At 33.2% G+C, this 72,089-nt stretch overlaps 1 protein-coding gene and 1 pseudogene across 3 annotated transcripts; both read right to left on the reverse strand.

Annotated features, from left to right (window-relative positions):
- Positions 1-9,601: 9,601 nt before the first annotated feature.
- Positions 9,602-12,707, reverse strand: LOC107903920 (transcription factor BIM2). 3 transcript variants are annotated; one of them, XM_041092925.1, is made up of 8 exons: positions 12,247-12,637; positions 11,956-12,040; positions 11,389-11,458; positions 11,146-11,241; positions 10,594-10,831; positions 10,446-10,512; positions 10,052-10,178; positions 9,602-9,938 (listed from the first exon to the last, which is right to left on the reverse strand). In XM_041092925.1, the coding sequence occupies exons 1-8, from the start codon at positions 12,368-12,370 to the stop codon at positions 9,843-9,845; spliced, it is 903 nt and encodes a 300-aa protein (XP_040948859.1). In that variant the 5' UTR covers positions 12,371-12,637; the 3' UTR covers positions 9,602-9,842. The 3 variants fall into 3 exon arrangements, with proteins under 3 accessions (XP_040948859.1, XP_040948857.1, XP_040948858.1); XM_041092923.1 differs by having other exon boundaries at positions 10,446-10,831; positions 12,247-12,707; XM_041092924.1 differs by having other exon boundaries at positions 9,602-9,914; positions 10,446-10,831; positions 12,247-12,640.
- A 17,284-nt stretch (positions 12,708-29,991) lies between these two features.
- Positions 29,992-33,758, reverse strand: LOC107903919 (protein NSP-INTERACTING KINASE 2-like; annotated as a pseudogene).
- Between the last annotated feature and the right edge of the window lie 38,331 nt (positions 33,759-72,089).

The raw sequence follows: 72,089 nt of genomic DNA on the forward strand, positions 1-72,089 counted from the left end.
TGTTTCTTTTTAAACTTTATCTTTGCTATATATTATCTGTCATACTAATTTTTGTATTGTAATTAATACATATAATTGATTCATTCATTGCATAAGATAAAAAATTAATTAATTCTTTATATCTATTTATTGTCTCAATTTTTAATAAAATTAATTCTATTTCTAAATGAAATTGATATAACACATTCTAAGATATTATTTTAATAAAATATTTAATTTTTATATAGAATCATAGTTTATTAGATGAAAATAATTTTCAAATGTAGTTGACGTTTTACCTTTTTCTCCAACATGCTTTACATAACTCCCTCTCCCTTAGCGTGAGCTTGCTAGTTGTCCAATTTCATTTTACTTTCCCATGCTATACATGTCTGCTTTTGAAATCAATTTTTTATTGCTTTCTTTCGTTGCGATTCTTGGTTTTACGTTAGATGACGCCACGTAGCTATGTAGTCCATTTTTATTGCGCACTTTGTTTTTCCATAAATTGTTTTGTTGTACAGGTCAGCGCACAAATTTTAAGTCAAAATAATATCACAGAAATTACAACAAAATAAATAAATTTTATTTATAAAAACTAAGTCTTTTATGACGTTTAGAATTAATCTTGAAAATAGGTCAGAAGAGATGTTTGTTTAAGAATTTAATTTGATTTGGATTTAAAAGTCTTTAAGATTTGGTTTTTGAATCAATAAAATCTACGTTAAGGGTCATCCAGACTTAATCTTAAAAAAGAGTGATAAATATTTGTTCTAATAGTTTTCTAGACTTGATCTCGGGTCAATTTGGTTCACTTCGAGGGTTGTCGAGACTTGATCTTAAATAACAAATTTGATCACATTCGTATTAATGCAATCGGTTTGGGGCAAACTTTCTTGTAAGGGTTTTCGAGATTTAGGGTGGGTTTGAATAGGCGGTGGGGTGCAGTGCGGTGCATTTAACTTACTTTTTGTCTTATGCTACAGTATCTAATCTCACTACCACCACTATTTTTATACTAACCGCAGGTAAACGCATTGCCCATCCAAACCCACCCTTAATCTTGAATGGATGGTTCCGCTTTAAGGGCCTTAAAAACTTGATCTTGAGTAACGAGTTTATGTTGAAAAATTTTAGTTTAAAAAACAAATTTGTTGCACAGGGAGAAATAAAAAATTCTCTCGAACTCAAGCCTTGTGATATCTATAGAAATAAACCTCTTTGCCAAATTCATATTTATGTTATTTGAATATGCAGTCTGATTCAGATCTCGACTTTTAACCACTCAATCTTCTCTGCTATTCTCGACTTCAGCTTGCTAAAACGTGGGATCTATTCGCAAACCAATGAACACAATGAAAACTTTAATTGATATTAGATGGGAATATCAATCTCTCTATGGGCTAGAAACTGAAAACAATTTCTCTCAAAAAAATAGAATTTATTTAGGTAGAAATAAGTCTCGCTATTTTCTAGTAGAGTGACCACGCTCAATATGGTGTGTTTTCGACCTAGTCCAAAGTCTCTATTTATAAAAAAAAATAGAAGAGTTTCAATTGAATAAGGTGTCTAAATAATAATATTTTAATATGAAAAACATACTCTTACCAATAGCACACTAGGTGGGCGGTGACAAACCTTAGGCAACCCCTCTCTAGGATTTGGGCTTGCTGTCCACTGCTATATATTAGAGGTCGAATCGAGCCTCATAATGTATTGTGTATAATTATGTGTTATCTGATTTTTAAATCAACTCATATAATTTATACAACCCAAAATAATTTTCTTATTCCCAAAAATATTATTTATTCTATTAATTAACTTAAATTATTTTCTCAACACAATTTTAATACCGTTAAAGTCATGATGACTTTATTGTACTAAAATTTATGAGTAAATAAATTTAATTATTTTGTTCAATGAAACTGCGATAACTACTTAATTTAATTTTCACTTGAAACTTCAATTACTTAATTACGATCAATTAAATAATAATTTGAATAAATTAATTTAATCTCTAAGTAATCTCTTGTTCATAGCAAGAAAGCGTATCCACTGTGATAGTGATACATGCAATCTATTTCTCTAATTTGTTGTTTTCATCCAATTCATCTCATCAATTCTAATGTAAACTATCAATATTACATCGAGCTAGTAGAGGGACAGATTAGACATATATAATTAAGGCTTAAATAATTTGTAATTAAGTTTTGACTCTTTATTTATTAATTACAATATTATTTAGTCATTGAGTTATTCCACTATAGTACCATGATTGAGCTCTCCGCATTGGTCTTGTCCAATGGCCTTGTCATATGTGTGTTACTCTCATAGGATATCATTAGTTTATTTGGTATAAAATTCGCTCTCCCAATATGATCTTATTTTATCTCATGATAACTATTACATCTTCTTTCATGAAGAAGTCAAGTACTAACAAATAATAATTCGTCTTAGATGAATGACCTGTGACCACGTTACTTTTTCATCTATCATGTAATGTCAATGAGAGGATATTGTTTACCCTTTATTGGGCTATTGACCACGCCCCACGTTCGTGCACCAAGGCTTAAAATAATACAATTAAATAGAAATGGAACGTGTGGTGTCTGCAAGTGAACATGTCAAATTATAATATAGAATGATTTACAACAAAATATTGGAAGTATTTCGAGGATCGTATCCAAGGGAGGTATGAACTAAATCGAGCTAACAATAATAACGAACATGCTAGACTAAGTCTAAATAGCTACTACTCTACTTACTATAGTACGACTAAATATTAATTAATAATGTGAATTTAACTACTAAGAGGACTAAATTGCATAAATAGGAAAACTAACAAATTAACAATTGAGAACGACAAATAGAAGGTTAATTAATATCCATGGTTGCAATTAACCTAGGATTAGAGATTTTACCAATTAACTATTAATTGACTTAATTAATACCTTTCGACCTATAATTACATCAACTAATCAACTTAGTCCACTTATCTTTTGACCTGATAGATCTAAATTGGGCTAAATCAAATTGGTTCTAAGTAGAATACCCTTTCAGTCTCATCTACCTAAATTACTTCTTAGAGTCATCAATTTGAGGGTTTCAAGTACATTCCATTTAATCCATTTAACCTGTTTTCAAACCCTAACTTCGATTAATTACGTCCATTTAAATTAACCAATCTCCCTACGGGTTTAGTTGCTACCCATTCTAAATACATTTAACCTAATTAATTCAGAAAACATCAAAATAATTAAAAATGAAGTAAGGGTTAAGAGATGCTCAGAAATTCGATGACTCTAAAGCTTGAGATCACTAGGACGGCAATGGTGATGCGTGAGCACTTGCGGTTGGAAATCCCATAATAGACAAAAGTGTAACAAGTACAGAAAAGAATCGCAAAAAACTAAAAATTAGTTAGAACCAAAAATTGAAAAGTAACAATGTTGAATTCCTAAATCTATCTACTCTACTAAACTAAAGCATGATCAAGTCCCTTTTATAATGTTTTTAAGTTACATTTATAAAGTTCATGGTCTGACCCAAGGAGAATAGATCCTAAATCCATTTATGGATTTATTTACTTGTAACATTCATAGTGTGACATATCTAAATTCCGAGTGGATGGTGAACTATGCATGTATGACTCGTATACTTTTATGTAAGTAAAAGTTTGAGTTCAAATAAATAAGGAACTGAAAGTTAATGCGTTGGGCATACGACTTTTGCAGTACGTAGCGTCATTTACAACAGTAGAATTCTTAGCTTGAGACATGGGTAAATGATATTCTTATTGGAAAATCTGGTTTGGAAAATGCATCGGAAAATAAATTTAGGGAAAAAGCAGGGTTTCAAATTTTTTTCCAAAACAAGAACTTGATTATGATATCTAAAGTAATAAACTTTTAATCAAAATTGTACCTTTTCGATTCGTCTAGGATGAACGCTTCGACCGAGTAGTTTTTTTCGCTATCCTCAAGCTCACATCTGTCGAGTGTAGGCTCGCTTTGAATAAAAAAAATCACAAAAATTACTAGTGGGGTAATTCCGTAATTTCTCTAAACTTTTGGGTCAAGTTATAAATAAGAAAAATATCTCTAAAATTTTCTAAAATAATTTTTCAGAGATTTTTCTCTCTAAAAGTTTCTTTTGAATTAAAGTGTGTGTAAATAATGACCCAAGGCTTTCTTTATATACGGAGAGTTTAGAGAGTTTAATTATAATTAAACTTAATCACTTTAAATTAATATAATATAATATTCATCAAGATAAATATTAGATTAAATTTAATATTAAATCTTATTAAGTTAATAGAATATTTATCTACAAGATAAACATTAAATTAAATTTAATATTAAGATAATCACTTTAATATTAAATTAATAAAATACTATTAAGATATGTATTAAATTTAATTTAATATTAAATCTATTAAAATAATATTATTTTTGAAATAGTTAATCTAAAATCAAATTCTCTATTAAAGTCCTAGTAGGAGTCTAATTCTTCCACTGCTCAACCACCGAAGACCCACTGTCGCCGACCATTTTCTGGCCACCAAAAAGCCGTCGTCGCAGTCACCGACACCCCCAGTAGGTTCGATTACTACTGTCTGCCGGTTTAGTCCTGGCCAGTTTTGTCAGTTGGATCGTTAGCTCGATTTCACATACCAGGTTCGATTCGACCAGTTTTTGTGTCTTGGTATCAATTTTGGGCTCTCAGACCCAATTTACAATCTCAGGTCCAATTTTCAAGTTCAATCACCCATTGGGCTAATTGTCTGATTTAAAAATTAATTTCTAAAAATATCTTATTAATTTGATTAATTTAATTTTACTTGATCAAAATTAATTTTCTCAAAAATCACTTAGATTTTCCAAATTAATTTTTCAAGAAAATTCTTTAATCAAATTCTCTAGTTGAACAATTCTTACGACTGCCCAATTTAATTCCACATCGAATAAATCGACTCAATTAAATTATTTCCAAAGTCATAGAATTTACTACTAGTTCAATCGAACTTTTGTTGAGCTAGCGGAGAGACCAGTCAGACATATATAATTAGGCTCCAGTAATTGCAATTATGTCCAGAAGCATAGCTCCGATAATTTCCAATTAGTTAATCATGGAGTCAGTCCACAAGAAGTACCATGATTGAAAACTCCTTATTGTATACTCTTTACGAAAGCAATTCATCCAACTGTTTTGTCTAATGAAATTGTCATGTGTGTGTTACCCTCATATAATATCCTTTATTCCTTTGAGTTAAATCCGTTCACTCAATACAATCCTATTTTATCTCATTGTCACTATTGTGTCTTCTTAATAATTAATATGATCACTGTCAACAAATGACTATGATAAATTGCTCATTCGAGAACAAGCAACCCGTGACCGTGTTCCATATTTATCAATCCACATAATGTCAATGAGAGGATATCGTTAACTCTTTAATTGAGCTATGAATTCCACTGTTGCTAGTAAAAGAATGCTATACACAAGTCATGTACCCAACATACTAGTTATCGGCTCAATCATCTTTAGAGCATAAGCCTTCATTTATATCAAAGCGCATGAGTTACATACGCATGGTCAGTGACTAACTCAAGATTTAGGTAAATCATACCATGAATGTAACAAGTGAATTCATTCATATTGGATTCAGTCTACTGTAACATTTTGCCAATGAATACAGCTATGTCTCTACCTGTGAACTCAACTGCTCTGATAGTCAAGACTAATCATCTCCTCAATTGAAATTGTAGACAACATAATAATCCTTCTCAGTATTTGAATCAAATGCTCACTTTGATTCTTTTACAGGATTACAGACTCGTTTAGATTATCTTCTAAAGTAAGTTATCTTTTTCGCAATGTTAACGTTCTTACAATGCCACTTATCATCAGTTTGAACTTAGACAATCAATAAGCTAATATTTGCTTGTCACAATTTCACCATGCATGCAAAATATGAAAGATAGAAATACAAAAGACATAACAGTGAAATGTGAAATTTATTTATTCATCGTTTAAATATATAAAAAATAATTACATGTTTACTACAATATGGACACATTTCCCAAAAATCCTCTCATTAACCATGGGTCGATCGTCTTTATGATGAATGATTTGATTACTATTTAATAGTAATTGACTTTTCATTAAGGAAAATATAATGGTTACCGTGAGATAAAATATAATCATATTGGGAGAACGAATATTATCCTAAAGAGATTAAGGATATCCTATAAGGGTAACACACTTAGAACAAGGTCATTGGACAAGCACTGATCGAGTTGCTTTCGAAACGGTATGTCGTTGAAGAGAGCTCAGTCATGATACTACAGTGGAATAACTTTGTGACTAAATGAGTTTATAAGTAATAGGCAAAGAGCTAGAACTTAATTATAAATCATTTGAGCCTCAATTGCATATATCCAATCGATCCCTTCGCTAGCTCGTTGAAACCATAAATGAATTGCATGTTGAATCAAATGAACATACATGAATAAAAATGGTGAAAATGGATAAATGAGAAACATTTGGAAATGATTATGGTTTTATCCAAAATGAAAATGGAGAAATGAAATCATTTGGAAATGAATGTGGTTTTCTCCAAAATAAAAATGAAAATGATCTGGAAATGAATTTATATTTTTTGAATTTAAGAAGTTTGAAAATGAAAATAAATCATTTGGTCATAGTGAACTGTTGAATATAAAAATATTAAATATATTTTCTCATGGATTCTTTTACAATGAAGTCGTCATAATTTTAACAGAATTAGAATTGGGTTGAGAAGATTATTTAATTGGAAACATATTGAGAAGTTTATTTTGGGAAATAGAAAAAAAAATTAGGTTGGATCAAATTATAAAGTATTGGGTTAAAAGTTCGGGAAGTACTTGTAGTTGAATCTGATAAGGTGAGGACCAAAAGCCTCTCATGTTAAAAGGGGTGCACGATAAACCCTAGAAATAGTAATTAGGGTTGTCACCGCCTATACTTCTAGTTAGACCAGGAGTTCGTTTTTCTAGTTGAAATAAACTTCTACAATTCAACAAGGGTTCTATCTTATTTCTCTATAAATAGATGACACCAGTAGGGCTATTTACACACAACTTTAAGATATTGTTACTCTGCTGAAAAATAGAAAGAATTTATTCTCAACTATTGAATCTATTTTTCAAAATAATAAATTCTGTCGGTTTCTATTTGAGAAGAGATTTTTTGTTTTCACACTTAAATAAAGAAAACTAATTTTGATTCAGTGTTTGATTCGAATTGTTCAAGCCTACACTTGAAGCAGTTCGTGGTACGAGAATAGTATAGAAGATCATTTGGTTGAAAGTCGGAAACAACAATGATCTATCTATCTGAAAACACAGGTGCGAATTTAGTCTAGGGTTTATTGCTATAAATATCACAAATAGAGTCGGTTTTCAAAAATTTTATTTTTCGCTGTGCAAGAAAACCGTTTTCGAACTAGAGTTTTTCCAATATGATTATGGTCTCAAACTTATGTAGAACATCCTTTTCCTGTATCATGAAACTTGAACCCATGATCGCATAACCACTGTCAACTAGGAGTCCTAAGTATAATTCAACCTGTGACTGTATAAGTACCGTGAACTTGGAGGTTGAGTTGCAATGTGATGGGCTTCTAAGGTGATGGTTCTGTCCCAGCACGATAGATGAAACGTGTGGGTCTCCGAGCACTATTGCATGATTGTGAATTCAAATATACCTTAAAACTATCATAATGTCTACCTCAAACACAAACACAAACACAAATATATCTCTCTCCCCAAATTTCCAACATCGAAAAAAATGCATTTTCTATTCCTTTCTCCAAAATCGGCCTATTTCTCTAAATATCACAAAATCAACTTAAAACCCATTTTTTTTCAAAACCAGCATATACTTCAAATTTATAGAAAAAATGTTTGGACTTTGTGAAAATAAACAAGTGAGACAGACTACTTATAAATTTTAGGGTTAGAATTCCATTAAGATTTTTAATAAGACCTCGACCCTCAGGAATGACGAAAACAATTTAAATTCATGAATTTTTTCATTTTCAAAAAAAATTGTTAGATTAAAAATATATAAACGATTACAATTAGATTTTTAAAATCATTATCATTATTCTAATGGACACAAGACATACAACTAGTATAGAGATATCTGTTAAAAAAAAAAGTACTCCAAGAATTATCTTCCCCATAAACATCTTTAAATATATTGCATTATTGAAATTAAAGAAAAAAAAAACCTTGTTTTTGCACAATGATGTAAATTAATTTAATTGGTTGAATCTAGACAAGTCGTGAAATATGGTATTAAGTTTTGAAGGGTTTAATTAAAATTTTTAAAAATTTAGAGGTGTTAAATTAAACATTTTTTAAAAAAAAATTTGAAATTTATTGAGAATTTTAAAAAATTTAAAGAGATTTAACTAAAATTTTAAAATTTTTGGAAAAAAACAATTTTTTTTTAAAATAGGGAATTTAATTAAAATTTTCAAAATTTTCATAAAGGTTAGAATTTCCAAAAAAATTTGAGAAGGCCTAAAATTTGAAAAACTTAATAACAATTTGGATATGTTGTCATCTAAAAAGATATATGTAATATTTTTGAGTAATTATTTGGTACACTGTTAATTTACACTATTTATTAAGTTTTTTATTGAGTTGGTGTCACCTATCAATGAGTCTCAATTTAGTTAGGGAATTATTAAAAAATCATTTTATTTGCAAAATAAGTTATATGATTATATTGATATTTTCGTTTTTTTATATTTTTATAAATTAATAAAAATTTATCCATAATGAGAATTGAACCAAGGGCATCATGCCTATAAAACCTTTTTCATTTACCAATTAAATTAAAGCAAATTTTAATTTTTATATAAAATTTTGATAAGCATATTTGTGTTCTATTATATATATATATATATATTTGTGTATCTATACTATTTATTAAGCCTTTTATTGAGTTGGTGCTACCCGTCAATCAGGTTCTAACGCAGTTAGAAAATTACCAAAAAATCATTTTATTTTCGAAGTAAAATATATAATTATGTGAATGTTTTTGTCTTTTTATATTTTTATATATCAATAAAAAAGTAATCTATAAAGAAATTTGAAGTAAGGAAATCATGCTTGTAAAACCTTTTCATTAACTATTTAAACTAAATCAATTTTTAGTTTTTATGTGAAACTTTAATAAGTATATTTGTGTTTTAATTATTTATATATTTGTGTATCTATACTTCTATTTAAGCTTCTGACTCAGTTGGTATCACGAGTCAACTAGACACCAACTCGATTAGAAGTCCTTCCGTAATTAAATAAAATATATTAATCCTTTTATTTTAACAAACATCAATAAAAATATGAATATAATGAAATTTGAACCCAATTCATTTTTATTTTAGTACTCATAATTTACCATCTCTAACATGTTAGTATAATTAATTAGTTTAAAAAATTGCTTGATTTCTAAATTATTCAACCCAATTAAAACAAACAATTGAATCTTTGATTAAAAAGCATGAATCGCTTATCAATCATTAAATGCTGGAATGCAACTAAGGTTATATACCAAACATGGAGAATTGGATACAAATATAAATTTATATATTTAAAACAATATGAATGATACATCCATCCATGATAATAGAGGTCAAACATTGACATCCCCTCAACAGAAACCCGAGGAACCACTCCATATAAATAGATAACATCGTGGGGAACTGCTCATATTAAAAATGCATGCATATGCATTAACCAAATGAAGCTTAAAAAATGACACAAGGAATAACCCAACAGAAGCCAAAAATTCTCAACTTGCTCATCTCATTTCTTCATCCGCTTTTGAGCATGATCGGATTCCTCTCCGTTGCTCACATCTCTATGATGGGTCATTGCCTGAAATGGGGCACTCTGCGGATCCTGTCAAAATATTGAAAACGATTTTGCTCTGTATCTAGACTAATTTCTCTAATAAACCCTATAACGGGGATCAACCAACATGAAGTGGCCAAGATCTTTTGTTTCAGTCATACCTTGGCCGATGTTCCTGATGTTAGCCCCCTATTAGCATGCTTTCCGAGATCGATCTGAACAGAGATGTTGGCCTGTGACAGATCCAAACCCGCACTCTGCAGTGCTTGTGTCAGAGAGTTCAATAACCTGGTCAATATCAGAATCCATAAACGTTATCAATTTATAGTTCAGCACCCTAAACCTAATGCGATTTTAAGCTGGAAAGTATTATATCCGATCCCCAAACAATGGCAAAAAGATCCATATGATAAGCGTTCGGGCCTCAAATGTTATAGAAGCTATTGTTGTATGTGGAACAACTATTGCTGATGTAAACTATCAGAACAATTCATAATATATTCATCAACATGAGCAGTGATGTAAAAGTTTGCAAGTGGGTGGGAAATCCCATACTCTTCGGAGTAGACACTAGAGATGTTAATTGTTCCTCCTTCAATAGTCAGATCTTCCTGTTGGTTCACTGTATCATTGCCAATAAAGCACTCAGTCGGTTGAGCCTCAGAGACTGGTCTCTGAAGGGGATGCACAAGCATATTATCACCTTGGATGGGCAGAGGCATTCCCCTGCTTCCCAACTCTGGTTGCTGATCCATAGCTTTGGACATAGTGTCTCTGACAGGATCAGATTCTACAGGATTTTGTGCACTTGCGATTATCGTGGGATTGATATTGATGTTATTCTCATTGAACTTCCCGGCAAATGCTGACCCCGGATCAGAACCATTTTTAATAGCTTGTTGTTGACCGACAAAACTCTGAACACGCCAGTGACTATTTCTCTATAATAAAGTAAGCAAAACCTTCAAAACCATGTAACTTACTAACACAAGAAATTAACACTTTGAAAATAAATAATGTGCTAGTCCCGAGATTAAATGGATGTAAAAGAAAAATCCAGTGTTAAGCCCAGTAAAATATCATGTACATCATTAACAAGCTAAATCGAATTCCCCATAAGTAATTAGCCCAGTAAAATATCATGCACATCAAACATACCCATACTAGTATCTGAGAAACCTGAGTCCGGACAACATAGTTTTAAACTGCAAATTAACTGCTAAACCCCGTAGATAGAAAGCATACAAGATCTTACCCATGGCATTAATTTTGCGGGCTCAGAATTCCATTCCTGGTATGAACCCTCATATTTTTTAACCTTCTCCTGTAGAAATTGGACATACTCTATCACCTGCAAAAGAACATTGATCCGATATCGACAAAATTTTCAAGCAGAATAGTCTTAATGAAGTAAACGGAAGTTTTTGATGCAAAATCAACAAAATTGGACATGCATAAAGTATTTGAAAGTTTAGGATTTCCCAGATTCACAACCTACCTCTAGCAGGAATGAAGCCGTATCTCTTTTTTGATCGGTGTTCGGAATTATATCTCTCAATACTTGAAACCTAAAAAGCATCAGAAAGCTTATCAGTATTACTATTCACTTAGTAAAGCGAGCATCATCGATTCACACCCTCTCTTGAATCCATAATAAAGCTGCAGTAATTCGACAACACTTAAATTCCGATTCCAAGCCTTTTACATACAACAAGTACTTAAATTCATAGCAAGGAAAGGAACAAGCAAACACTCTTCAATCCACTATCGTTTCTCACCATCACATAACCAATAGCATGTTAATTTCTGGTAACATTTCAAGTTAAAACACAGTCTTTGACAAATGTTCAGTTTGTTAACTAGAAAATCCACTTTCTTTTCAATCATCAAAATTTCCACAAAGTAAACCAAAGCTAATAAAGTTAGTCAGCCTACCCCAAGCCATTTACATGCAATTTATGACTTTTAACTCGATAAATGTAGAATTACTTAAAGGGTATGACTAAAAGCTTCCAGTTTAAAAAATACAATGAAATTCAAACTGGAAGAAATGAAAAGAAGATACCTTTCATTAATCTTGCTCCTCCTCCTCTGCTCGGTAACCGAGTGTTTCGATCTTATAGCGTTAGCCTTATCACTGTTCTTCCCACCTGCTTCCAAATAACCAGAAAAAAAATTTAAATACAAAACAAACCCAGAAATCAGGTACCAAAGAATACCCAGATTTCAAAATTCAACAAAACCCATTAACAAACAATCATTAATCATCTAGAAAAAACAGTGATAATAAAGAAGAAACGGAAAGGAGGGGATCTGGGTTTGGGGGGGTAAAGAGTGGGATCCAAATTAATATTACCTTTGTTGGAGTTGTTAATGGCGTTTCCGGACATAATTTGATTAGAAGATGGGCCTTGTTTTTTGGAACCAAACTCTTCTTCCTCGTACTCTTCCTCCTCTTGACTTTGCTTTCCTGTTCTCATTTATTTTCCTTCTCCGGATGACAAAAACAAACGACCAAAAATATTATGAAAAAAAATAATAACCCAAAAATGGGGAGATCGAAAAAGAAGGATGATTGGATGGTTTGATAGAAAAAGTGAAGGAATTGGAGAGAAAATGGGAAGGGGAAAAAATGGTGTTTCTTGGTTGGTTGGTTCCCGGCGAGAACAGCAGTGGAGAAAGAAATGTGATGTGGATGAGTTTCATGGATGTCCCGTGAGGCTTACTTCAATTGGGCATTAAATTTTGTACTACTACCCGGAGATAAATATAGGATAATTATTTGTAGTTTTGAGCCGAATGTAAGATATTTTATTTGTTTTTCTTTTTTTACTTAACTCACATATTAGTCTCTAAATTATAATTCTTTTCTTTTGATATTTAAATGTTTTTTTTTTATTTTGGAAATCATTATAGTTCATCGCCCATACTAATAAATAATTATTGTTGCTGGTATTTTTTAAAGAGATAAATAATTAGTTATAAAATATGTTTTATTAAATCTCTAATTTTATAGTTAAGAAATGAAGTGAGTAATCATCGTATCATATTTCGTGATTGATATTTAATTTTTTTTATTAAAGTGGTATCTAAATTATTCTTTTCTCAAATTGATGCATCTATTAGTCAAATCTTATTTTAAAAAAAGTTAAAATATGTTATAAGTCTACGAGGGTGTTGGGTAAATTTAGTTTTGAGCCTTTTTTAGTTGACTTAGGCACAAATGGAGGATTGAGTAGTCAAATTATCTACTTGTAGTGTTTGGTGGATAGAGGTTTGTAAGAGTTTATTGAGCTAAAACCTCCAAAATAAAAAAAAAATTGGGATGCCCAGCATTTTTCACAGTTAATTGGGGATGAGATATGTGGAATGACATATCTGACTATGCTTGTTCAAAAATTACAAATTTATGAAATATGCTACTTGACAAATTTATTCAAAAGTGTGACATAATTATCACTAATTTACATACTAAGAACATGACATAATTATCACTGAGAATATAGTTTACAAGTATATTGATATACTATTAATATTAATAAATTTCCATAAGGTTAATATTTGCAAATAAGGAATTTAAGAATTTTGTTTATTTAAAAATTTAAAAATATTCACTAATTGATTTCCAGAATGGATGTTTTAATTCCTTGGTAATAGTGTTTTATTTTAATAATTTCACCTAATAAAAACTAAAATATTATAAAAAAAATAAATATTTAATAATAAAATGTGTCATGCCCTTATTTGTTATTTTACGTATATAAGCTTTCAGTTATCAACTAAGTTTTATCAAACACTTTTAAATAAATTTTAGTAGAATGAGTTGGTCAAACCAGCCACTGTATTCAGTAACCGGCCAATTGCCAAAAAGGGCCTCTATAATCTTCACAAATTTGGAATTTAATTTATGTTATTTTATTTTTAGGAACTTAGTCTATCTACTTTTTAAATTTCAAAAGTTACGTTCAACTATTAACATTGAAAAAGTTAATATTATTAATTTTAGCAAAAAAAAGAGAGTAAAAGGACATAAATTGAAAAACTTAACAAAAAATAGAAGTAAAAAGACATCAACCAATTTAACAAAAAAAATAGTATTAACAAGTGGATATAAATTTTGAAATCTGAAAGTAAAAAAAAATTAAAATCCTTAAAATAAAAGTACAAAGACTAAATTCTAAATTTGTGAATAGTAGAAAGACTTAAGACACATTTTAATATATATATATATATATATATAAAAGACTTAACCCAGACATTAATTCCTAAACTATAACATTTTTCCTAAATTAGTTCTTAATTTTTTTTGTCACGAGTAATATCAAAACTATTTTTCCGTTACTCATTTTACACCAAAATGTTATATTCATTTAAAAAAATCTAACCAATAATAAACTGTAATATCATATAAACTTTAGAAAAGACAATTTTTTAAATTCTTTTATATTATTTTACATTATTTTTCTCTCTTTAATTTTTTTTTATATATTTTCTCTTTTTTCTTATTCTTTTATAATGTTTGACAATGCTAACAATGCTCGAAATTCGCTCTCTCGAGATTGAGACGTTGGCAATTAATTTTATTATCGAACTTCATCGCTTGCTTGATTGACCTAACGTGATTGAAAAAGTTCTTTCATAGATAAAAACCAATGTTTTTAAAACCGAACCAACTGTTCGGATTAAATGGATCGGGAACTAGTCGAGGTACTAATTCGAAGATAGGAGTTGAATTGATTGACCTACGAACTAATATAGATCGGTTGAATCGTTCATTTTATTTTAAAATTATTTTTTTATTTTTATTTTGATGAACTTTTAGTAATTTATTTGATCGAGTCAAACGAATCTATCAAACCGAGAACTAATAACCTGATTGGTTCGACCATCAGTTCGATTTTGAAAATCTTAATCAAAACCATGAAACCTAAGATGAGAGGAAGAGGAAATAAAAAGAATAAAGTAAAAAAAATGTGTATATATATATAGAGAGAGTGTGTGTGTGAGAAAATAGTTTTTTTTTTGTCGCTTGACAATTCTTAATTGGTTATTTTTTAAAAAAATAGACTTAAAAATTTGACTAATGGTTGAACTAACAAAGGTACAAACTTAGGAAAAAAAGTAGTTTAGGTACTACTTATGACAAAAAAATATTTATGTTCCAAAATGAAAAAAATAACATAGTTTAGGTACCAAAATGAGAAAAATAACATGGTTTAAGACTTTTTTTAAATAGACTTAATAGTTGGACTAACTAAGGTACCAACTTGGGAAAAAATAGTAGTTTAAGTAGCACTTGTGACAAAAAAATTTAAATACCAAGATGTGAAAAATGATTTAGGTACCCATTTGTGAAAAAATTGATAGTTTTTAGGAACTTGGTTATTATTGATTCAGATATATTTAATTTTATGTTTTTAATTAGTGTTATACCCTTACTAAAGCACGGCACATGGCAAGTTATTGGACAGTTCGTAGATGACCCTCCATAGGGAATGGTTCACAAGCAACCTTCAAGGAACGGTCCACGAGCAACCCTTCGCATGGAATGATCTGCAGGTGACCCTCTATGAACCTTGTTGGAGTCAACATATAGACAATCCACTACCCACCCTTCGTTGGGACAACCAAAGTGAAACCACCTCGTATGACCCTAAGCGCGAGAATGTCAAAGCAAGACCACCAAGGTGTATCCACCTAACCAACTTGCACAACCATACAGAAATTGTACATTTATATGTTGCTTTATAGAATTGCTATTGACTGGTATGTCATAAATGTACTTCTCCATACATCTCCCTATCTGGTTTTGAAACAAGTTATTCACCAACCGTTGGTATGTAGTCTCCCCATTCTTGAGACCAAAAAGCATCATTTTAGAACAAAACAACCCATCTTTGGTGACAAAATTCGTTTTCTCTTAATCCTCCGCTGCCACAAATATCTAGTTATATCTTGAAAAGGCATCCATGAAGCTCATATATTGGTGGCCTGTAGAGGCGTCTAATCAGTCTATAGATGGGAGAGGGAAGCTGTAGTTTGGGCATGCTTTATTCAGGTTGGTAAAATCTACACACATCCGCCACCTATTGGCAAACTTGGGTACCGAGACTACATTGGAGACCCAATCCGGATAGGTGACCTCTTATTAGGATATTATTATAAGATATTATCTTTTAGAAATTTGATTCTTAATAGGATATCATCTCTTAGGAATTTGATTCCTAATGGGATATTATAGGATATTATTATGTGATATTATCTTGTAGCAATTTGATTCCTACGTAACTACTATTGTATAGGTATATACCCTTGAGGTTTATTAATAAAACTCAAGAGATTACCCTGTTCTTGTTATGGCATATGAGCAAAGTTTTTGAAAATTTTCTTTCTTTCTTTCATCATTCTAAATGGTTGGTGGCAAGCCTTTTTCTCCTCCTTCACCACCACTAGGGAAGGCGACACTTCCTGATTTTACTGCTAAGCAATGACACTCTCTTCTGGTGATGTTTGGTAATAAACAATCAATTTCCACTCGGTTAAATGACAAGTCTAAGAATAATTGGATTATTGATATGAGGTGTTCAAATCATGTTATGGGTGATCTTTTGTGTTTGATAAATGTGAGAGATGTTGTAGCATGTTTCGTAGGACTCCCTAATGGCCAAACAGAGGTGGCTACCCAAGAAGGAATGATTAAATTGATGGAAAAAATTCACTTAAAACATGTTCTTTACGTTCCTAAATTAAACTGCAATTTAATTTCGGTTTCCCAATTGAATGATTGTATGAACTATTTTGTCCAATTTTCTACCAACATATGTGCTATTCATGATCTTCATTTTATGGAGCTGATTGGAGTGGGTGAGAGACGGGATGGGCTTTACTACTTTTCGCAGGTTTCGACGGTTAAAGCGGTTTCAGTTGAAGCTTCATCCTCTTTAGAACTTTGGCATAGAAGATTGGGTCATCCTTTTGAGAAAGTAGTAAAGTTATTTCCTTATGTTAGTAACTCTAGAGACCGTCTGAATAAAGCATGTAAAATTTGTCATCATGCTAAGCAAACTAGAAATAACTTTCCAATTAGTGAACAAAAAGCCACTCGTTTTTTTTTAGTTAGTTCATTGTGATTTATGGGGGTTATTTTTTTTTTACTTTTGTTGATGATTTCTCCCGGGCTGTTTACGTATATCTATTGGCTAATGAAAAGTAGGCCTGCAAAGTTTTCATGTTATTTATTGCTATCGTTGGTTGTCAATTTTCTCAACAAATAAAGTGTGTTAAAAGTGATAATGGGACAAAATTTAATTGTCTTTAGGATTATTTTCTTGAAGATGACATTATTTTTCAAACATATTGTGTTGGTACTCATCAATAAAATAGGAGAGCGGAGAGGAAACATCAATATATTTTAAATGTAGCTCATGCTTTGCGTTTCCAAGGAAATCTGCCTATATATTTTTGGAGGGAGTGTGTGTTGGCTACTTCTCATCTCATTAATCGAATTCTTTTACCTCTTATTCACAATAAAACACCCTATGAAATATTGTTTGGTAGCCCTCCTTTGTTTGATAACCTTTGTATGTTTGGTTGCTTATGTTTTACTCATAATCAACGTTCTAAGGGTGATAAGTTTGCTAGTCGAAAATGTGTTTTTGTTGGGTATCTTTTTGGCAAAAAGGGCTGGTATTTATATGATATGGATTCTAAGAAATTCTTTGTGTCCAGTGATGTGAAATTTTTTAGGATATTTTTCCGTATTTGGATGAAAATACCGCAACCATTGAGTCTGACAATGTTGCTCTACCATATGGGAGTGCAAATGTAAATTTTGATACTTATTTTGGTGAATCAGAGGTGTTACAACCCACAACAGTTTCTTCGCTTGCTACACCGTAGCCTGTGAGTTTGCCACTTGCGAGTTCTTAAATACCTGTGGTATCTTCTTCTTCCTCCAATGACTTGGTGGTACATGGGGATTTAGGTAATAATCCACCTCAATTGGGACAAGGGCATAGGGAGAAATTTCCCCTATAAAACTTTAGGATTTTATCACTCATACTGTCATAAAGAAAATTCCATCTTCCACTTCACCTGTTTCAGAGCCTTCCTCAGGTGCTCCATTTCTTATAGCGTCTTATGTTAATTGTGACAAATTTACTATGAAACATTGAAATTTTCTTGCAGCTATTACTGCAGGGGTCGAGGCACAATCTTTTAAAGAGGCTATGAAGGATGCAGGATGGTGTGATGCTATGCAAAAGGAGATTTATACTCTGGAGGATAATGACACTCGGTTTATGGAAACACTTTCTCCTGGAAAGACAATTCCTTCTGGAAAGAAAGCACTGAGTAGTAAGTGGGTGTACAAGATTAAATATAACTCTGATGGAATTATTAAGAGACTTAAAGCTCATCTTGTTGTTTTTGGTAATCACCAGGTAGAAGGTATTAACTATAATGAAACTTTCGCACCTGTGGCAAAAATGGTGATTGTTCGGGCTTTTCTAGCTATTGCAGCTTGGAAAAATTGGGAGTTCCATCAGATGGATGTCCATAATGCCTTCTTGTACGGTGATCTTGATGAAGAGGTTTACATGAATCTTTCTCCAAGTTTTTTCTCTTAATAAGCTTAGAATGGTTTGTCGTTTGTGCAAGTCTTTGTATGAGTTGAAACAGGCTCCTCAGTGTTGGTTTGTGAAGCTTATTACTACATTGAAAGGGTATGAATGTCTTCAATTATATTTTAATTATTCTCTCTTTACATACACTATGGGATCTGTACACATTAATGTGTTGATTTATGTTGACGGTTTGCTTATTTCTGGGAACGATTCCGCTACTTTGAAAACTTTTAAAGGCTATCTCAGTTCTTGCTTCCATATGAATGATCTTGGTGTTTTGAAATATTTTTTGGGGATAGAGGTAGCTCGTAGCTCTTTGGGGTTATTTCTTTGTCAAATGAAATATGCACTTAATATTATTTTGGAGGTAGGTCTTTTGGGAGCAAAGCCCACATGATCGCCAATAGAGCAAAATCATAAATTAGTGTATGCTAAAAGGATAGTTTTGTCTGATCCTGAGCCGTACATATGATTAATGGGTCGTTTGATTTATTTGAAAGTGACCAAACCTAATTTGGCATACTCATTTCATTTCTTATCCTAGTTTATGCATGAGCCGAGGTAGGAGCATTAGGATGCGACTTTGCATATTGTCCGGTACTTGAAAGACTCTCATGGCCAAGGGATTTTTTAAGATCTAACAGTGATTTGTCTTTAAAAGGGTGGTGTGATTCGGATTGGGTTGCTTATCCGTTAACTCGGTATTCGCTTATTGGTTGACTTGTCTTTTTGAGACAATCTCCTATTTCCTGGAAAACTAATAAATACCATATTGTTTCTCGTTCTTCTGTTGAGGCTGAGTATAGGTCTATGGCTTTCGTCACTTGTGAGCTCAAGTGGGTGAATACCTTTTTAATGAGCTTAGGTGTTTATCATCCTAAAGTAATTCTTTTGTTTTGTGATAGTTAATTTACGCTACATATTATATAGAATCCCATATTTCACGAGCGTACTAAACATATTGAAGTGGACTGTCATTTTGTTAGAGATACAATCCAGGATAGGTTGATTGCACCTTCTTATGTCCCGACTTCCATTTAGTTGGCTGACATTTTTACAAAGGCGCTTGGTAAACCACAATTTGTATATCTTTTGATCAAGTTAGACATTTATGATCTACATACTCCAAATTGAGGAGGGTATTAAGATATTATTCTGGGATATTATATTTTAACAATTTGATTCTTAATAGGATATTATAAGATATTATTATGGGATATTATCTCTTAGCAATTTGATTCCTAATGGGATATTATAGAATATTATTCTGGGATATTATTTTTTAGCAATTTGATTTCTACGTAACTACTACTGTATAGATATATATATATATATACCTTTGAGGTCTATCAGTAAAATTCAATATATTACCCTATTCTTGTCACCTACAAAATGAAATCGACAGCTAAGAGCTTCTTCACCTCTTCTCTAGTAGCCACGACCTTCTCATTGGAAAATTTTCTTTTCTTTTACTTCACTGGTCGAGTATTAGGATCCACCTCTAAAAAGTGTTGAATGGTTGATAGATGAGTTCTTGGCATATCTATTGTTGTACAGTAAAACACGTCCCTACATTTTATCAACAAGAACTTTAAGATTTCATTTTCTTTAGGGGAAGGATCAAGGCTATTTGGCTGACCTTTTTAGACTCTTCTTGGTACAACTGGAATGACTCTTATGCTTTTGTTGGTTGTGCTTTGGGGAGTTGCGTCTCGAGTCTAGTTTCAAGATTTTCCAAATCGATTCACACTTTTTCAATTACATTGACTTTGACAACAAGGTGGGAATGCAATGTGCAACAAGTTCTAGTATAGGTAAAAGGTTCTGATCTTTCCTAGCAAGATGTATGAAGACTATATGGAATTCTAGGGCTTTCTTCTTATAGGCTTTCATGTATCTTTCACCCATGGGACTAGGAATTGTCGTTATCATACAGAAGGTGAGAATTACCATCTTCGTCTTCCTCATGTTTAGCCTATGGAAAATGGCGTTGTAGGCCGTCAGACAAGATGAAAATGTTAATACAAGTAAAGTAAATGAGCTAAAAGTGTAAATAAACCCTAGATATAGTAATAACTAACTTAACTAACAAGAAACAACAAGAACAATAATAAAATTGCAGAAATCTTAAATTTATAGCTAAGGAAGAAGATGGAAAATATGAAACATTAGAAAAGAAGAGAAAACTAATAGACAAACTAAAGAAACTAAAGAAAAAAACTATCCTAGTGTAGCCTCTTTTCTCTTTAGCCAATTTGGCTGATTAGTGGCAAAATTTGACCCATTTTGTTTACCAAAATGCCATTGAATGAGCTTCTCCTGATTGATGCTTCAGTTGGACAAACATTACCTCTAGTGTCATTTTTTGTCCCCTAACGACAGTGATATCACGATACCCAGGATTGGATATCGTAATATCGTCGTCAGTCTTGAAATAAGGTGTTTTCTTATTACATGGATATTGTGATACCCAAGGAGGATATTGCGATACCATTGTAGATTGCTTTAATCCCGAGATTGATGGGAATATTACAATTTCACTACTTCGAAGTTGTGATGCCCTTACTTTGGTGATGTTTTTACACGATTTCAGGCTTTTGACAGGTACTTACAACACTCAATCAAACGTTAGGGCCCTCAATGGCACAATTAGCCAATTTGGGTCTTAAGAACGATTAAAATGAGGTATTTATATTTATTTAATTGAAAACCTAAAAAGTACTGAAAACTACGAAAAAGACACAAAATTGCTCGAAAACAAGCTCCTTAAGTATAATAGGGAAGCCTAATTTGAAATATCAAATTACGACATATTATAAGTAGTGGACTATGTGACCAATAGGTCCAGGAGGAGTTACGCTAGGCTATGACTGAGGCATCTTAGCTGTTGGAGGGACTAGAGTGGCTGGAGGAATAGTTCCTGCTGGTGCAGCAAGAGTGGCAAAGTTGGAGGCTAGAGAGTCTTTTAGCCTTTACCAGTTGTTCCAAGGTGGGGAAAAGAACTCTTGCATATTGCAGCTGAGCTCCAGCAAAAATGAAGCTAGAAGAAGGGGCCTATATAGACCCCAAGCCAGTAGAAGAGTTGACTTGGTGAATTGGGTTATTGATATGGTTGGCTTGATCAGCTGGGGTACCACTTTGGGTTTAAGAACTCATGTTGTCTACGCTTACCGCACCAATTGTTGATACAATATTCAATAATGAGAAAGTAAAAAAGAGAGGAGAACAATTGCTAAGAAGGTCGATTTACCTAGTCGAGGCAGAGAGCTAGAGTGTATAGAGAACGGAGGTGAAAAATGTTTGAAAGTTGAGTACATAGAGAGTGTATCCTCATAAAGTTGATCATTTCTTTATCATTCTTAAAGGTATTTATAGGCAAGGGTTCTGTGTAATATGGTATTAACGTGTTGGACTTGTGTTTTAACCATTGTTACAGAGGGCTTGGGAGAGATGTTTGTGATAGGACACATCCTGTTGTTCATTCTAACTTCTATGGGATAAAGCAGTTGAACCCACAAGATATTTGCTGACCAAACAACTTCATGTTCCTAATGAAGATCAAACCATCCGTTGTTCAGATAATTCTCCTGAGAGGGTGAGGCACAGGTGACCTCACGGCTTGCTAATGACAGGCTTACTGTTCCAGCGTCTTTTAAACTTGACATGTGTCTTATCGCGGATGCGAGTATAATAAGTATAATCGTGTTTCATTTTAAAGTTAGATTTAACATAAAAGTCGAATAGTTAAATTCATTTTAACATAAAAGTCGAATAATTAAATTCATTCTATTTTTTATTTATTAAAAATAATTTTTATTTTCATTATTGAATTCAATTGAAAATGAATTATAATAAAAGTAGACTACGCATTTTATGAAGTAAAATCATGAGATTAACAATACCTCATAAATAGGATTTGAATTTCTACAGTTTGAACAATATAATGAATAAACCCTTCGTCAAATCTGTTTTAATTTAAGATTATAGTAAAGCTTGAAAATAACCTAAAGAAAGGCAAGAAGTATGATCATGTGGCCAGATTGGTATGCTGATGACAATCCAAATATTAATTTTTTTTTGCATAATTATGCTACAGCTAGACGGTAGATCAATGAGATTAAGGCTTTGAAGTTGCAGGATGGTACATGGTGTATGATGAAGAGAAGCTTCACGGTGTTGTAATTTCTTTTTTCTATAATTTATATAGACGGTCAAGATCCTTACATAAGGGTATAGCTGTTGAAATATTTTTAAAATACATATAGTATTTTAATAGTTACATATAAAAAGTTATAACTAATTAAAATTTATGTTACTTAGTTATCAACAAATATTTATAATTATTCAAGTAGATATCGATTGAATAATTATATTTATTATTATAGATATGACTATCCATTTGAATAGTCATTTAGACTTCATTATATTTTTGAGGTTTATTTGAAAACTAATTCTTTTGTACACCATAATATAAGTGGGGCGAATAGAATTTTAAAGAAAGTCACATTGTTACTCGCCTTGAAGCATTCGTTAGTTTCTCATAAATTTATATTTAACCTCATCAACAATACTCGGTACACGACCGATTCCCATGACTTCCAAGAGAGAATATTGAATGATTATGGAAGAGCTAAGGATGATTCAATTCGAGGTGGCTCCTTTAAAGGCGTTAGGTGTTGATGACCTTCATGTCTAGTTATACTAGAGTAAGTGGAGTACATCGGGCCTTCAATTGTTAAGATGATTGAAGAGGTCTTCAACATAGGTGATATAGAAGAATTTATAAAGAAAAAATTATTGGTTTTGATTCTGAAAGTGACGATGCAGAAGACATTTCACAGTTTAGACCGACCAACTTATGTACGGTGTCATATAAGAGTCTTAAAACAGTGATAATTAACTTACCAAAACCCATCATGCCAAAATTGGATGTCAAATTAAGCAAGTTTTGTTGCAAGAAAACGTAGTGAGGCATTGGGAGGTAAGGAAAGAGTGGATGTTTATGAAAGTTGATTTCAAGAAAGCATATGAAAAAATTCGGTGGAATGTCTTTTTTATGTTGGTTTGTCGATAGGTTTGGTTCAAAACGTTATGCATTGTATATCCACAAAATCAATGCAAACGAATGGTCAACTCACTAGCAATTTTAACCCTTTGAAAAGTGTAGGACAAGAAGATCCTCGTCAATAATCTGTTGCCCCAGTTCTATTTCTACTCTGGTCATAAAGTGAATGCAAAGGGAAAAAAAACTCTACAAATATGGATGGGAGTATGGTGTTAGATATTAGTCATTTTATTGAGATTCCAGAAAGTCGATGACTTGGGTGTTTATCTTGGCCATTGATTAAGTTAAAAATAAGCTTAGTGGGTATAATGCGAAATTACTATTGATGGCTGGTGGAATGACTTCAGCTAAATCTATTCTTTTCGCTATCCCTAGCTATTTCATGCAGAGCTCCTTTATTCCGATGAGAGTTAGTAAGGAAATAGAAAAGATAGTACGAGAGTTTGTCTGGGATGCTATTAAACTTTGGCCTGCAATGCAACATGGAACCAGCAACAAGCTCACAACAAGACTAACAACAGCAAAGCAGCCTGAAGTGCAGCATTGGAGCTGAACCGAATGTAATAGTGGCTTGGTCCATTTTGTTTCAATGTAATTTTTGTTTAGTTTACTTGTGACTTATGCAAGTAAGTTGGTAGGATTAGTCCTTGATGTAATGGCTGATATGTCAGCCCATTTTGTGTGTAATTTAAGTTATCAATTAGTCATGTATTAGTGGGGGCAGTTAAGACATTAGGTAACTGTCAAGGTAATCTTGTAACTCATATATTTTCAATTTTTGAATGAAAATTAGTGTGGTTCTTCAGTTACATTTTGGCTGCTGTTCTTTCTTTCTTTTTGCTTCGATTTTCATTGCTTTTGTTTTGCTTTTGTTTTAATGAAAATGTTCCAACAAATGGTATCAGAGCCCAAGTCTTTGAAAGCCTTTGTTGTTGGTTGTGTTTTTAGTAAAAAAAGCTTGGAGAAAAGAGAAATCGAAGCCTTTGAACTTGTTTCAGCAGGATGAGTTTCACACCACCTCCACCACCTGTGTTCACTAGAGAGAACTACCACATTTGGGTAGTTAGAATGAAAACGTACCTTCAGGCACACGATCTGTGGAATGTGATTGAAAACGACACTGAACCACCTCTATTGAGGGCCAATCTCACTATTGCTCAGATGAGGCAACATAGTGAAGAATGCTCCAAGAAGCATAAAGCAATGTCTTGCTTGCAGAATGAAGTATCAGATGTAATCTTCACTAGGATAATGGCCTGTGATTCACCTAAGCAGGCATGGGAGAAGTTGAAGGAGGAGTTCATGGGGTCAGACAAAACAAGGCAGCAACAAGTGATCAATTTCAAGAGGGACTTTGAGAATTTGAAGATGAAAGAGTCTGAGACCATTAAGCAATACTCAGACAGAATTATGGTCACTGTCAACAGCATAAGGCTCATTGGAGTGGACTTCATTGAGAGCAGAGTTGTTGAAAAAGTCATCACTACTCTCCCTGATAAATTCGAGTCAAAGATTTCATCACTTGAGGACTCGAGAGATTTGTCAGCCATTTTACTGTCTGAGTTGATAAACTCTTTGTATGCACTTGAGCAAAGAGAGCAAATAGGCAGGAAAAACATCCTGAAGGTGCTTTCCAGGCAAAGGCCAATGAAGGCTCAAGCTCAAATCAGAAAGGTAATAAACCTTGGCACAACAGATGGGAAAAACCAAGGAAAGATGAAGGCAAGAGAGTATTTCCACCATGCATTCACTGCAAGAAGACCAAACATTCAGAAAGATATTGTTGGTATAAGCTAGAAATTTAATGTAGAACCTGTAAACAGTTTGGTCATGTTGAGAAAGTGTGCAAAAACAAAAGAAAGGAAGCCACTCAGCAACAGGCTCGAGTTGCTGAGGACCTTTAAGCTCAGGAGGAGCATGTTTTTACAGCCTCCTATTTTGCTAGCACAAATAAAGTCAGAAGTGATTGGTTAGTGGGCAGTGGCTGCTCACACCATATGGCAGCTGATGAGAAGCTGTTTAAGGATCTTGACAGGACTTTTGCCTCAAAGATCAGAATTAGAGATGGGAACCTGATTGAAGCCAAAGGTAAAGGCAATGTGATGATCAACACTTGTTCAGGTAATAAAGTAATTTATGATGTGCTTTTTGTGCCTGACATAGACCAGAACCTGCTTAGTGTTGGTCAGTTAGTGGAAAAAGGGTACACTTTGGTCTTTAGAAATGGTTCTTGCATTGTTGAAGACTTACTTGGTCAGGAGCTAGTTAGAGTAGCTATGACTGATAGGTGCTTCATGCTTGATGTGAGTCAAATTGAGAGAAAGGCTTACACTAGTCTTGCTGATAGCACTGGTCTTTGGCATAGGAGACTAGGACATGCCAATTTCAGATCACTTGATCTATTGCACAAGCTGAAATTGGTTGATGACATGTCCAAGGTTGAAGTCAGTGATACTGTTTGTGAAGTTTGTCAGCTTGGTAAGCAAGCTAGATCACCTTTTCCAACTAATAGTGCATGGAGAGCTCGAGAAAAGCTTGAATTGGTACATTTTGATGTTTGTGGACCAGTGAAGACTCCTTCATTGAATAACAACAAGTATTTTGTCTTGTTTATAGATGACTTGACTAGGTTCTGTTGGGCTTATTTCTTAAAGCAGAAGTCAGAAGTGTTTGAAGTATTTAACAAGTTTAAAGCCTTGGTTGAGAACCAATCTGGTTGTAAGATTAGAGCCTTGAGAATTGATAATGGCTCTGAGTATATGTCTGACAGATTTCAGAAACTATGTGAGTAAGATGGGATTCATCACCAACTAACTACAGTCTATACTCCTCAACAAAATGGAGTATGTGAGAGGAAGAATAGAACTGTGCTTGATATGGCCAAATGTTTGCTGGTCCAGAGTAAGCTGCCAAGAAAATTTTGGGTTGAGGCAGTCAATACCTCAGTGTATTTGCACAACAGGTTGCCAACTCATGCTGTCAAGGACAAGACTTCTTTTGAAGCATGGCGTGGACTTAAGCCAGTTGTGTCACACTTAAAAGTGTTTGGTTGTGTTTGTTATGCCCACATTCTAGTAGAAAAGAGGACCAAGCTTGAAAACAGGGTTGTTCCAAGGATCTTTGTTGGCTATAGTAGTGCTAAGAAGGGTTATAGGGTGTTTGATCCCTCAACAAAGAAAATTTTGGTAAGCAGAGATGTAGGATTTGATGAAAAGAAGGTTTGGAGCTGGAATGGTGTTGAAACAGAATTGATTGAAGAGGATCAACTTGACGTTGTTGTTGAACCTGCAGAACAAGGATCAAATGATGAGGCTGTTGATGATACTCATATGAGAGGCACCAGAACTATTGATGACATCTACCAAAGATGCAATGTGGAAATAGTTGAGCCCACTGACTATGAAGAAGCTGCTAGGGATAAGTACTAGAAGAAAGCCATGGAAACAGAATTGGAGATGATTCACAAAAATGAGACTTGGGAACTGGTAAGCAGGCCTGATCACAAGAAGGTCATTGGTGTTAAGTGGGTGTTTAAAGCCAAATACAATGCTGATGGGTCATTGAACAAACACAAAGCAAGACTTGTGGTGAAAGGCTATAGTTAGTAGTATGGGATCGATTTCATGGAAACATTTGCTCCAGTGGCAAGGTTGGACACAATCAAACTTTTGCTTGCTTTGGCTGCTCAGAAACAATGGAAGATTCACCAATTGGATGTCAAGTCAGCATTTCTGAATGGCTTTCTCAAGGAGGAAACTTTCATTGAGCAACCTGATGGATTTAAAATTGTTAAAGAAGAAGATAAGGTTTACAGACTAAGAAAGGCTTTTTATGGCCTGAAGCAGGAACCAAGGGCCTGGTATGACAGGGTTGACACATACCTGTCAAGGCTTGGGTTTGAGAAAAGTGTCAGTGAAGCTACATTTTATGTGAAGAAATCAGAAAGTGAGACATTGTTGATTGTTTCTCTCTAAGTGGATGATTTGCTTGTGACTGGAAGCAAGAGTGAGCTCATAGATGAATTCAAATTTCAAATGCAGTAAGTGTTTGAAATGACAGACTTGGGAGTTATGACATACTTCCTTGGTATGGAAGTGCATCAATCTGATCGAGGCATTTTCATTAGCCAACATGTTTTTGCTTTGAAAATTCTTGACAAATTCTGTATTCAGAACTGCAAAACAGTCAGCACACCTGTGGCTCAAGGAGAGAAGTTGACTAGTAATGGGAATCAAGAAAAGATTGATGAGAAGCACTATAGAAGTCTGGTAGGTTGCTTACTTTACTTAACAACAACTAGGCATAATATCATGTTTGGTGTTAACCTTTTGTCAAGGTTTATGCACTACTGTGATGTAGTTCATCTTAAAGCAGCAAAAAGGGTCCTTAGATATATCAAAGGAACTGCAAGTTATGGAGTAAAGTTTGAAAAGGGAAAGGAGCTCAAGTTAGCAGGGTATTCTGACAATGACTGGGCTGGCTCTGTCGATGACATGAAGAGCACCTCTGGTTATTTCTTTACACTTGGATCAAGTGTCTTCTGCTGGAGTTCAAAGAAGCAACAAACTATTGCTCAGTCCACAGCTGAAACAGAGTACATTGCAGCTGCTGCAGCTATTAATCAAGCCATTTGTCTTAGGAAGCTCTTACATGATCTCAATGAAGATCAAGCTAAGCCAATTGAGATTAGAGTAGACAACCAATCTGCAGTTGCCATAGCAAAGAATCCGATCTTTCATGGTAAGACCAAACACTTAAAGATCAAATTTCATTTTGTTCGAGAGGCTGAACAATCGAAGGAAGTCAGCCTTGTTCATTGTAGCTTAGAAGCTCAATTGGCTGATATACTGACTAAGCCATTAGGAGCTACTAGATTTGAAATTTTGAGAAGGGCAATTGGTGTTTGTTGCATACAGTCCAAGGAGGAGTGTTAAACTTTGGCCTGCAATGCAACATGGAACCAGCAACAAGCTCACAACAAGACTAACAACAGCAAAGCAGCCTGAAGTGCAGCATTGGAGCTGAACCGAATGTAATAGTGGCTTGGTCCATTTTGTTTCAATGTAATTTTGTTTAGTTTACTTGTGACTTATGCAAGTAAGTTGGTAGGATTAGTCCTTGATGTAATGGCTGATATGTCAGCCCATTTTGTGTGTAATTTAAGTTATCAATTAGTCATGTATTAGTGGGGGCAGTTAAGACATTAGGTAACTGTCAAGGTAATCTTGTAACTCATATATTTTCAATTTTTGAATGAAAATTAGTGTGGTTCTTCAGTTACATTTTGGCTGCTGTTCTTTCTTTCTTTTTGCTTCGATTTTCATTGCTTTTGTTTTGCTTTTGTTTTAATGCAAATGTTCCAACAGATGCATCGAATGGAAAACGAAAATGATCACTTGTGAAATGGAATCAGTGTAGACCAGCGGTGTAAAATGGGGAGTCTGGGATTATGGTGTTTGGTCACTCAAAATAAAGCTTTCATGATGAAGATGAGGTATAGTCGTATTACCAAAACTGATCGAATGGGGGTTAACATTCTTCGAAATAAGTATAGAGTTGATGCAATAAACCCTAACCATATTAGTAGAGCAAACTGCTCTATTTTTTTTTCTTGTGACGGGGACTTAAGAAGATTTGGAGTGAATTAAAGGAAAATGTTTGGTGGACACTGGGTGATGTGAAAAGCATTAGATTTTGGCATGATGTATGGACTGCGGAATTGGGCTGTTCGAAGAACCCTGTGATTCAGTCTGCTGGATATATGGGAGACCCTTACTTATGTGACATGGTTGCCATGCAAGAACAATGGAATTGAGATTTGCCGAGACAATGCGTTCACCAATCAAGAGTGAGCAGGGAATGTCGAAGGGTGAAGCTGACTAGGGTACATTTTTTTGGTGTTGTAATCTGGAATTTGTGGAAAAAGGGGAATAATAGCATCATTCAGCATGCAAACTAATGAGTTAATAGCCAAGTGCTACAATTGGACGCTAAGTATCATGCACACTGCAACATTTTCTAAAACTGTTAACGTAAATGGCGTCATGCAGTTGGGTGGTGAGCGGTTTTCCATTGGAGGCATAACTAGGGATGATAATGGGCGATGGGCCGAGGGTGGAGCACATGATTCTTACAGGATAGGAAGTGGCCTGGAGTCGAGGTTTTCGAAAGGTGATCATTGAAAGCTATAGCTCACAGGTAGTCTCAGCTATTAACAACAAAATGGCGCCAGCATCATTAACACTTATTCGAAGAATGCAGGATGTTTATAATATATATCTATATTTGAATATATTTATATATAAAAACACCCTCCAAACATATAAAAATCTTTAAAAAGTTAAACATAATTATACCCAATACTCACCTGAATCCAAGTATCATAGCTCTAAACTTCCTGTCAGAAATCAGATACATTTGAATAGGATTTTTATTACAAGTAACTCTAAAATAAGAAACATCTCCATGAAAGTTCTTCATTCACCAGTAGCAGGACATGTAACACACTCAACCTAAATATATGTCAGTTTTTGATGTTTGAATCCAAATTTGTACTCAATCAGAAATGAGACAGATTTAAAGTAATTCCCACTTTCCCAGTATTACAGTATACTATACAATACCTTCATTTCAACACATACCTCTCATGGTGAACCATGAAACTCGTTTTACACTGTCTTTGAGATTTTTCATGTTATCTTGGTCCAGAGAGCTCCATTGCAGGGACCAACAAGGAAGAGTCATCGGTTAGGTCAGAGTATCTTTCTGAAGAAGAGAACTCATTGGCTCTGGACCTGTTTGGTTCAGCTCTGTGTGAAGCTTCCCACGTATCGGCTAGCCCATCACCTTCTAGCATCCGTACCACTTCTGACATCTTGGGTCTTTGACTTGGCTGGTTCTGAACGCACAAAAGAGCCACTCGAACCATTTCTTCAACCTCAATCCTATCGTAGTTATTTTTCAGATCCTTGTCAACTAGCAACTCTAGTTTCTTTTCTTGATGAATTTTTATTACCTGCATAATTAAACAATAACCAACTATATTAGATTATCCGGATTGGGGTTCAAGTGTTAGATACAAGTACGTAAGTAGATATTGTTAGATTAGCTCACCCAGTCAAGAATGGCTCCTTTCTGGTTAGCTGTTTTCCCCACTTGGAGAGCCCTGAGTCCAGAAATGAGCTCAAGTAAAAGGATACCGAACCCAAAAACATCGGTCTTCTCAGAGGATTGACCGGTTGATAGATATTCAGGGGCTATATGTCCCACGGTGCCTCTCACTGCTGTTGTCACATGTGACTCCTGATGATCTAACAACTTAGCCAACCCAAAGTCACCAACAATGGCCTCACAATCATCATCCAGAAGTATATTTGCGGCCTTAACATCCCGATGAATTATCTTGGGGTCACACTGCTCGTGCAAATACAGTAACCCCTTGCTGCTCCTAATGCAATTCTTTTCCTCGTTCCCCAATCCAGTGCTGGTTTGGCTGCAATCACACACAAGTTACAACATTATTCTCGACTAAATTCCAACATCTATGTTGCTCAGACTCTTCATTGAAGTACCTTTGAGCCGAGTGGCAACGCTTCCATTAGACATGTAAGGGTAAACCAGAAGCCTCTCCGTCGCGGTGATGCAAAACCCATAGAGACGAAGGAGGTTGCGGTGAACTGCTAAGCTTATGAGTTCAACTTCAGTTTGAAACTGGATTTCACCTCCAGCTGCACTTCCATCTTTAAGCCTCTTCACAGCCACGACTGTTCCATCCTGCAAATACCCTTTATATACATATCCAAATCCTCCTTTCCCTACTAAGTTCCTGCTGCTGAAATTGTTAGTCGCCACCTGAAGTTCCTTGAAATGGAACCTCTTCAAGTTTCCAAGACAAATTTCTTCCCTACGTTGTTCTGAGATGATTTTTTTTTAACATGTTTTGATAGAGACAAGTTAGCCCTTTTTCATGTATATAAACAATGTATAATATAGTTTTTTACTAACCATTAACGTCGAAGAAGATTTGCTGGTTGTGTCTTTGTCTCCACCACAGAAGGAAACCAAAGCCAAGAATAAGTAGGCAAATGGAGGCAAGAGTTGAGCCAAAGGCTAAAGCAATTTTATGGCTCTTGGATCTTCCCGAAGGTTTTGAGGCTAAAGAAAAACACAGAAATATGACGCCAGATTGATAGAATTAAACAATCATGCTAATGTTGGAGAAACTAGTGATGGCAAATTTTAGAATAATTAGCATGTTTTAACTTGGAAACTAAAAATTAAACTCAACAGTAGAGCACGTCGAATATGTACTGGCTCAATTGACATCGATGATGTTACAGATTCTTTGAGATTAAAGGTTCTATAAAGCATTAAAGCTGGGATCTTGATTTTTTAAGTAGTGGTTGATGAATTGAAAAAAAAACAGCATATTGAACAGAGAATTCAAGATTTGGACAAATGAAGAAACATTGAATGGGGGAGAATTGTTCTTACTTTGTGAATTATTTGAGGAAAGAGACAATTGCATTGGTCTTGTTCTGGAACAGTCTTGTCCAGTCCCCACACCACAACTCAATGGGTTTCCCACAATGCTGTGTCAACTAAAAGATATGTAAGAAAATAATAAAAGAATCATACTTTAGACAGGGCAAATTAACACAGTAAGACGAGAGCTAAACTCAAACTTACTTGAATGTTGTTGTAGGCAATTCCGGAACTGGACCACTCAAATTATTGAAAGACAAGTCCCTGTAAAACCAGACACGTCCCACATATCGTTGGAAACTATCGTACTCTGTCTGATAAATCAATCAGTTTTGGAAATAAAAAATATAACAGGATTTTGTGAATTACAGGAAAGTGAGCTGTGTCATGTTTGCCAAAGGGGAAGGGATTGCTCCTGACAGACTGTTGTTATTCAGCCTCCTGGTATCATTCAAACAAAACCACACCAATCATATTCAAAATAATTTAACTGTAGATACTTGAGATCGAGAATAGCTTGTTTAAAACAACTCATGTTTAGAATAGCCTTTGTTTAAATATAAGCTGTCTTAAACGGTTCTTGTTCAAAACAACTCATGTTCAGAACCAATCTGGATACTTACAGGTATTGCAGGCTTTTTAGGTGAGATAGAGTGCCGGGAATTTGACCATTGAAACGGTTGTTAGAAAGATCAAGTGTTTTAAGCTTTGAAAGCTTCCCTAATTCCGATGGTATATTCCCTGATATATTGTTATTCTGAAGGTTCCTGTAAAAGCAAAAACATTCATTGCATACGGAATTCATAAACTAAATCACAATTTGACAGATGAATTGATAATTGATAATTGATACTTACACAAGCTGGAGATTTGTCAAGTTCCCAATGGTAGGGGCAAGATTACCAGACAGATTCTGGCTTGGAGCTCCTCTGTAATAAAAAAAAAAAAGAACATTTGAACCAACATCAGATATTGTTTTGTCTGAATCTGTAGTAGTGTTTGAAGCTTTGTAATATATTCATTTGAACTTAACATCAAATACTTACAGGGCAGTGACTAGACCATCACTAGAACAAGTGATCATGTTCCAACTGCAAGGATCAACAGCAGTGTCATCCCAATTGCCAAGAGCTCCATGTGGATCAACCAGGAAAGCTTTTATGCCCATTAAAGCTTGCACTGAAGAAAAGAAAAACAATCATTTTCCTACTTGAAATTTTACGCTTCTTTTTTTCAGACAAACAACCATGTGGTTTCAGTTACCTTCAAAGTTAACACCTTTTGGTGAAAGCAATCCAAATGCAGAACTCCACAAGCAGGCCAAAGCCACACAATTCAAAACAAACTTGTCTTTCCTTAACCCCATTGCTTCAGCAGTTGTTGCAGTTCCAAGAAAGAAAGAAAAGAGAACAGGTTCTTGTAAGAAAAAACAGGTTTTTGTTGTTCTTGGTGGTGGTGGTTTTATGCAGCTTTTTTTTTTTTTTTACATGAGGAGCCAAGAAGGTGAGGACCCCCTGGTTCCTATAAAAGGATTCAGTGAGAACCATGGAAAACCAGACACTTTGATCAGTGACATGGCTGCCGCTGGTTCAAATCAAAAGCTGAGATAAAGAATATATGAAAGCTAAGTTACACTGACCAAATATAGATGATTTCAAATGATGTTTTGATAAAGAGAAAAATAAATTGTTTCAATCATGCACTTATTTATGGAATTGGATATTTTGAGAAATTTCTCAATTTGTGAAGCCAAGTGAAGTATTAACTGTTAAGCACCGTAAATTATATAATAATTGAATGCTTAATCAAAATTCTTTCTTTTAATTTTACTAGGTGGAGTTAGGCAGGTACTCTGGCCTAACATTCCCTCAGCTTGGCCATTTTCTGTAAAAATAATTAGTTAAAAATACTAGAGAATTTTAAATATCATAAAATTTTAAATAGTACTTATCCACAAACCATAAAATTTTTAAATTTTTTCCTGTATGTACCAAATAAGAATCCAAAATATAAGATAGTATATTTGATCCTCATTTTGTATAATATTCATATATTGTTTTTCTTTTTGGTAATCTGGGATAGGAAGGTGATGCTAAAAATGAAATTCAAGTTTTAAGAAGCATAATCTTATCAATATGAGCACTGCCTAATAATAATAATAGGTGAGAATCTCTAGAGATCTTTGTTTGTGTGAATTATTTCACACCATTCTTTTTAATGCATTGTTTTTGTCTTAGGTGTCCCATTTGTCAATCGAAGAGCACCTAACCTTATACTTTTATAATTCCAAGCTTCCATAATTTGATTAATCAAGTTATTTACTATCAAAATGTTTTTAAGTTGTATTTACCCATACTTTTTATAATAAGTTTTAAATGAAAGTATTTTTAAATTATTCGAATTCAACAAACAAATCTTAGTTAAAACGACCCAGAAAGACAATCCCAGTGGTAAACCATAAAACCAAATCCGAAGTGCTCTTTTTAGACATTGACATGTCATGGATACAGAGGTCCTTAGCTTTATGGTTTGGAAGTGGTTTTTCAGGCCTCGCAAAGGCCATTGATGTACTCATTTGGACAATATTCTTTGTTCAATATTGAAACTAATTATTCCCATGAATTAAAGGCTACCGTCAACTTCTAAAACACATGAAAATTGCATTCCAACCATTGACAAGGAAGATCCAAGTTACATAGGAGGGGGTCATGCTTAGGGTTCCCCACATGAGAAAGTGACTACTTTTACATTACAAATCTAAAGAGGAAAAAATTTATAGGATTACCTGTCTCCTTAGCTTAATATAACCAGTGGATTAAAGACACACTTACAGTATATATATATCTTCCAACCATTAGTCCCCACCACTTAATGACCCTTCCTCTTTAATAGATTCTTTATATAATACGATAAAGATATTGCGACTTTCACTTAAATTTCAATTTAGTTAATTCATAGAGGAGAATGACAGCGGTTCGGTTTTATTTTAGAAATATATATATATAGAATTTTGAATTTTAAAAAAATAAATTAAATGTTAATAATCCCTTGACCTAATGGCAAGAGTATTAAGATATAGGCATAATAATTTGGGTTGGATTCTGTTGATAGTAGGTATCGACAAAGGAGGAGACATGGAAGAGGTAATGGTGGTTTGGTGGAGACCGGTTCACCCAGTAGGGGCAAAGAGCTGGACGAGTTAAGGAAGTTGGGATGCTAGAACACAAAGGAGAGGGATGAGAGAGATATGGTGGCTAGGATGCTTAAAAGTCAATCTTTTCTTCCACGCGTGTGAGGGGTATTGATACGGAAAGTTTCGTGTTTGGTGGTGTTGCCATGGTGCACCTGTTATCAAGCTATCATTGTTGGACACATGGAGAGGATGTCTATGATGGGACGCATTCTGTCATTCCTTTTGACTCATGGTGTAGAGTGGTTAAGCCCATGGGGGTTTGGTGGCCTAAAGAGTTACATTCTGAACAGAAGAGCGGGTGCCAAGTGAAGACTTTCTATAGAAAGCGGGTGGTTACCTCGCAAGCATGGTTGGCTAGGGCCCTTCTAGAGAAGACGAAATGTTAGCTGAAGTAAAGCTTTCTGGATTATCAGTTTGCTAGTGACTGGTCAACTGATAGCAAGTGGAAGGGCATCTTTTGGGTTGCATGTTGTGTTGCCACGTGTCTCAGGCCGAAGGGGATATAACAGGTCTCAAGCAACCCCATTACCCACTCCCAATTATAAAAAAAATTAATTTAATTGAATTGAATCAAATTGAGTATATTTTTATGTTAGTTGAACTTAATCAAACATTTGCATTCATTTTTTGGTTTATTTTTCAACTTTATTTTTAATATGTATGAAGATTTCTTTGGTCACTCTCAAATGTGGTATTAAACAAATTGGTTTCTCTTAAAAAGACCGGAGTAATTTAATCCTTGTCAATTTCGTAAGTGAGTAACGAAGGACAATCAATCAAGAAAATTAATTTTTTTCATCAAATATACATAATTTTGATTGATATAATAGCAAATTAAGCCATAAATATTTACAAATTTTGTCAATTAAATCCTATTTTTTAAAAAATTGAAAAAAAATTAAAATTTAAAAAAAAATTCAAAAAGAATATATAAAAAAAACCTTAAGCTTCAAAAATATATATAAAAATAGAATGTATAATCTTTGACGGTTAAATTTGTTATCATACCAATCAAAATTATGTAAATTTACAAAAAAAATATTAATATTGTAATTAATTATCCTTATATGTTCACTTTCGAAACTGATAGAGATGAATTTGACTTCGATTTTTTTTAAATAGAATAATTTACACGATATCAAAATTAGAAGGAACAAACAAATTTTTTACCCAAGCATATGTTACATATTTAGAGTCAATCTTATATGTTTATTCTTGCTATTTTTTTTCCTTGAGGGAAATGGTTGCATATATTATATTTGAGGATTTTCTTCATAACTGACCTAAAAAAATGATTATTTATAAAAATGACCCGGTTGCAAAATATTATAAAAAATGATATGTTTTCTACCGTGCATGTTGGTGCCGACTATCTTATCGCAGGCACCACCCTCCATCATCCCCTAATGATTTTTTGATAATGGTTCGGTTTACAAAAAATGACTTTTTTGTGTCAGTACCATGTTCGCCAGCACTCATATGTATTTTTCTCAAATATACTTAAAAAATACTAGTATTTCGGGATTAAAAAATATTTTAATAGGTGCCGGTGTTCACATTGTCGACACTGGTTCAAATTAAAAAAATGTTTTTTTTTTCTTTTTTGGTGTCGACGTTCTCTTTACCGGCACTAGTATGGTTTTTGAATTTTTTTTAAACCGATTAAGAATCGTTTAAACTAGGTTAAAAATTGGTTAGACCGGGTGAAAAAACCAGCTAAATCAGAGAACACTTATATGTTATAATATTGGGTATATATTCCTTCTATAAAAACCAACTTGGTTCTTCTTTTTCAAGCATTGGACAATGTGACTCCTAAGCCTTAAGTTGCATGAGAAGAGAGATTTGAAGAAAATAATGCAATCTCAAAAGGGAAGAAACACTGAATATTTGAGAAGAAAAACAAAATGCTTTTGAGTTTAGTTTGCTTGTTGTAGTACTTAGTAGGCAAAGGAAACAAGAGAAGAATAAGACGAAAATAAAAAGTTAAGAAGAAAATTGAGAGTTCACTACGTATGTTAGTAGATTAACAATTCGGATGAAATTAATTTATCAACATCAATTCCAACAAAATGCATCTACCATTATAATAAAAATAATGCAGAGTGTGATTTTCGAATTTTTTTGACTTTTCCTGTTTTCTATTATAATGATAAATGCATTTTGTTGGAATTGGTGTTGATAAGTTAATTCCAATGGAATTGTTAATCTAATAATAAATGTAGTGTAACTCTCCATTTTTTTCTTGTCTATTTCTCTTCCTATTCTCATCTGTTTCACCATTGATTTTCCTCTTCCTCTTCTTCTCTCATTCCTTGATTGTTAGGTTTTTTTTCATCTTCTTCTTCTCTTGTTTCCTTTGCCTATTAACTACTATAATCAGTAAACTAAACTTAAAAGCATTTTCTTTTTCTTCTCAAATAATCAGTGCTTTTTCTTTATCGATATTGTGTTATTTTCTTCAAATATCTCTTCTTATGCAACTGAAAGCAACGCCGATGTCGGCAAAGAGAACGACATCACCCAATTTTTTTTGAAAAACAAATCAGTGCCAATAACGAGAATGTTGACACCCAAAAAAAATCCTCCCCTGACACAGGTGCTGACAAAGAGAAGTGACCTATCACAAATTGTAGTGGTAATTTAGGTATGTTTCGGCACTTAACGAGCTTATTTTTAAGTCATTTTTTGTTTAATTATTGTATTTTTAGTTTCTATATCTTAGATTCAATATTTTTGCAAAATAAGTGTTTTTACACATGTTTTAAGTGTTTTGACGACCTAATAGGCCAACTCGGGCCTCGAGAATGACTAATGGGCTATTTGAGTATGCAGGGTGTCATTTCAGGCCAAAGAATACAAAGAACGATGGTCGTGTCATGTCACAACACAAAACTTCGAAGCCAAAAACACAAAATCTTAGGACGAAACAGGGTGTGCGTGTTGTGACACAAGGGTGTGTGTGTTGCGACATAGACACTTGTGTTGCAACATAAGACCCCCTGTGTCATGACACAGGTAGTTGAGTGGCCGAAAAATTTCTGCGCACAATGACTGCAATTTTTAGTGCAATTAAGGGTATTTTTCCAACCTAAAACCCTAATTAACATTATAATTAAAGGGACACTTTAGTCTTTTGGATTTTTACCTAATATTTGCCTATATAAACAATCTTATAACTTCATTAGAGGGGGAGTCAACCTAGGAAATCTCCCTAAGGAATCTACCTAGGGAGCCGTCGAACAACTTTTCATATTTTTAATTTAATTTTTCGGTTTTCGTTAGTTTTTATTTTAGTTTCTCTTATGTTCGCTTAAACAGGATTGTTCTATTTCGATGTAAAGATGTCACGAGCAAAGATTTCTCTGGAACTGCGCATATATATATTTATTCATGAGCAATTTCTTTATCCTTTTCGTTTCTTTTTTTATTTATGCTTCGTTAACCTGATCAATTAATTGTTGTATGAATATTGAGATAAATTCTTGTGCTTTATTTATATCTTGCATGATTGGGTTATGGAACTAATTAACTGATTTAAGAGTAATTAAAAGATGAATGAGGGTTTCCCATATGAATTAATTGGATTAAATTTACATGTGCTTAAATCCTATAATTGACGACTCTAAGAAGTAATCTAGGTAAATGAGGTCGAGAGATAAGGTTACCGAGTAAATCATGATTTATCTCAATCAAGGATGTGAGGTTGAGAGATAAGTGAGTATTGATCAATTAATTAATTAGTAGAGGCCGAGAGGTAATACTGATTAGTTAATAATTAATTCACTAAAAAAACTCGAGCTCTGAAGTTAATTACAATCACTGAAGCACGCCCATCTTCTGCTTGTTAATCGATCATAGGCCGGGAGCTCACATCGCTGACAGTAGGAGTAGAAAACTTCATTAGGTTAATTTAGGTTAAGTAATTTAATTAGTTTAATTAATACTTTAATTTGGATTCACACTACTAATTCGTGATTTGATTAGATTAATAATTATTTTTAAATTAATTTAATAATAAAATTCTCCAATTTACAATCCTTTGGGTACGATCATCAGAATATTTACCGGTGTTCTATTGTAGCATAAAACTATATTACAATTTGATTTGTTCGCTTGTAGATGTCACACTTAATTTTATATATTTTATTTACACGATTTTTACTTTAAACATTCTGACATTTCGAGGCGATTAAGTTGTTGGTGCTGTTGCCAGGTATTATGATAGTGAAAATTGTTATTAATTTAATTACTTTGTAAAATAATACTAGTCGAAAGACGAACGAGTTAGATACTGTTGTAACTTTTTTAGTTAGTTTTATTTTAATTATTTTTTTGTTATTTTTTATAATTACCTTGTTAATTATTTAATCTGATCATGGATAAAGTTTGCGATGAATTTGACGATGAAAGTAGTTGGGATGAGGAACGCGAGTTGTCTGTGTGGTACCATGATAAAAGGTGTGAATGATCAATGTGGGCAAATGGAGCTGCAAAAAATCGATAGAGTTATAAGAAGGATGACAATATGCTTGAATATCCAGCCGAATCTCATTATGGCTTGTATGTGATGTCTTCCAGATACAATGAATGGGACGCGAATGAATGATTGAAACACCATTAACTCATTTCCATCACCAGATTAGGGTTATGGAGTATTACTATATAAAATAGAACATTTTATAGCCAATAAAAATTAATTTTCAAATTAATTTTAAAAAAATACATAAGAAATTCAAAAAGGAATAAATCATACATTTGTGGGCCTTAAATCGAGCCTACATGGCCTTAAAAATAACTTTCGAACAATCAGGGATCAAATAAGAACAAATCAAAAGATTTTAGGAAAAACTGAAAAAATTCATCTACAGGGGTCACACGGCCATGTGACAAAGCCCAGACTGTGTGGCTCCAAACATGGCCGTGTGGCTATCCCACATGCCCGTGTGCCTACCTGTGTACTCAACCATGTAACTCACTGACTTGGGTCATATGGCTGTGTCGTAGGCCGTGTGATCCCTACACCTAACACGCTCAGGGCACACGCCCGTGTGGACTGCCCGTGGACAGCCCGTGTATGCCCAAAAATGACCAAAATCATGTTATTTCCTCACCTAATTGCATAGATACCTAAACCAATTCATAATACATGTTCACAAGTTTATAAATACACCTTTAAACCACCAAAACATTTCATTTTCAATCACCTAAAACCATACCAAATATCATATGCCAAAACACATTATAATGCTCATATTACTCATTATCAAAACAATCATCTTTAAGCCATAACATACACCAAACTAACCCATTTCAAACACACCATACCAACTTAATATGACACTTACCATTTCATAGCCCCATACTTAAATTTACTTAAAGTTTAACAACCATACTACAACGACTATCATTCTATCTTCAAGTACCAAATATCACACACATAGCCATGAAATATAGCATAATAACCATTTTCCCTATTACATGCCATATAAGCCAAAATGTTTGCATAATCTACCCAAAATAGTCATTGGGATAGTGTGATTCTTCGAGTTGATCGATCTCCCAATCACAAAATGTAATCTACAAAACCAAGGACAAGGCACAAGTAAGCTTACTTGAAGCTTAGTAAGTTCACTAAATTAAATGATAAATCTTACCAAATTAAACATAATAGATCAAATTATAAGATTAAATAACGAAGTTTCTGACAGTCACAACTCACAATAGGTGAGTATTACGTAATGCATTATTTCACATCATATTCTCAGTCGTCGTATTAATAAGATCTCATTTTAGATAATCAAAGGGTATCACTTATTTGAGTAAATTTTAGAGTTTTTGACCGACTCACGATGCTGCTCATACAAGCTGCAGCGAATCCACAACACATGCAGGATCTCAAGCCATCACTACGGTCTGTATCATCGGTACATAATACCTGCTAAGTAATCACCGGCTCACGATGCTACTCACACAAGTTGTAGAGAATCCGCAGCACATGCAGTATCTCAGCCATCGTTACGGCCTGTATCATCGGCTGATATCCATATTCATTTATCACGTATATTCCAATCAGTCCATAGTTAAGTATAACATTTCATATATTCATAATAAACATGAAATATATATAGTTATAATATAGAAATAACGAAAATAAACTTACAGGACTAATTTGCAATAACGACTCAAGTACAGGGACTATTCTACAACCTTTTCTTTTCTACGATTGTCAACACGTTCTTGATATGAAATAATTGTTGAAACCTTTTTTGGAAATCAATTTTTTCTTTTAAAATGAAAAAGGGAGTCGCCAAAAATCTTTTTTAATTAGGTGTGATTGGATCACCTCAAGGCTTTGTCCTTTTAATAAAATGTTAGATTTATTTAAATTATTTTCGGTCTACAAAAATCCAGGAAATGGATTCGGGAATCGGTTACGTATGAGGAAGGATTAACACCCTCATAACGCCCAAAATTGGTACCTACTTGATTATTTGATGTCTTAGTGTCGAGAATTAAAAATTCAAAGAAAATTTAAGATACGATCCCCTTCTTGCATGATTGCAAACTAAATTGAATTTTATGAAAAGAGCCTTCTTATTTCTAGTAAATCAAGAAAAGGATCATGTCCAGTAAGTTAGGGCATGATATCTTGAATTAGGGCACGATATCTTGAATCCTCGAAAATAAGGATTCTCATTATTTGATTATTAACTAAGTCTTATATATTTTGAATTTTAAAAAAGGATGCTTGTTTATCTTGTTTCAAGGAGAAAGTCGTACCCTATAAGTTAGGGCACTATTTCTCGAATCCCTAAACAAAGAACATTGCATCGGCTTAAAAAATTCTTTTTTTATGCATCGGGTAAAAATGAATATAACGTTTAATGCAATATGAGATTAAATTATTCAAGTGTTGGTACAAAAATAAACGAATATTTAAACATGTTGCATAATATGAAAATGGCAAAAATAGTATAGAATAGCTTATGTGCTCAAAAAATGATAACAAAATAATAACCGATGGTAGTTGGAATAATTTTTAGCCGATTAATAATACTATTTAATAATGGCAATAATATTAAAATAATAAGTGGAACATTAGTAATGACAAAAATATGGTATAATAATAAAAAAGTATGTTAAGGCTATGATCATGGTTGTGTAATATTAGTGATGACAAAATAAAATATTAATTAGCAAAAATAATCATTTAACAATAACGTCAACATTAAAAAAAACAAAAAACAAAAATGAACTAAAATGAGATGTTTAAGAAACTTAAGGATAAAAATGCAAGTTATGTAAATTAAAGGATAAAATATAAATAAGGAATTAAAAATGTTGAAAATTAAATAAAAAAAGGCAAGATTTTGCGCCTAAATTACAAGGAAACATAATATAAAAGGATTAAATTAAAATGGAATACAAAAGTTTAAGGACTCAGAGGGCAATTAATCCAATCTGTGTCATTCTCTTGGGTTGATAGTAGGTCAAAGGACCAAATTGCAAGGGAATTAAAATAACGGGGTAAAAATGAAATGAAATAAAAAATGTGCAGGACTAATTTAAAAACATGCTAAAAAGCGGAACAGCCGAAGTAGCAAATAGCCCCTCCCTTCAAAAACACGTAGATCCTGGGTGGATCAGGATCGGGTCATTGGGTTATGCATCAAAACGACGCTGTTTTGGGAATTTTGAAGCCAGGCCAAAACAACATCATTTTAGGGGGCCTATTTAAGTTTAAAAAACCTTAAAAAATCATTTTAACAACCCCTTTAAAAATACTCGCCCTATTCTCTCTCAACTCCCTTTTTCCGATCGACCAGGGGACGTCGCAAGCCCACCGTGGCCACCGGTCATCAGCAATGCCGACTGTCGCCTCTGATGATTGGAAAACCCAAAAACCCCTATTTTGAACCATTTTTTTCCTAGAGAACATAGGTCTGGGGTCAAAACACCCAGAAAATGATCATGATTCAACAAAACACCGAGAGAGCTTTCAGTTTCTCCCCCCTTTCGACGTAGCTTTAGACAAATCCCTAGGGATTTGGTAACCTATCGAGCCAGAAGGGACCACCTCCGATGGCAATGCTGCTAGTTATGTAAAAATATAACCTTTTTTAATTCTTTTTATGTTTATATTTTCGTAAAATTAAAAAAAGAACTTCCTTTTTGTTAAACTCTTTTTTTTTGTATTTGATTTCTTCCCCTCTCAAATCTTACAAGAGTTTGGCTTTTATAACCATTGTAATTACAATATTCATTTTTCTTTGTTTTTGCTCTGCTTTCTATTGTTCTTTGTTTTTTTTCTGTTTTGCAGGTGGTGGTGGCAAGGCCAATGGCGCTAGAGATCCATGTATTTGCCATTTTGGTGTAATGGTGGCAGAGGAGGTGTCAGGCCTCGGGCGTTGGGCCTATCGACGTGGCATGAGGAGCGGCTTTAAAGGGATTAGGGTTTTGCTATTAGTTTAAGATAGTGGGCCATTAGGCTTTAGATTTTTGGGCTTTTAGGGTTTTTTTGTATTTGTAAATGGACTTTTAATGGACTCTTTATTTATTTTTATTTATTTGTTTATTATTTGATTGGGTCGAACGAAATTGGGCTACTACAGCTGCCCCTCTTTGCTCATTGTCATGTAAGGGGAATGGAGAAAAGACTTAAAAGGAGGACCAATTTTGTCCGGTCCCACTGAATCTCGACTTCTTTAGTGCTTCATTTTTTCAAGTAACCTATTCTTTCAATTCAATGGTTACTCTACTTCATAGTCTCTTCTTCACTACAACTTTAGGAAGGTAGAATTTAGTGTTATAGTTTCATCTTGCTCCATTGTAACTTCAAGGAGATAATATTTGTTGTTGTAGTTTTAATCCGACCCATTGCAACTTCAGGAGTATAAGATTTGTAGTTTCATCTTACTCCACTGCAAATTTAGGAATATAGGATTTGCAAGTTCAGGGAGATAAGCTTCACCATTATAGTTTCATTCTAACCCACTGCAACTTCAGAGGTATAGGAATTATAGTTTCAATCTGACCTATTGAAACTTCAGGGAGATAAGATTTGCTATGATAACTTCAATTCAACCCACTACAACTTTAGGGGTGTGAGATTCGTAGTTTTATTTTGCTCCACTATAACTTTAGGGAGATAAGATTCGCTATGGTAACTTCAATCTGACCTACTGTAACTTTAGGGGTATATGATTTGTAGCTTTATCTTGCTCCACTACAACTTCAAGGAGATAAGGTTCATTATGGTAACTTTAATCTGACCCACTACAACTTTAAGGGTATAGGATTTGTAGCTTTATCTTGCTCCATTGCAACTTTAGAGAGATAAGATTCGCTATGGTAATTTCAATCCGACCCACTGCAACTTCAGAGGTATAGGATTTGCTATGGTAACTTCAATCTGACCCACTACAACTTTAGGGGTATAGGATTTGTAGCTTTATCTTGCTCCACTGCAACTTCAGGGAGATAGCTTCGCTATGGTAACTTCAATCTGACCCACTGCAACTTCAGGGAGATAAGATTCGTAGCTTCATTTTACTCCATTGCAACTTTAGGGAGATAAGATTCGTGGCTTCATTTTTCTCCATTGCAACTTCAGGGAGATAAGATTTGCCCTCGTAGTTTCATTTTGATCCACTGCAACTTCAAAGGTATAGGAATTGTAGCTTTAATTCGATCCACTACGACTTCAAGGATATAGGATTTGTAGCTTCATCTTACTCCACTGCAACTTCAGGGATATAAGATTCTCTGTGGTAGGTTCAATCTGACCCATTGCAACTTCAAGGGTATAGGGTCTATGGTTTCACTAATTTGTTACACCGTTCTCTAGGGAACATGACCTGTAGAATCCATTTCATAGGTCTATATTTTATGCCAAACGATTAGGATGTTATGATCAGAATGAATCAAATGCTCCTAACTAGATATATATGAATGATATTTGTATGAATTCAGAATGTCATTTTCGAGAATGATCCCCTTTTTAGTGCTTAGTTTGACATTGCTCGTTGCTTGTCAAGGTTCTATCACTGATGTGTTACCAAGCCTTCTTGTTCAGATCTGGTATTTTGACAGGAAACCCGAAGAGGTGGTCATAATTTGAACTATTCATTCCAAGATGTTTCCAACCCTTAAATTTGGTTACTTCTAACTAGTGGTCATATTTCAGGTCATTGTACTATTTAGAAAATTTTAAAGCGATATGTAGAAATCCTTTTATACTTTGACATTGTTAGTCCACTAACCGTTATTTCAATACAAAATACTTGAACAATGTTATAAAAAATGGATAAGACTGAAATTTACTGGGAGCAAAACCCTTAATGAAAAGATTAATTAATGTTGCAAAAATTGCAAAAAAAAAGACACAAGTGGGTAAAAATGAGACTAGGTGTCCTAGATATCGCAATATGAGCTTTTCCGTACAAACTTCTTGAGGACCATTTTGAGTCTGATATGTGACTAGGAGGTCCAGAGTATTTCGTTGATGCTCCAAGCTGTAAAGTTTTTCCTTCCTGTTACTTTTGAGGGGAGACGACGATTACATGGCTATTCTTGGGCCCAATGTTGAACTGCCCTTTTTGGGTTTTCAACTTAAAACTCTTTTGGTCTCAAGACACCTATTGCGGATTTTCTCCTTAGCCTCTCCTTTTATTTTTAGGTGAAATACCTCTTGACTAGATCTGAATTCATAAGGTTGGACAAATCTCTACCATCCATCTCGGTTAAAATCAATACTCATTCAGAAAAGACCCTTTTTTATCACATAAGGTCTTTCCCAATTTGGCATCCATTTTGCTCTGAAGTATGGGAAGGATTTTTTTCAACATGAGTTTCCCTCATGGAATTCTCTAGGGGGAACCTTTTTGTCATAAGCCTGCATCATTTGTTTTTGTACATTTGACCATGACAGATAGCTTTTGCCCTCTTATCTTTGATCAAGCTCAACTGATCACATCGAGATTGGATCTATTCTGCTTCATCTAAATTCAACCTCGATAAAACTCAGAGAGAAGGAATCTCAACTTCAATGTGAAAAACTGCCTCCATTTCATAAACCAATGAGAAAGGCGTTGCCCCGGTGGAGGTTCTGATAGACGTTTGATAAGCACAGAGAGCAAATGGTAACTTCTTATGCCAATATTTATAAGTCTCTTTCATTTTTCCTATGATTTTTTTAATGTTCTTATTGGTTGCTTCCACTGTTGGCTGCTTCCACTGCACCATTCATTTTTGGGCGTTATGGTGACGAGTTTTGATGTTTAATCTTGAATTGACTATAGACCTCCGCTATCGTGCTGTTGTGCAAATTTAATGCATTGTCAGATATGATCCTTTCTGGCATTCCATATCGATATATGATCTCTCTCTTCAAGAATTTGCTAACTTTCGACTTTGTGACATTAGCCTAAGAAGCGGCTTCTACCTATTTGGTAAAGTAATCGATGACCATAAAGATGAACCGGTATCCATTGGAAGCTTTTGGCGAGACCGGCCCAATGATATCCATGCCCCACATAGAGAAAGGTTATGGGGAAGTCATAACATGAAGCGGTGAAGGCGGCACATGAATTTTGTCTCTATAAATTTAGCATTTATGACATTTCTTGGCATAATTGATACAATCCCCTTCCATGGTGGACAATTAATATCTGAATCTCATGATTTGTTTGGCCATTGTAAAATCATTAGCATGTGTTCCACAAACACCCTCATGGACTTCTTCTAGGATTTTCTTGGCCTCAATAGAATCTACACACCTTTGTAGCACTTGATCCTTTCTTATTTTGTATAGAACCTCCCCATTTAGGACATACTCATTGCCCAGCCTTCTTAGCATCCTTTTGTCATTCTCGGTTGCTTGCTCAAGGTATTCCCAGTTATTTACGTATTGTAATATGTCGTGGTACCAAGGGTGATCATTCTTTTCTTCTTCCTCGATGCTATAATAATGGGTCAGAGCCTCATAAATACTCATCTGGATAGGTTTTACATCATCTTGTTTGTTCACCTTAACCATGGAAGCTAAGGTAGCCAAGGCACCGGCCATCTGATTTTCATCTCGCGGGAGGTTGAAAAAGGTGATGTCATCAAACTCCTTAATTAACTCAAGGATTAGCTTTCGATAATCAATCAATTTGGGATCTCTCGTCTCTCATTCACCTTTGAGTTGATAGATCACTAGTGCATAATCCCCATATACCTCCAATACCTTGATCTTGCGCTTTATAGCTACACGGATACCCATGATGCATGCTTCGTATTCTGCTAAGTTATTTGTGCAATCAAAATCAAGTTTACTGATGAAAGGATAATGATCTTCGTTTAGGGATACCAGGACTGCCCTAATTCCGTTACCCATGGCGTTTGAGGCACTGTCAAAATTTAGTTTCTAAGGATATTTTTCTTGAGCACCTTCTTCAGTGGTTGCAACATAAATCAGATTTTTATTTGGGAAATCGAAATTTAAAGGCTCGTAATCCTCTAGAGCTCTGCTAGCTAGGAAATCTGCTATTGCACTTTCCTTTATTGCCTTTTGGTTCACATTAATTATATCAATTTGGGAGAGAAAAATTTACCATTGGACCATTCTTCCATTCAATGCGGTCGGCTCCATCATGTACTTTAGAGGGTCTATTTTCGAGATGAACCAAGTCGTAAGGTACAACATGTATTGTCTTAGCCTCTGGGTTGTCTAGATTAAGGTGCAACACAATTTCTCAATTGACGAATATCTTGTCTCACATTCAGTGAACTTCTTACTGAGGTAATATATCGCTCTTTCTTTCCTCTCTGACTCATCATGTTGGCCAAGTATGCATCTCATAGAATTTCCAAATATTGCTAAGTACAGTATCAATGGTTTATCTAGGCTAGGCGGCATCAGCACTGGGGCACTGGACAAGTAATGTTTAACATTGTCAAAGGTTTTCTGGCATTCCTCATCCCATACATCTGTATCAAGTTTCTTAAGGAGACGAAATATGGGGTCACATTTCTCAGTTAGTTGTGAGATGAACTGAGTAATGTAATTTAATCTCCCTAAGAAACCCTAGACCTTCTTTTGGGTGTGCGGCAGAAGTAACTTATGTATAATTTTGACTTTATCTGGGTCTATCTTCATCTTTTTTTCGTTGACTACAAATCTCAGCAATTTACCCGATGTGGCCCTGAAAGTGCATTTTGCTTGATTTAACTTTAGCTGGAACTTTCTCAACCTCAAAAACAATTTCTTCAAGACTTTTCCATACTTCTCTTCTATTTGGGATTTTGAGATCATATTATCGACATAAACCTCTATTACTTTGTGCATCATATCATAAAACAAAGTTACCATGGCTCTTTGATACGCTGCTCTCGTATTTTTAAGTCTGAATGGCATCACTTTATAACAAAATGTTCCCTACATCGTTACGAATGTGGTATTTTCCATATCTTCAGGATACATCTTTATTTGGTTGAATTCGTAGAAGTCATCCATGAAGGAGAACAGTGAATAACCTATCGTGTTGTCCACTAAGGTATCAATGTAAAGCAACGGGAAATTGTCTTTCAGGGTGGCTTTGTTTAAATCCTTGTAGTCTACACACATTCGTACTTTCCCATCTTTCTTAGGGATGGGGACTATATTGGCTACCCACTTCGAGTATTTAACCACTTATAGGAAACCAACGCCGAATTGTTTCTTGACCACTTCTTTTATTTTCAACAGGTCTTCAGGCCTCATCCTTTGAAGTTTCTGTTAAACCGACTTACATTCTTCTTTTATGGGAAGTTGATGTACCACGATATCAGTACTTAGACCAGGCATGTCTTGATACAACCGTGCAAAGACATCTTTGAATTCTTAGAGTAACTCAATGAGGTCTCGTTTTGTCTCTAAAATGATGCAACCTCCAATCTTCACCTCTTTCTTTTCTTGTTTGTCTCCTAAGCTCACAATTTCCAATGACTTTTTATGAGGTAGGATCTGTTTCTCATCTTGCTTTACCATTCTTAACAAATCAGGAGGCAAATTACAATCCCAATCATCTTTAAAGTCCTGAGGTTCCTCTGGACACATATCTTGCTCAAAAGAAGACTTTGAGTCAGCAACGATATCGCTCGTATCATTGATATCTTGAGACCTGTTATAGAAACAAATGAATTTGATAATAATTAGTTGTGTGATGAGTATGAATAAAGGAGATAGTGAAGTGTTTGCCAAATGGGACATAAAAATGCATTGTTTTCATTGAAATAAGGATAATGGATATGCGTCTTTTTTACAGAAGGAACCCTATTGTTCCCAGGCTTAGAGTAACATGTATGTTCCGAATATTACTCTGAAATGGTCATAAAAATTACAAGGATCTCATCCATAGTTTAGTTGTTCAGGACACTTCCAAGGATGTAGGAACAAATTCCTGATAGTTTTTCTCTTTCATTTTTTTAGTCCCCTCTTTAGAGGCACAAACATCTTTCCTTTCTAAACCCTCGATATCTTCGAAGAATTCCAACTCTTTATTACCCATCAAGCTCTGTACTAGAATTCTGAACTCGATGCACTTTTGGATTTTATGAAATTTATTGCATGCAATGTAATGCAATGTTAATGAATGGAAAAGATGCATGCAAAAAGGCGTTGATTCTAGTTCAATTCCATTAGAACAACTTTACTAGAAATCGAGTTTCTTTACATAAAAAGGATACTTTCACTTTATCAAGAAACCCCTTTTCCTTAACAAACTCTCTATTTAGCAACCGAACACAAATCAACATTCTTTTTTAAAGATGAAAATGAAATGTAACCACAGCCAAAACAAAACGAAACAAGTCAGTAGATATTGTATAAAACTTGAATACAAAGTAAAAAATAATAAATAGAACATCTCTTCTTTGTAATCTATTCAGATGACCTCTAAAAGTTCGATATGGTACTACCTAGGGTAAGCTCTTAGGGCTCATTACATGCGGTTTGGTTCTAAAGTAAGGATACCTGAACTAGCAGATTCCTCAATCCTCAACCATTATAGGCTTATACGGACGAAGTTTAGTTCAGAGGAATACATTTCCCTATGTTTGTACGGAGGTGAAGACCTCACGAATACATAGGTATAGATGTATCCCGAAAGTGATCCACTATCCTATACGGAGGTGAAGACCTCACAAAGGAATAACTTCTCACTCCCACTTAAGAAGGGTAAAATAGAAAGATTATTCCGTGCAAAATGTATGAAAACAAACAAAGAAAAATCTTTAATCATCAACAAAAATAAGACCATATGTTTAGATCACTGTGTATCCCAAGATTATTAACAAAGGCATTGACCAAAACAAAACATGAAATGAAATGCAAGAAAGGGATCGTCAATTTTAAACCAAATTTTTAATTTTTGAGAAAAATACTAAAAAGTAATCAACTTGCGGCTTGACTCTCTTATTTGTCCTCAGTGGAGTCACCAAGCTTTCGAAACCTTTTTTGGAAATCGAATTTTTATTTTAAAATGAAAAAAGGAGTCCCAGCAATCTTTTTTAATTAGGTGTGATCAAATCACCTCAAGGCTTTGTCATTTTAATAAAATGTTAGATTTATTAAAATTATTTTTGGTCTACAAAAATCTAGGAAATGAGTTCGGGAGTCGGTTACATATGAGGAAGGATTAGCACCCTCATAACACCCAAAATTGGTATCTGATTGATTACTTGATGTCTTAGTGTCGAGAATTGAAAATTTAAGATACAATCCCCTTCTTGCATGATTGCAAACTAAATTGAATTTTATGAAAAAAAGTGTTCTTATTTCGAGTCAATCAAGAAAAGGATCATGTCTCGTAAGTTAGGGTACGATATCTCAAATCCTCGAAAATAAGGTTTCTCATTATTTGATTATCACCTAAGTCTTATATATTTTGAATTTTAAAAAGGATACTCGTTGATCTTGTTTCAAGGAGAAAGTCATACCCTGTAAATTAGGGCACTATTTCTCGAATCCCAAAACAAAGAACATTGCTCAGTTTAAAAAAAAATCCTTTTTTATACATCGGGTAAAAATGAATATAACGTTTAATGCAATATGTGATTAAATTATTCAAGTGTTGGTACAAAAATAAACGAATATTTAAACATGTTGCATGATATGGAAATGACAAAAATAGTATAGAATAGCTTACGTGGTCAAAAAATGATAACAAAATAATGATCGGTGGTAGTTGGAATAATTTTTAGCCAATTAATAATACTATTTAGTAATGGAAATAATAGTAAAATAAGAAGTGGAACATTAGTAATGACAAAAAAAGGTATAATAAAAAAAGTATGATAATGCTATGATCATGGTTGTGTAATATTAGTGATGACAAAATAAAATATTAATTAGCAAAAATAATTATTTAACAATAAAGTCAACATTAAAAAAATAAAAAAGTAAAAACTAAAATGAACTAAAATGAGATGATTAAGAAACTTAAGGATAAAAATGCAAGTTATGTAAATTAAGGATAAAATATAAATAAGGAATTAAAAATGTTGAAAATTAAATAACAAAAGGCAAGATTAAATAAAAAAGATTAAATCGAAACCATAATGAAATTGTAAGGGATAAAATAATAAAAATATTAAATAAAGAGGTAGAATTAAATAAATGATGGATTAAATTGAAATTTAAACAAAACTTAAAGTATAAATTGCGAAATAAATAAGAAAAAGGGAAGTAAAGGACTAAATTGAAAATATAACAAAATTTAGCTGCTAAATTACAGGGAAACATAATATAAAGGATTAAATTAAAATGGAATACAAAAGTTTAAGGACTCAGAGGGGAATTAATTCAATCCGTGTCATTCCCTTGGGTTGATAGTAGGTCAAAAGACCAAATTGTAAGGGAATCAAAATAATGGGGTAAAAATGAAATAAAATAAAAAATATACAGGACTAATTTAAAAACATGCTAGAAAGCGGAATGGCGGAAGTAGCAAATAGCCCCTCCTTTAAAAAACACGCGGATCCTGGGTGGATCCAGATCGGGTCATTAGGTTATGCGTCAAAACGACGCCGTTTTGCGAATTTTGAAGCCAGGCCAAAACAATGTTGTTTGAGGGGGCTTATTTAAGTTTAAAAAAACCTAAAAAAATCATTTTAACAACCCATTAAAAAAACTCACCCTACACTCTCTCAACTCCCATTTTTCGATCGGCCAGGGGACGTCACAAGCCCGCCGTGGCCACCAGTCATCGGCAACGAAAACCATCGCCTCCGGTGGTTGAAAACCCCAAAAACCCCTCTCTTGAACCCTTTTTTCTAGAGAAAGCAAATCTAGGTTCAAAACACCCAGAAAACCATCACAATGCAACAAAACACCGAGAGACCTTTCGATTTCTCCCCCCTTGCGATGTAGCTTTAGACAAATCCCTAGGGATTTGGCAACCTATCGAGCTAGAATGGACCACCTTCGACGACGGTGTTGCGAGATAGGTAAAAATCTAACCTTTTTTTATTCTTTTTCTGTTTTTATTTTCACAAAATTAAAAAAAAGAACTATCTTTTTGTTAAACTTTTTTTTGTATATGATTTATTCCCCTCTCAAATCTTACAAGAGCTTGGCTTTTATAGCCATTTTAATTACAATATTTCATTTTTCTTTGTTTCTGCTTTGCTTTCTGCTTCTGTACTTCTGCTGTTCTTTTTTTTTTTGCAGGTGGTTGTGGCAAGGTCAATGGTGCTAGAGAGCCACGCTTTTGCCATTTTGGTGCAATAGTGGCAGATAAGGCGTTAGGTCTTGGAAAGTAAGCCTACCGACGTGGCATGACGAGCGACACTAAAGGGATTAGGGTTTTGCTATTAGTTTAAGATAGTGGGCCGTTAGGATTTAGATTTTTTGGCTTTTAAGGTGTTTTTGTATTTGTAAATGGACTTTTAATGGATTCTTTATTTATTTTTATTTGTTTTTTTTTGTTGGGCTGGATGAAATTGGGCTACTACAATAATAATTCTTTCAATTTACTAAATCAACAACAAAATTCAATCATTTTATTCAATTTAGTCTTTTATTACCATTTTACAAAATTACCCTCAACTTTTCCCTTTTATTCAATTTAGTCCCTAAGCCTTAAATAGGCAAATCAACCATTTTTAGCTAATTCTAAGCTTAGTTAAACCCTCTAGGGTCTCACCACAGCCCCTACATGCAATTATTTCACATCAAGTAGAAGCACTTTCACCATTTTAACAATTTAGTCCTATTACGTTAAAACCATCGAAAACTACTTTACAAAATAGTCCAATCTAACAACAAAGCTTAATAATCTTTCATAAACTTCAAAGAATAACTTAACTCATCAATGGAAACATTTATAATGTTTGATATTTTACGAATTAGTCCTCAAGTTAGCTAGGTTAAGCTAATACAAGCTCAAAAACATAGAAATTACTAAAAACGGACTCAAAGATCACTTACATGCGCAAACCTTAGCCTAGCCGAACTTAGCAATTCAACAATGGCTGCTTCTTTTTCTAATTTCAGTTGAAGCATGAAGAAAGTTATGATTTTTTTATTTTAGGTTATATTTTACTTTAAGTCCTTTTTATAACTTAATTACCATTATACCCTTATTAAGTCTATTCAAGTATTAACAATTATATGTCCATAATCATCCACTACCACTCCTTATGGTATAATTACCATATTAATCCAACATTACTCAATTCCATGACTAATTAGTACCTTTTAAAATATGAGCTAACTACCGCGTTTGAAATGATATGCGATTTTGTGCAAGTATATATGTTGGTTCAAGTAATAAAGTGATGAGTGAGTATCGTTCCTACGAGGATTAGATTGAGGCACAAAAGTGGTCAAGTTATTATGATAACAAGCGATTAATGTTATGGTAAAGTTATGATAAGTATGCAGTGGCAATTAGTGGAGTAATGATGTAAGCAATACGTGATATTAATGAATAACTAGAAATGCTATGGAAAAAGTGAAAGTAGAAATGTAATGGCAATAATGAGAGTGATTGTCCAAATTGACTATAAACAAAGAAATAGACAACTAAATATGCCTTGACAAAGATACTATGAAAAATAATAAGGATAGAGTGATGTTGATTTGGAAAGGTTGGGATTACCTAGAATTGAACATTACTATCAATAATGCCTTGGAAAAATCATATCTACTTTACTGCACAGACGAGTTCTAAAATGGTCTACCTCTCGTGAGGAAAAAACCTCAAGTTACCTTGCTCATGTTTATAGGATTTTTAGATATCTTGCATGGGTTCCTTCTATATGAATGTGATTCTATGTCTAGAGTCGACAACAAGTGCCAATCGAATACTTGCTCATTTCATTTAACTTTAATCCAACCCTTTTCAGAATTAGACTTAGTTTTTAGCATGCAAACAACCTTCTATGTCTAGAGATCGTTGTATTTTAATTAAGAAATAAGAATAATAAAATGAAACAGTAAAGTAAATGAGATATATACGACATTCATAAAAAAATTAAGGTTTCATCGAAAGTAATCCCAACCCTATGAGATTTAGTTAATGGGCTAGGAATTAAAATTCCAAACCAAAATATTATCCGACATCGTGTTCAACTACTACAATTTAATCTTTTAAAAAAAGTAATGGAAGAATTTTGGGAAGTAGCTTTCGCTTGCCCAGTCCACACTTCGGCAGCACAGCGTCCTTGAGATGGCTAAGAAGGACTGCCTTCGACTTCCTGTTTTTTGCGCAGTCAAACCCTTATTCACGCCTAAGGATCTCTCTTACTTTTTCTTCATTGTTTGTGAGATCTCCTTCATTGGTTTTTATAGATAGATTAGGATAGGGTCGATTAATAGCTCGTGATTATCTTCTCCTCTTTTAGGGGGTTTATCTGGTACAAGTTTGAATTTGAATTTGAACTGTTGCCTGAAAAATGTTAACTTCGTCTTCCCAGCATTGCCACGACATCTGTGCTGGCAAACTGTCTGCATTTTGCTTTGACAAAACTTCACTCCTTTATTTCCTTGTTCCAAAACATGTTCCTACCACACCAACACAAAAAACTCCACCACAAGCGATTAAAAGCACTCAGTTCCAACACATTCCAAGTCCTAATGCAATATTAAAAATGCTAACTAAAATGTCCTAAAATGCAAAAAATGTACTTAAGTACAAGAAATTAGCTAGGCCTAAAGGCATGAAATATAACTCTTTTCAAGATTTATCACTAACATTTATGTCTTTTACGATTTAGTCCTTTTTACTTAATTAGCTATCAAAATGATAAAATTTTTTAACCAAATTTAAATATGGCACTAATGACCTCGTAAATATTAAATAATTAATATTTATGGGCCGACACATCAGAGTTGGGGTCTCAAAATTATTATTTTCGACACCACAATAAAAGCGTTGTTACAAGGATCAAGTCGGATGTTCAAAGCTTCAACGAACCAGTGGAGTCATGACGTAGAATACAAGATGCTCAAATATTTAATTCAACAAGAGTTGAATTTAATCATGGATGAAAATGTATATAGGAACTTGTATGAGCAACATATGAGCACTCAAAGATCAAGACGATTGACCAGAGCCTCGATAAACAAATGGAATTATGAGGGAGGATGTGGAGAAAACAAGAATTCATATAAAGCACCTTATGATTTGTATGACCAAGAAAATGATATACTCAATTATGCAGATGAGTTCTTTTGTGATTCGCATGAGTTATCCTCGCGCGTAACAATTAGGTGACCTATATTCGAACAGTTGAAAGGAGTACACGATCAATGGAAGATTATGTCGAACCAAATGTCGCTCATGATAGAACTACTCTAATGAAGATACAAAGCAATGAATCCATTGGAAGAAGTTTGGATCACCTTGATCATGTGGACCACGACACTGTCATCGATCACATTAAATCAGACAATAATAGTCAGCAAGAGTTTGGATCCGGAGACCATGAAGAAGAATTACAAATAATAGACAATGCCTTCAATCCAATTGACTTAGTTATAGGCGTAGCAGTAGATGTTGAAGTAGAACTGACCACTAACATTGAGCTTAAACCAAGTCTGAATGAAAGTGTCGATGAGTCGGTACACTTTTTGGCCATAGTAGAGGAGATGTCATCCAAAGTAGTTGAGGATTTAATATCATTCTCATTCGATGATCATGGCAAAGCTCGAGTTAATAGATCCTCACGTGGCATTGAGGTAAAAATGCTCGAGGTAATAATACCTGAAACAGGCTCAAATTTGGTGTAAAATGGCTCATAATGTAGATGTCATGTCAATAAAAAATAAGGCGACACTGATAGAACCTATTGAAGTTGTTGGTTCGAAAACATCGAAAGTGGAACAAACATCGAATCAAAGTGTCGAGAACCAGTTGAAGTTTTTTTTTGGTGGTGATACAAATCGTCTCGATTCTGAAAAAAGGGCTTATCATTTGAATTTCTTCTTATTTTAAATTTTAATTTGATATCTTTTATTTTGTTTATTTAAAATCCATATTTAGATGTTTTTAAGTATTTTACACAGTGCTGGTTGAGCTTTTCAAGGGGAAAACTAATGAATCGATAAGTTGAAATTACGTGTACGGGGAAGGCCGAAATATAAGGTGACATCGTGATGAGGAAATGTGCATTGTCACGACGAGCATCCCCTACATCTCAATGTGACCATCTGACATCATGACGTGTTGGCCCAATGAGGTGCAAACAGACGGTGATATCGTGACAAGAATTATCACATCGTCACAATGAGGATCGCACATCACAATGTCGGGAAGGAGCATGTCGCAATAAGTCGTGACGTAACGACTTTTGAACTTGATCGAGCAGGAGATGTGGACAAGCTGAACTCCTACGTTAAGTCAAGACAACAAAAATAAAATGACCTCGTCACGACGAGCCTTAACCAAAACACCTAAACAACTTTCTTTTCTCTTTTCCACTATTTTTCGTCCTTTAAAGCCTCGACCAACTATTGTTATTCAAATTTTCTTGTTTCTAAACATCAATTTTTCTTAGGTTCTTGCTGGATTATTTAGAATTTAGTTTAATAAATTAAAAGTCTCATCCAAAGTGCAGCAAACCAACTTCTCCAGTGAGTGATAACAGTGGCCGATGGGGAATCACCACAACTTGGTTATGGCGACAACAACGGATACTTGGTGATATTATTTCTCTCTCTAATTTTCATTGGTATAGTTGTGAAAAAATTCAAGAATTATACTAGAGAATCAAATTTAAATTGATTATAGTGTGATATTGGTTGTTGGATCGTATTTTGAAAATTAGTCATGGGTCCTCGGAAACGAACAACTTCTTAAAGAACTGAGGAGTGCAATACTCCTAGCGATCCGAGGGGACGATTTGTCTCCAATAATGTTTTTAAAAGATTTGGCAATTTTTTGGATAAAACACTAATCCCTAAATGTGGATTTGATTTTTCCATGCAATTATTTGACGACCTGGTCATAATCAGAGTCAACTACCTAAAGTGGTCAAATTTTTGTTGACAACCCCCTAAACCCGCTATTATCTCGATAGTTTAGGAGTTTTACGAAAGTTTCCTGAAGCACAAGACTAAAGGGTCTTGTGAAAGACATTTTCGTAGATGGCTATCCAGCCGCAATCGAAGCAATTCATATGACACCTCATTATGACTCAGATTTTAATGAAATTTTACAAGATGTGAGGTGGACTATGAAGCAATTACAAATTTTCTGACTAGAGCTATAACACCCAAAAATATATAGGGTTAAAATTAATAATTAATCAAGAAAAGAGCATAGTTTTAATTGGTTAAGAGCTTAATATACTCCTTAAAAATCTAAGGTTCAATCCACACTTTTTCCTATTTTCTTTTCTTCTTTACCCAAACAACCCCTCAAATTCAGAAAAACCTTGGTATTTAATCTCTTCTCCAAATCAAAATAGAACTCTAGTTTTTTTTTCCAATTGAACTAGGATTATACTTTCTTTTTCCCTATTTTATCCCCATTTTCTTTTTCATCTTCTCATTTGCAAATATTCTTCTTTCATTGTTGAAAATATTATTTTAATCTCAAATCTGAAATTGATCTATATTAAATCATTCTTATTATTAGTTTAGCGTAACACCATCAAATCTCTTCTGTAATGTTGCCAAGAATCGGTAAGAACATTCTAATCTCGACGTTTAGAACTCAAAAATCCCATAGAATTTCTGTTCACAATAATTTTAAGATTGATTAAACATTCTTTTTTGAATATTGCCGATATTTTTTGAAAAATCTTGATAAATCTTGAAATTCAATATTGATTCATGTGTAAATATCATGTGAAGGACTTGATTTAAGTATTCTAGATTAGATTTGAATGAAAGGGATGTCACTCGATCTCCTGAAAACATGTGTGTGTTTCTTTACATGTATATTGGGGCAAATCGAGCCTCAAAATAGGGCTACACGGGTATGTGGGCCACCTGTGTGGACCACACGACCCCTACACACAACCATGTCTACCCTGAAACCCTAAGAGTTCAAATCGCACATGGCCTAGACCTCTCCACACAACTTGCCATACAGTCATGTCTCCTTTGTAGGTTGAATTTGAATACCACACGGCCACACTCTATCACATGGTCTAGCCACACAGCTATGTACCCCCTCCACACGATCTAGGGCTTCCTACATGGTTCGGTCACACGACGATGCGTCTTCTGTAACTCAAATTTTACAACTTTGACCCAGAATTATATGATTTATTCAAATTTGTCCCTGATTGATACTCGAACTATTTTATTATATAATTTTATTTAATTAAGTCCCTGATAGTATGAGTTCATGATTTAATTGACTGGATTAATATTATATATGTATATATATTTGCATGAATTGTGACTAATTATGTTTATTGTATCGGTATTTGTGAGTGTTCTCACAACATGCCTTATGTTACTACTAAATAGGAACCTTGAAAAGCATATGTTTTGGCTTCTGTACCAATTAGTTTAGAGCATAATAAATGTTGACATATTTTATCTGTTATAAGTATGTTATTCGTTTCATTTTAATCTAATATATGCATGCCATATTTTGTTGCATGGGATGGGACGTTTTGAAAGAAGGAAGATCTATCAGATTCTTAATCTTCAATTCTGGTGCTTTATCTACATATTATCTGGAAACTATTATCTGTAATTATTTTTTGTATTCACAACCATCCGGCAGCGTATTAACCTGCAACACTAGTGGTTTGTCCACCTATTATCTGGCAGCTTTTATCTGTAATCATGTTGTGCATTCATAACCATCTCGCAACATATTAAGCTACAAATTTTATGGTTTATCCATAACTCGATGTGTAGGGATGGACAAATTGTAGGGAACTCTTATGGTGTGTAGTGGTATGGTAGAATCTTATCTATTAAACCGAGTATTTTTGCATTCGTAAAACATGTGCTTGAAATAATGATATGATATGATATGAAATATGTGTGTATTTGTTTATACATTATTAAACAATTCTGTAAGCTCGATATACTGAAATTGCTAATGACAATTATGCCATGTGATGTGATTTATATGGTAATCAGTTGCACTGATTTTCTTGTGATGGAACTCACAATAAGCTTCATTGCTCACTCCCTTTTTTTTTCATCTTTTCAGATAACCCACTAGGTTAGGACGCGGACGCGATATCCGGAGGGCCTCAACTTAGTTTCATTTTTTTTAGTATTAAGTTTTATTAATATTCGTTATATCCTTTAAAAGATTGTATTAGTTATTTTGGACCGTGACATGGCAATTAGGATTTAGGTTTGGTTTTATTTTGCATGACATTTTATTTAAATTTTTAAGACATTATGCTATGATTATTAATTAGTATGCATGAACCCCCGGTTTTCCTTAAAACCAATATATATCACTTTTCTCCTGCCAAATTAAAATTAAGATTTTAAGGAATAATAAAACAACGTGTAACTAAGTTTTCTACTAAATTAAAATAAATGATTGTTTGTAGAACTCCGTTAGTTCTCTAGGTCACTTCGATGACTAATGTCATCTTTTGAATTCGGGTCTAATGTCTAGGTTGGGTTGGGGAGGTTACACGAGGTCGAGGTACCAGGGTTTGTAAGGGGGAGCAAATAACCTGATATGATTTCAACAACCCATAATGCTCCCCAAAGCTAAAATGTGGATGTACTTTATTAATGCAATTTTTTTCCTATTCAGCACGTCACGGAAGTTACCCATGATCGTGCTCTTCTCTCGTATGTGATTTTGCAGGGTTAGAAGATAAATGTGGAAGGCCAGATCCACCACAACATGTGACAATGTGTCAAAGGGCACACACGAGGGCTTCCATATCTACATTTGATTATGGAGATGTGTAGGAGGGTCGGCGTTGAGATAGACTAAGTGGAACCGACCTGCCCACTGAAGGGCATATTAAATGATGTTATTTTTTAGTGGTTCTACAATCAATATGCAAGTGGGGTGGAGAGGAAAAATAAGCAAATGGCAGAACATTGGGAGTACACGCACAATCACGAGCTCTCGGAACCAATGGAAGATCCACAACTTGTACCACCAATGGTATGTTACAAAAAGGAAATTCTGACGAATCCAACGAGTAAGGAGATATTTGTGCAAATCCTTATGCACACTGAGCACCACACACGGTGCTACGAGGAACAAGGGAAATTCATGATCCGGTTCTTTGAGTAGCTGAGCATGGAGACTTTCAGTGGCTACAACCACCTCCGTTCTGGACCACCCTGGCAAATGTTGATCCATCCGACACTAACCAACCTACACAAGAAGGACCATCCACATCAAGAGGGAAGGAGACGAGGATCGTCTCCGATGAGAATGATGGTAGCTTCGACGAGTTCGATGACAAAACTTTTGCAAATTTATGATGGAATTTTCCAGTTTATAACTTCTTTTTTTATTTTTCTACTGTTAGTTAAATTTTTATTTAAAAAAACAATATATTTTTTTTATTTTCATGTGTCGTTAGATTTTTTTAATTGTAAAAAGATGTGTTTTTTTTTTATGTAGGAACCCCATAGTTTTGACGACACATTTTTTAAAGCTAAATCAAAAAAGACGTGACAACTTAACAACAATGGCAGCACTGGCACGCTAAAATGGGTAGTTTCGTTCCTTATTTTTTTTAGGCACATTAAGGACAATGTGCTAAATAAAGTGTGGGGGTAACATATAATTTTTAAAATTTTTCATTGTTAATTCTTGTTAATTCAGTAATTTTTAGTGTTAAAATATATGTTCTGTGTGTGCTTGAGCTTGTAGGAATACAAGTGATTGGTTAGGAGCATGTACATAGGTTGTTTGCTTAAGTTGTAAATTTAGCCTAAGAATAAACAATTCTAGATTATGCATTTAGACTAGTTAGTTCAATTTGTTAAACTGTGAAAAGGAAAAATGAGTTAAATGTACCAAATGACATAGGTGTATACGAGTAGGTATATATGTTTTTTGAATTCTAGATTGTTTAAATTTGAATACTCAGTGATTAAATTCATGGTTATTGAAACTATATAATATAATAAGTATAAAATCCTTGCAAGTATGTCCCTTAACAATGAAAATTAATGAGCGAACAAAAGCCCAGTGAGGGTTAAAAGCAAAGCGAGTGTGATAAAAGCATAAAACGGATAAAAGTCAAGAGAGTGAAAGTGGTCACAGTTATAAATATTGTATTAGAGTTCAAAGCATGGATAAAAAACCGAGTAATTAGAATTCGAACTGCCTGTATTCTTCAACCATTGATGCTATACTCGTGCATATCTTTTGATAGAGTCATATGTTTGACTTACTTTGACTTATTTGCTTTGTATTATATTGAACTAGCATGTTTGAATGTGAAAATTGTAAGTCATTTAAATATCTAGCTAGAATGATTTGTTTAGCAAATTTTCCTATTATCATTGCTCCAACCTAAGCTTATGTACAAAGCATGCTCAAGTACTTTAGTTTTAGTTGTGAGTTTTCTTTTTGTTTTATTTTTATCTTATCTATTTTTGTTTTTTTTTCGTTTGCTTGAGGACAAGCAACAACTTAAGTGTGGGGGCATTTGCCCTGCCACAAATTGTTGTGGTCGTTTAGGTATGTTTCAGCAATTAACGAGCTTATTTTTAAGCCATTTTGTGTTTAATTATTACATTTTTGGTTTTTATAACTTAGATTCAAATTATTGCAAAATAAACGTTTTTACGCATGTTTTAAGTGTTTCGATGACTCGTTACGCCAACTTGAGCCTTGTGAATGACTAATGGGCTAATTGAGTGTGCAGGGTGCCATTTCAAGCCAAAGAATACAAAGAACGATGACTGTGTCGTAACATAGACATGCCGTGTCACGACACAGAACTTCGAAGCCAAAAAATGAAATCTTGACACGAAACAGGGTATACGTGTTGCAACACAGGGGTGTGCATGTCACCACACAGACACCTATGTTGCAACACAGGACCCCCAGTATTGTGACACAGGTTACTGCGCAGCCCAAAAATTTCTGCGTGCGATGACTGTGATTTTTAGGGCAATTAAGGGTATTTTTCCAGCCTAAAACCCTAATTTTTATTTTAGTTTCTCTCATGTTTGCTTAAACAGGATTTTTCTATTCCGATGATAAGATGATCGCGAGCGGAGATTGCTTCGAAACCACCCTCATATATTTATTCATGAGCAATTTCTTTATCCTTTTCTTTTATCCTTTGCTTTTATTCTTTTATTTATACTTCGTTAACCTGATCAATAAACTGTTGTATGAATTATTAGGATAAATTCTTGTGTTTTATTTATATCTTAAATCCTATGATTGACGACCCTAGGAAGTAATCTAGGTAAACGAGGTCGAGAGATAAGGTTATCGAGTAAATCGTGATTTATCTCGATCAAGAATGTGAGGTCGAGAGATAAGTGAGTATTGATCAATTAATTAATCAGTAGAGGCCGAGAGGTAATACTGATTAGTTAATAATTAATTCACTAAAAACAACCCGAGCTTTGAAGTTAATTACAACCACTGAAGCACGTCCATCTTCTGTTTGTCAATCGATCATAGGCCGGGAGCTCGCATTGCTGACAGTAGGAATAGAAAACTTCATTAGGTTAATTTAGGTTAAGTAATTTAATTAGTTTAATTAATACTTTAATTTGCAATCCCTTGAGTACGATCCTCAGAATACTTACCGGTGTTCCATTGTAACACAAAACTATATTACAATTTGCAAATACCGCACTTAATTTTATATATTTTATTTGCACGATTTTTACTCTAAACGTTAGCACGTTTTGAGGTGGTCAAGAAGGTCAGCACCAAAAAAGCATTGACACAATTTTTTAAAAAATTTGAATCGGTACCGACAACGTGAATACCGACACCTATTAAAATATTATTTTTTATATCCCAAAATACCAATTTTTTTATTGTGTATTTGAAAAAAAATACATATAGGTGTTGGCAAACACAGTGCTGGCACAAAAAAATAATTTTTTATAGACCGAAAAATCATCGGTAATCATGAGGGGATGATAGAGGGTGGTACCGACAGTGAGATGGTCGACACCAACATGAACTATAAAAAAAAAGTCATTTTCGTACGAGATTTCACACCTAAATCATTTTCGTAAATAATCAATTTGTTTAGATTAATTTTGTAAAGAAAAAAAAAAGCCTAGATTTGAAGGTAGATTTGTTGTTAAAATATTGCGAGTAGCATTTTTATTACCGTTAGATTGTTATAAAATCAATTTCCTTTCCTTTACTCTCTATTTCATGCCCTTACTTTCTACTATATATTTTGCTTCTTTTTACCTAGTTTATCACTTAGGGTTAGCATAAACTATGCATTACATGAGGCCAGATTTTATCACATTCATGATCTTTTATATATTTTAAAAATTTTTATTTTAAAATTTATTCAATAATGAATATAGATGACAATGAATTTGTATTTTAATAATATTAAATACATATTTAATCTTTGCATTTGTAATTTGTAATTATTTTATTTAAAGATGGATATAAAAAGTATGAAAAGATAAAAGTGTTATCATAATAATATTAATTATAATTTTAAAAAATAATATTTTTATAATTTCATATCTGAATAATGACTCGATTAAGAGTGGCACTAACTCAGTAAAATGCTTAAATAGTGCGTAGGAATTGACCATTTGACCAAAAATGTATAGGACACCCCTAATGAGTAGGAAATAATTGTTGATATTTATAATTTTTTATATTTTAAATTTTTATCACTATGGTGTGTTTGAATTAGACCTGATCAATGCTAAACTCGAGCTTGATCTGGTTCATCTGTATTAATTTTTTTATATTTTTATATAAAAAAATTAAAAAATATAATACATCAAATACACTAAAAAATTAAAATAAATATTTCTCAACAAATTGAAAATACATTAAAAAGGTCTTTATACTTAAATAACACTAAGATAGTTGTAACTTAACAAGCAAATGCCTCTAAAATAGTAGCAAAATTAACAATAAAACAAGAATTATACAATATCCTAATAATAACAACAAAATAGTAGCAATATAATAGCAAAATGACATCAAAATAGTAACAAACAACAACAACAACAAAAAAGTAGGCTGATTCAGGCTGGGTTGGGCCTGGGCCAAAACAATCCTACTCGAGGCTTAGCATGTTTAGAAAATGAACTTTAATTTTTTTGTCTAAACCCATTTTTCAGGTCTATATTTTTTTCTAAACCCTCCCACTTTTCAAGTGGACCTTCGAGCCTAAATGGGTGGCTCGGCCTATGATCAAATCTAGTTTGAATGAGAACCAACTACAACGCATCAAAAGTCACTAAATTTAGGTTCGAACTTTTTTTCCCTTTGGAAAAACACAACATTATAAATTATTAACGGAATGTTTGTCTGATTTTTTTATTTGTTATACCCTTATCTGTATTAGAACATGTGGAAGTCAAAAAAGACAGCCAAACAGTAAGCTAGCTACTAGCAAATTGGGAAGCCACCCTCTCCTCCATATCATATCCTTGTTGTATCATTGTATCAACAATGTTTATAAATTTTATTAATTTGATTCTAATTTTAAAAAATTTGACTCTCAATTTAAATTTTAATAACGTTAATAATTAAGATAAAAAATTTTAAACTTAAATGACCAAATCAAAAACATACTATTAAATTAGTGACTATTTATATAGTAATTACCATATTTTCTATATTTTTATCTTTCACCACTAGGGTGTGTTTGAATGGAGGAGCTTCGTACAACACTCCAAAGTCACATGAATTTAGATTCCAATTTTGTCCCTTTGAAAGGAAAAACAAGACATCAAAAATAATTGATACTCCTTTAACCCCACCTTGTCTCATCTCCCAGTTAGTTTGAATTTGATTTTTAAAATTATTTATAATTAATATACAGTATTTTGATTTTTACAAATTAAACCAAACTTGAAATGACTATGATAGATGAATGAACTGTTCGGAATCAAATTCCTAACAATTTTAGGGAAGAAATGCTTATAATATGGTATTTTAAGTATTTTCATTAATTTAGAAATGAATTCTTATTTTACATTAAAAATTTTAAATTTAAAATTTAAAAAAATTAAACTTTTGGTTTGATTCCAGTAATATGAGGGTTTCTAAGTTAATTACTATTCGAATCAAAATTCAAATCTATTTTTAATTTAGTTTTTTTTTTTAAATTAATCTCTTGTAAAATGGAGTATCTTATAATGATGGATATAAGATTTGAATTTAACATACCCTGATCATTTCAATTTTCCTTCTCATCTTGGATGTTTTACTCTCACTCTATATAAATTATTTATGGACTCAATCCAAATTTATTCTAAGATTTTATCTAGAATCAAACTATAAATTATGAAAAGGAAAATTACATAAATAGAATTTAAACTTCGACCTTAATTACTGTTTTTTTTTTTACATAAGAATAATTTAAGACCGCTTTAATTAATAATGGCCTTAGGTCTAGCTACACCAATCATATCCTGGATAAACCTTGGTAAGATCTTCGGAAGGTGAACCTGCTTAGTTACGTACAGCACTTAATCAATATTACTTTTACCAACTTTAGATGTTAGGCGAAGGGCACACTCAAGTTCAGAATTTACTGGTTCTTCTCTTTTAGCCTTTTTGGTTTTTTAATAGAAGAGAAAGAAAAGAGTTAGGCCAAATAGAATAAATTCCCTTCCCAAAGTCAGCCTTTAAAAGCTTAGGATGCCTCACATACAAGCCTTACAATTTTTCCCCCTTTTATAGTGCAAAGATGACCTCTTTATTCTTAATTCTCTCTCTCTCCTCCAAAATAATAATAAATCAAACAAAACCAGTAAGCTCCCCTCGTTTGGTGACTTGGAATGTGCCTATTTACGCATAAAGTAATTAGTGTTGTTACTATAATCTTTTCAACTAAGTTCCCCGCAGATTAATATATTGTGGTATATATGAATGTATATATACGTACATATAGCAATTATGTGACAGTGCTGAGTCAAATCTAAGTTACAGCTGCTTACTTGAGTTCAATTTGAAAAATAAGGGATGCAATGGAAAGATTGTTTTTGTTTGATCGGATTTAACGAAAAACCAGTTGTTGACAAAAGCAGTGAAAGTAGGAACTGAGAAAATTTGGATGATTGACACCTAAGACTCTGATTGGAAACAAACATATGGTTTTTGTTTTTATGAGATTAGTGATTAATTGATGGAATGTGGAAAACAACTGTGGATAGTCACAATTCAGTTGGATTCGTGTTTCGTCTTGATATATTTTACTTTAAAAGTGGTTGTTCATAGGCGGATTCATATTCTTTCCCATGAATTAATGTGATGCCAATGGTTCCCACCCGAGAAGGGTTGGATTAAATTTAATACTGATGGAGCTGTATCACCTAATAGTAGCAATGCTTCGATTGAAGGGGTACTTAGAAATTTGGATGTTGTATGGTTGTGTAGTTATTCTCTGTTGTTACAGTCTTTAAAATCGAGGCTAAATTTGTTTTGGAGGGACTACACTTAGCATGGGAGAGGGGTTTTAGATAAGTGGAACTCAAAATATATGATAATGCGTTGCTGGTTGAAACACTCTTGGCTAGCGGAGCGGTAAATAACAGAATAGCAAAACTACAGTTAATTTATGGCCTTCTATGTAGGAGGTGAAAGGTGCGTATCAGGCATGTACCAAGAGCACGGAACAGAGTGACAGCTCATATAGCTAAATTGACTAGAGCTAAACCCCAATAATTACAAATATTTGAAAAGCTTCTTGAGTCGATGCAGTATTTACTACTGTTAGATTATAATAGTATTATATCGATTTAAAGTGTGATTTTTATTATATTCGCTTAAGGCCGCCGAGAAAAATGAAAAAGAATAAATGTTTGAGGTTTACTTAAAATGGAATAACATGTATGTTTTGTGAAGCTCCGATGATGAGCCTAGTGTCCCAACTCCTTTTTTAGACATCAAATTCAAAACACATGATGTATCAGCCTCTTATTCTTGAATTCTAGTTTCCAGACAAGGGATTAATTATAGGCATTCAGATTGTACCTACATATATGCTTCTTTTTTAAAGATACATGAACCTGATGATTATTATTGAATTAAGTTTAATATTCACATAATGTTCTCTTTTTATTTTAGAGAAAGCTTGAAACTTTTGAGTCTAAATTGCTTTCTTTTTCTATATCATATATAGGTTATTATACCTATGAAATATCAAATCTCATCAAAACATCCCTATACTTTATGGGAGCAAAAATATATTAAGCTATGCTTAGATAAAGAAAAAAAAAAGTAAATGGAAAAGAGGGCTTCGTCTTCTTCTTTTAAGCCCCCTAGATGTTTCTCCCAAGCTATTTATGAACCTACTTTTCGCCATACCTCACTCATCACCGTCAGCTTTCCGCCTTGTCCTAGAGGGGTGAATCGACTAACTCCACTGGCAACCAAATCTAGCATCAACATTAGTTAAAATATGTTACAAGCTTTTGTAATCTTTAAAATTTTAAAATTTAGTTGTTGTAGTTTTATTTCTAAGAATTTAGGTCATTTACTTTTTAAAATCTCAAAATTAAGGTTCAACGGTGTTAAAATTATTTTGTTAAATTCAAGTTTATTATAATATCATTTTTTTTAGTTGCATGGCTACCAAGTGTTTTTTTTTTTTACTTCAAAATGTCACAATAACAATGCTAACATTTGGACTTAAATTTTGAAATAAAAAAATAAAGAGATTAAATTCTTGAAAATAAAGTACATGAATTAAATTTTAAATTTGTAAAAAATACAACGGCTTATGATATTTTTTTAACCACATCAAGGGTCTTAAGTTTTTATTGTGTTTACACTCTAAAAGTTTGACATGTGGCAAAAAAAAGCATATGTGGAGGAGAAAATTGAAACATAAACTCCTCTGCATTTTTATATAATTTTTAATGGTATTTTGCAAGTTGTATTTTCATAACAAGTCCTTCCAATTTGTTTATATTCAATTATTCAACTTACAATTTTATATAATAAGCCACTATAAAATTTAAAATCATTTTAAAAAAAACAGGCCTTTTTAAGTTATCACTATATTTACAAATTAAATACTATTAAGATTAAAATAGATATATAAAAATATAATTTCACAATAATTGTTTGGTGCTCAATGTTTAAATTTAATTAATAACCTATATTTTCTAATTAATAATTAAAATTAAATTAAAAATTATAAAAAATTAAAATTTCACACAATATACTATTATAATATTTATATTTTAAATATTATTTATTTAAATTCAATTTAATATTAATTATCTAATTTTTAAATTTAAATTATTTATTATTATGGTTTAATTTCGTAACTATATTGTTAATGAAACCTTAGAGATTTTATGAAAAATTTTAAGAAATAATTAAATATAACCAAATTAATACATACAAGTACAAGTAAAATAAACTAGTTATATATATGAAATAAGGTATGCAAGAATGATATTACAAGTGGGACTTCTAATTTACTAACATGCCATTGATAGCAATAGATAATATTATTTTAATTACAATTTTAAATATAAATAAAAATAATATTTAAAAAAATATTTTATCTCTAGCCAAAAAAATTATTTTATCCTAAAATTTAGTTACCTTTGTTACTTTTGTTCCCGTCAAGATAAATCTAGCCCATTCCTCTGTTCCCACCTACATATATGGAATATTTTAAGAAATGAACATCTTTATTACTAGCAAAGTCTAGGGAAAGAATAGGAAATGTGATTTCACTATATTGTTTTCCCGGAATAGGACCTATCACTAGAATATTTTTTTAGTGGGGCGGTAGTTCTGAAAAGACAGATTGCGTATCTTTTCTTTTATATCGAGTGAAATACGATCAGGCGGAGCTAACACAAACTCCTCTGGTAAAATAAGAACAACACTCACGTTCAAAGTCTCTTTCTTACCATTAGCAAGAACTTGTTTCAATTGCATATCAGAAGGAATTCTAACAACCGCAATTGTATAAATTTTAAAAATTTACTATTAAGGTAAATTATTTATATATTAAGAAAACTTTTAAAAATTTTGAGATAAAATTAATTGTTTAAACTATATCATTCAAAATTATTAAAGTAAATCTTTAAAAAATTTGAGATAAGTTTTCTATTCTAAAATTAATGATTAAAAATTTATGTTATCCTAATATTTTTATATTTCTCAAATTTTTATCTAATATTTAAATAATTATATTTAAATTTCAAAATTAATTATATTATCGGTAATAGCCTGATTTTAGTGGTGTCGAAAATAATGGTTTCGATACCATAATTTCGACTAGTGAGTCAGTAAATATTATTTATTTAATATTTATAAGGCTATTAGAGTGTCGTATTAAAATTTGGTTTGGTAATTTTAACGTTTGGATAGTTAATTAAGGAAAAAGGACTAAATCGTAAAATTTACAAAAGTTAATCACTATTAGTTTATATGTGCTTAATGGTTATAAAATCATGGTTAGAAGGCTTTATGTGGCAATTAGACCTATTTAACTTATAGTGGATGGTTGTTGTGGGTTTAATAAGGAAATTTTGATTAGAATTAAAGGGAAAAATAATAAGTTAGTAGTTATTAAACATAAACAAATTTCACAAAACATCATCTTCGTCGTTTTAACTCTCACCAGCGATTCTTCCATGCTTAAAAGAACACTAAGTTTTGGTCAAGCTTTTACTCACTTGCATGGTATGTTTTTCAAGTCCGTTTTTAGTCATTTTTATGTTTTTGAGATCATTGTAACTTAATTTAACTAACCTATGGATTATTTTATAAAATTTTTAAAGGTTTTGAAATTTTTCATTTATTATAGTTAAATGATAGATTTATAAGCTCGGTTGTTAAATAGGACTATTTTATAAAGTAAATTTAGTTAGTTTTAAGTTTAGGGACTAAGTTGATAATATATTGAATTTAGCATGAAATTATTGTAAAATTTCATTAATTATGGGCAGTAAAAGGCTTAAAGAGAATTTGGCTAACTTGAATTGGGTGTAATTGTGATAAATATGTAAGTTCCGGTCTTAGGGACTAAATGAATAAAAGTTAAAATTTTAGGGTAATAATAAAAATGTTATTAAAGGGTTAAATACATGTATTTACATGTTTTAAGATATATGAAATGGTTAATTGAGTTAAATTATTATACAGATCAAGAAACATATCAACAGATTGATAACCGCAAAATGGGGAAAATCGTCGAGTAGTCCTCGGTGTAGTGTTTGTTGTTGTTTTATTTAGGTAAGTTCGTATTAGGTTTATTTTATTTATAAACTATTTTTAATTGAATTATGAATGTATATAAATGTATAAATGTTGATATTATTATTTGAGATTAGTATTGATGTTGAATCAAGGGATTGAAATGTAAAGTATAGAAATTATATGTATTTGACATGAATTATATTATTATAAGGTATGCAAATGACCATGTTGAGTATGGTTTTATATTGTAAAGTTGAAAAGAATATAGGAAATGAGTTATGGCCCGTGTGAGCTTAGTGAATGATTAGGATACAAATGACATATCATTAGGGTTTATCAGGCACTATGTGCCCGTGATTACAATTATCAGGTATTTTTTACCAGTGTTACAGTTATCAGGCACTCTGTGTCGGTGTTATATTTATCAGGTACTATGTATCGGTGGTGGATACCATATCGACGGCTAGAATCTAGCATTTATTACAGATTCTCGGCAGCTTGCATGACCAACATCAAGTAATGATTAATGTCCTGATTGTCAGCTTGTGTGAGCATTATTTCCCCATGTATCCAAAGTTAATGTACTATAGTTCTCCATGAAAAATAGTTAATGAAATGAATAGAAATGTAATCCTATGGCATGAACGGTTATGTAATTATTGATTGTGAATTGGCATGTGAATTATGCTATCTTGAGATCTTGATAATGTTATATGTTCATGACTAACCATTTGGTATGGTAGGAAATGTGAAACATGGAAAGGAATACTAGTTATATGTTAATTTCGAATTGTATGCTTTAAATTACAGGTATGTGGTGTTTAATTTTACGAACTTACTAAGCTTTAAGTAAGCTTATCTTGTTTTGTTTTCTTCCTTGTAGATTATCAAATATGAGCTGTCGATTGGATCATCTTTAGAGATCACACTAACCGTCAATTCTTTGGGTAGTTATTTACTTATTTTGGCCCGGTTATAAGTGACATGTAAATAGGGTTATAGTAGTGTATGTATATGAGAACTTTGGTTAAGTATTATGTCATCTTG

The sequence above is a fragment of the Gossypium hirsutum genome, chromosome D05 (genome assembly GCF_007990345.1).
Source record: "Gossypium hirsutum isolate 1008001.06 chromosome D05, Gossypium_hirsutum_v2.1, whole genome shotgun sequence".
In the NCBI taxonomy this organism is placed as follows: domain Eukaryota; kingdom Viridiplantae; phylum Streptophyta; class Magnoliopsida; order Malvales; family Malvaceae; genus Gossypium; species Gossypium hirsutum.

Bases quoted from the DNA above. Each gene is read 5' to 3' on its own strand.
- LOC107903920 (XM_041092923.1), bottom strand. From the start codon at position 12,370: ATGAGAACAGGAAAGCAAAGTCAAGAGGAGGAAGAGTACGAGGAAGAA. The intron at 12,041-12,246 runs GTAATATTAATT...ATTTGGAAGCAG, and splicing joins CATTAACAACTCCAACAAAG to GTGGGAAGAACAGTGATAAG. The intron at 10,179-10,445 runs GTATGGGATTTC...GATATTGACCAG, and splicing joins TCTAGTGTCTACTCCGAAGA to GTTATTGAACTCTCTGACAC.